At 46.4% G+C, this 71,862-nt stretch overlaps 1 protein-coding gene across 2 annotated transcripts; it reads left to right on the plus strand.

Moving 5' to 3' along the window:
• The first annotated feature begins 8,748 nt into the window (after positions 1–8,748).
• On the plus strand, positions 8,749–56,166 carry LOC141095773 (asparagine synthetase [glutamine-hydrolyzing]-like). Of its 2 annotated transcripts, none has more exons than XM_073582076.1 (13): positions 8,749–9,052; positions 10,670–10,766; positions 20,627–20,891; positions 23,580–23,817; positions 24,026–24,211; positions 24,647–24,748; positions 27,292–27,419; positions 34,097–34,223; positions 43,445–43,551; positions 44,731–44,831; positions 45,227–45,308; positions 45,395–45,550; positions 55,840–56,166. In XM_073582076.1, exons 3-13 carry the CDS (start codon positions 20,643–20,645, stop codon positions 56,041–56,043), a joined length of 1,680 nt encoding a protein of 559 aa, XP_073438177.1. In that variant the 5' UTR covers positions 8,749–9,052; positions 10,670–10,766; positions 20,627–20,642; the 3' UTR covers positions 56,044–56,166. The 2 variants fall into 2 exon arrangements, with proteins under 2 accessions (XP_073438177.1, XP_073438178.1); XM_073582077.1 differs by having other exon boundaries at positions 8,749–8,959.
• The last annotated feature ends 15,696 nt before the right edge of the window (positions 56,167–71,862 follow it).

Consider the following 71,862-nt stretch of genomic DNA (forward strand, 5'->3'; position numbering starts at 1 on the left):
CAGTAAGAATTCCCCAACGCCCCCGTTATACAGTAAGCACTCCCCAACGCCCCCGTTATACAGTAAGCACTCCCCAACGCCCCCGTTATACAGTAAGCATTCCCCAACGCCCCCGTTATACAGTAAGCATTCCCCAATGCCCCCGCTATACAGTAAGCACTCCCCAACGCCCCCGTTATACAGTAAGCATTCCCCAACGCCCCCGTTATACAGTAAGCATTCCCCAATGCCCCGCTATACAGTAAGCATTCCCCAATGCCCCGCTATACAGTAAGCATTCCCCAATGCCCCGCTATACAGTAAGCATTCCCAAACGCCCCCGTTATACAGTAAGCATTCCCAAACGCCCCCGTTATACAGTAAGCATTCCCCAATGCCCCCGCTATACAGTAAGCATTCCCCAACGCCCCCGTTATACAGTAAGCACTCCCCAATGCCTCCGCTATACAGTAAGCTTTCCCCAATTGCCCCCCGCTATACAGTAAGCACTCCCCAATGCCCCGTTATACAGTAAGCATTCCCAATGCCCCGTTATACAGTAAGCATTCCCCAACGCCCCCGTTATACAGCATTCCCCAATGCCCCCGTTATACAGTAAGCACTCCCCAATGCCCCCGTTATACAGTAAGCATTCCCCAATGCCCCCGCTATACAGTAAGCACTCCCCAACGCCCCGTTATACAGTAAGCATTCCCCAACGCCCCCGTTATACAGTAAGCATTCCCCAACGCCCCCGTTATACAGCATTCCCCAATGCCCCCGCTATACAGTAAGCACTCCCCAATGCCCCCGTTATACAGTAAGCATTCCCCAACGCCCCCGTTATACAGCATTCCCCAATGCCCCCGTTATACAGTAAGCATTCCCCAATGCCCCGTTATACAGTAAGCACTCCCCAATGCCCCCGTTATACAGTAAGCACTCCCCAATGCCCCCGTTATACAGTATTCCCCAATGCCCCCGTTATATAGAAAGAATTCCCAAATGCCCCCGTTATACAGTAAGCACTCCCCAATGCCCCCGTTATACAGTAAGCATTCCCAAATGCCCCCGTTATACAGTAACCATTCCCAAACGCCCCCGTTATACAGTAAGCACTCCCCAATGCCCCCGTTATATAGTAAGAATTCCCAAATGCCCCCGTTATACAGTAAGCATTCCCCAACGCCCCCGTTATACAGTAAGCATTCCCCAACGCCCCCGCTATACAGTAAGCATTCCCCAACGCCCCCGTTATACAGTAAGCACTCCCCAATGCCCCCGCTATACAGTAAGCATTCCCCAATTGCCCCCCGTTATACAGTAAGCATTCCCCAATGCCCCCGCTATACAGTAAGCATTCCCCAATGCCCCGTTATACAGTAAGCACTCCCCAACGCCCCCGTTATACAGTAAGCATTCCCCAACGCCCCCGTTATACAGTAAGCACTCCCCAATGCCCCCGTTATACAGTAAGCACTCCCCAACGCCCCCGTTATACAGTAAGCACTCCCCAACGCCCCCGTTATACAGTAAGCACTCCCCAACGCCCCCGTTATACAGTAAGCACTCCCCAACGCCCCCGTTATACAGTAAGCATTCCCCAACGCCCCCGTTATACAGTAAGCATTCCCCAATGCCCCCGTTATACAGTAAGCATTCCCAATGCCCCCGCTATACAGTAAGCACTCCCCAACGCCCCCGTTATACAGTAAGCACTCCCCAATGCCCCTGTTATACACTAAGCATTCCCTAACGCCCCCGTTATACAGCATTCCCCAATGCCCCCGCTATACAGTAAGCACTCCCCAATGCCCCCGCTATACAGTAAGCACTCCCCAACGCCCCTGTTATACAGTAAGCACTCCCAAATGCCCCGTTATACAGTAAGCATTCCACAACGCCCCCGTTATACAGCATTCCCCAACGCCCCCGTTATACAGTAAGCATTCCCCAACGGCCCCGTTATACAGTAAGCATTCCCCAATGCCCCCTCTATACAGTAAGCATTCCCCAATGCCCCCGTTATACAGTAAGCATTCCCCAATGCCCCCTCTATACAGTAAGCACTCCCCAACGCCCCTGTTATACAGTAAGCACTCCCCAATGCCCCTGTTATACAGTAAGCACTCCCCAATGCCCCTGTTATACAGTAAGCATTCCCCAACGCCCCCATTATACAGCATTCCCCAATGCCCCCGTTATACAGTAAGCACTCCCCAATGCCCCCGTTATACAGTAAGCATTCCCCAACGCCCCCGTTATACAGCATTCCCCAATGCCCCCGCTATACAGTAAGCACTCCCCAACGCCCCCGTTATACAGTAAGCACTCCCCAACGCCCCCGTTATACAGTAAGCATTCCCCAACGCCCCCGCTATACAGTAAGCACTCCCCAACACCCCTGTTATACAGTAAGCACTCCCCAATGCCCCTGTTATACAGTAAGCATTCCCCAATGCCCCCGTTATACAGTAAGCACTCCCCAATGCCCCCGCTATACAGTAAGCACTCCCCAATGCCCCCGTTATAAAGTAAGAATTCCCCAACGCCCCTGTTATACAGTAAGCATTCCCCAATGCCCCTGTTATACAGTAAGCATTCCCCAACACCCCCGTTATACAGTAAGCATTCCCCAATGCCCCCGCTATACAGTATGCACTCCCCAACGCCCCTGTTATACAGTAAGCACTCTCCAATGCCCCTGTTATACACTAAGCATTCCCCAACGCCCCCGTTATACAGTAAGCATTCCCCAACGCCCCCGTTATACAGTAAGCATTCCCCAACGCCCCCGTTATACAGTAAGCATTCCCCAATGCCCCCGTTATACAGCATTCCCCAATGCCCCCGTTATACAGCATTCCCCAATGCCCCCGCTATACAGTAAGCACTCCCCAATGCCCCCACTATACAGTAAGCACTCCCCAACGCCCCGTTATACAGTAAGCATTCCACAACGCCCCCGTTATACAGTAAGCACTCCCCAACGGCCCCGTTATACAGTAAGCATTCCCCAACGCCCCCGTTATACAGTAAGCATTCCACAACGCCCCTCTATACAGTAAGCATTCCCCAACGCCCCCGTTATACAGTAAGCACTCCCCAATGCCCCCGTTATACAGTAAGCATTCCCCAACGCCCCCGTTATACAGCATTCCCCAATGCCCCCGCTATACAGTAAGCACTCCCCAATGCCCCCGTTATACAGTAAGCATTCCCCAACGCCCCCGTTATACAGCATTCCCCAATGCCCCCGCTATACAGTAAGCATTCCCCAATGCCCCCGCTATACAGTAAGCATTCCACAACGCCCCTCTATACAGTAAGCATTCCCCAACGCCCCTGTTATACAGTAAGCATTCCCCAACGCCCCCGTTATACAGCATTCCCCAATGCCCCCGCTATACAGTAAGCACTCCCCAATGCCCCCGTTATACAGTAAGCATTCCCCAACGCCCCCGTTATACAGCATTCCCCAATGCCCCCGCTATACAGTAAGCATTCCCCAATGCCCCCGCTATACAGTAAGCACTCCCCAATGCCCCTGCTATACAGTAAGCATTCCCCAATGCCCCTGTTATACAGTAAGCACTCCCCAATGCCCCTGTTATACAGTAAGCACTCCCCAACGCCCCCGTTATACAGCATTCCCCAATGCCCCCGCTATACAGTAAGCACTCCCCAATGCCCCCGCTATACAGTAAGCACTCCCCAACGCCCCTGTTATACAGTAAGCACTCCCAAATGCCCCGTTATACAGTAAGCATTCCACAACGCCCCCGTTATACAGTAAGCACTCCCCAACGCCCCCGTTATACAGTAAGCACTCCCCAATGCCCCCGTTATACAGTAAGCATTCCCCAATGCCCCCGTTATACAGCATTCCCCAATGCCCCCGTTATACAGTAAGCACTCCCAAATGCCCCGTTATACAGTAAGCATTCCACAACGTCCCCGTTATACAGTAAGCACTCCCCAACGCCCCCGTTATACAGTAAGCACTCCCCAATGCCCCCGTTATACAGTAAGCACTCCCAAATGCCCCGTTATACAGTAAGCATTCCCCAACGCCCCCGTTATACAGTAAGCATTCCCCAACGCCCCCGTTATACAGTAAGCACTCCCCAATGCCCCCGTTATACAGTAAGCATTCCCCAATGCCCCCGTTATACAGCATTCCCCAATGCCCCCGCTATACAGTAAGCACTCCCCAATGCCCCCACTATACAGTAAGCACTCCCCAACGCCCCTGTTATACAGTAAGCACTCCCAAATGCCCCGTTATACAGTAAGCATTCCACAACGCCCCCGTTATACAGTAAGCACTCCCCAACGGCCCCGTTATACAGTAAGCATTCCCCAACGCCCCCGTTATACAGTAAGCATTCCACAACGCCCCTCTATACAGTAAGCATTCCCCAACGCCCCTGTTATACAGTAAGCACTCCCCAATGCCCCTGTTATACAGTAAGCATTCCCCAACGCCCCCGTTATACAGCATTCCCCAATGCCCCCGCTATACAGTAAGCACTCCCCAATGCCCCCGTTATACAGTAAGCATTCCCCAACGCCCCCGTTATACAGCATTCCCCAATGCCCCCGCTATACAGTAAGCATTCCCCAATGCCCCCGCTATACAGTAAGCACTCCCCAATGCCCCTGCTATACAGTAAGCATTCCCCAATGCCCCTGTTATACAGTAAGCACTCCCCAATGCCCCTGTTATACAGTAAGCACTCCCCAACGCCCCCGTTATACAGCATTCCCCAATGCCCCCGCTATACAGTAAGCACTCCCCAATGCCCCCGCTATACAGTAAGCACTCCCCAACGCCCCTGTTATACAGTAAGCACTCCCAAATGCCCCGTTATACAGTAAGCATTCCCCAACGGCCCCGTTATACAGTAAGCATTCCCCAACGCCCCCGTTATACAGTAAGCATTCCACAACGCCCCTCTATACAGTAAGCACTCCCCAACGCCCCTGTTATACAGTAAGCACTCCCCAATGCCCCTGTTATACAGTAAGCATTCCCCAACGCCCCCGTTATACAGCATTCCCCAATGCCCCCGCTATACAGTAAGCACTCCCCAATGCCCCCGTTATACAGTAAGCATTCCCCAACGCCCCCGTTATACAGCATTCCCCAATGCCCCCGCTATACATTAAGCATTCCCCAATGCCCCCGCTATACAGTAAGCACTCCCCAATGCCCCCGCTATACAGTAAGCATTCCCCAATGCCCCTGTTATACAGTAAGCACTCCCCAATGCCCCTGTTATACAGTAAGCACTCCCCAACGCCCCCGTTATACAGTAAACACTCCCCAATGCCCCTGTTATACAGCATTCCCCAATGCCCCCTCTATACAGTAAGCACTCCCCAATGCCCCTGTTATACAGTAAGCACTCCCCAACGCCCCCGTTATACAGTAAGCATTCCCCAACGCCCCCGTTATACAGTAAACACTCCCCAATGCCCCTGTTATACAGCATTCCCCAATGCCCCCTCTATACAGTAAGCATTCCCCAATGCCCCCGTTATACAGTAAGCACTCCCCAACGCCCCCGTTATACAGTAAACACTCCCCAATTCCCCTGTTATACAGCATTCCCCAATGCCCCCGTTATACAGTAAGCACTCCCCAATGCCCCCGTTATACAGTAAGCATTCCCCAATGCCCCCGTTATACAGTAAGCATTCCCCAATGCCCCCTTAGTAATAATGCCCGAGTGCCCCCTGTATTTAGTAATATTGTCCTGACTACCCTGTAAAAATAACGTCCCTTCCCTATATGTTCCCCATAATAATGGCCCCTGCAATGATGAATGCCAGCCGAGCCTCTTTACCACTAATGCCCCATGAGCCCCCCCAAAAGTGTAATAACGCCCCACCCCCATATATATATATATATATAATCACCCCGAGTCACAATAAAAAAAAATTCTAGACATGTTTGGTATCTATGTCCTTGTACTGACCTGGGGAATCATTTTGCCAGGTCAGTTTTACCATATAGTAAACAAAATACCCCCAAAAAATAATTGTGAAATTGAAGGGTTTTTTTTTGCAATTTTGATGCACTTTTTTTTCCCCCACTTTCCAGTGCATCATGTGATATAATGATTGGTATCATTCAAAAGCACAACTCGTCCCGCAAAAAGCAAGCCTTCATAAGGTTATGAGGACGGAAGAATAAAAAAAAAAGTTATGGCTCTGGGAAGAAAGGGAGGAAAAAAAACAAAAATGAAAAATTGGAAATTGGCCATTGTGGGAAGCAGTTAGGAATTTCTTGGTGACCCCTTGTGCTGCCATTGCCTGGACTCTTGTTTGGTCTCAGGATCACTCTGCTGGATCCGTGTTTCATCATCCGTAATAATTCGGAAATTAAAGCTTCCTGGATTTTCACTAATTAGGTCTAAATTCTCTCGGCGACATGTTTGTGCTCAGGTGTCAACATTCATATCACCCGCCGGGAACATCATCAAAACATCATGAATTCGTCTTCCAAAATCATGGCCTCCACTTACAGCACATTTCCTCTGAAGATGCATCGATAGGTCGCCCTGATCGGGGTCACCCCCAGGCGCAGGAAGGTGCACCCTCCCCATACACAGCGGTCATCTCCTCGTGGATTTCTGTAGGCCTCTTGTCTTACTTTGCAAAGAAGTTAATCATGGAACGAAGCTCCAGATCCCTCGGTTTCTTTTCACAGCCGCACTGTACTGCACTTGCCATCCTGTCACTTCCGGGGCTTTCATCAGACTGAACTTCTACTGTTTCTGCTGCGCTTCCTTCCAGTCGTGTCGGGGGCAGAGAACTTACTGACCGCTCTCGCACAGCCTGATATAACATGGTGCTTGCTGCTGCTGCAACCTCAGCTCTTATGACATCAGGCAGAATGTTTCTGGGCAGTTGGGTCCTCAGTGTCAGTCTGAAAAGGGGCTTAGAGAACAATGCAGAAAGAAATGACTGGACAGTATGGAAATCTTTCTGTTGATTTTCTTACACCTAGGCCTGCACTGATGACAAGTAGGCAGACTGCCCATCTAGAGGAAAGGTTTACTTATCACAGATTCTTTACTGTAAGAGCAGTGAGACTATAGATTATTTACTGTACGAGCAGTGAGACTATGGATTCTTTACTGTACAGGCAGTGAGACTATGGATTCTTTACTGTACGAGCAGTGAGACTATGGATTCTTACTGTAAGGGCAGTGAGACTATGGATTCTTTACTGTACAGGCAGTGAGACTATGGATTCTTTACTGTAAGAGCAGTGAGACTATAGATTATTTACTGTACGAGCAGTGAGACTATGGATTCTTTACTGTAAGAGCAGTGAGACTGGATTCTTTACTGTAAGAGCAGTGAGACTATAGATTATTTACTGTACGAGCAGTGAGACTATGGATTCTTTACTGTACAGGTAGTGAGACTATGGATTCTTTACTGTACGAGCAGTGAGACTATAGATTCTTTACTGTAAGAGCAGTGAGACTATGGATTCTTTACTGTATGAGCAGTGAGACTATGGATTCTTTACTGTACAGGCAGTGAGACTATGGATTCTTTACTGTACGAGCAGTGAGAATATGGATTCCTTACTGTAAGGGTAGTGAGACTGGATTCTTTACTGTACGAGCAGTGAGACTATGGATTCTCTACTGTACGAGCAGTGAGACTATGGATTCTCTACTGTACGAGCAGTGAGACTATGGATTCTCTACTGTAAGGGTAGTGAGACTATGGATTCTTTACTGTATGAGCAGTGAGACTATAGATTCTTTACTGTATAAGCAGTGAGACTATGGATTCTTTACTGTATGAGCAGTGACACTATGGATTCTTTACTGTAAAAGCAGTGAGACTATGGATTCTTTACTGTATGAGCAGTGAGACTATGGATTCTTTACTGTCCAAGCAGTGAGACTATGGATTCTTTACTGTCCAAGCAGTGAGACTATGGATTCTTTACTGTACGAGCAGTGAGACTATGGATTCTTTACTGTACGAGCAGTGAGACTATGGATTCTTTACTGTAAGGGTAGTGAGACTATGGATTATTTACTGTAAAAGCAGTGAGACTATAGATTCTTACTGTAAGAGCAGTGAGACTATGGATTCTTTACTGTACAGGCAGTGAGACTATGGATTCTTTACTGTACAGGCAGTGAGACTATGGATTCTTTACTGTACAGGCAGTGAGACTATGGATTCTTTACTGTACAGGCAGTGAGACTATGGATTCTTTACTGTAAGAGCAGTGAGACTATGGATTCTTTACTGTACGAGCAGTGAGACTATGGATTCTTTACTGTCCAAGCAGTGAGACTATGGATTCTTTACTGTACGAGCAGTGAGACTATGGATTCTTTACTGTACGAGCAGTGAGACTATGGATTCTTTACTGTAAGGGTAGTGAGACTATGAATTATTTACTGTAAAAGCAGTGAGACTATAGATTCTTACTGTAAGAGCAGTGAGACTATGGATTCTTTACTGTACAGGCAGTGAGACTATGGATTCTTTACTGTACAGGCAGTGAGACTATGGATTCTTTACTGTACAGGCAGTGAGACTATGGATTCTTTACTGTAAGAGCAGTGAGACTATGGATTCTTTAGTATGTGAACAACGAGACTATGCAAGCGCTCAGCTGTATTGATAGATTTACTACTAAAGTCCAGGTGGTGGCGCTAGACCTCCCCTGATAAGTTCAATATCACAGGCTAGTACGGGCACTGGATCCTGTGATGGGCCTGAAACGCGTGCGCGCGGCGACGAACAGCGATAAATCCGCGCCCTTGTATTTAGGACACTTTCTGCCGCTGGACTCCGTGTCAGTAAAGGGTTAACAGCAGACGTGAGGAAATAACTGCCGGAAGCGACACGAGGAGGAGGCGTCGGAGACCGCGAGTCCATCCAGCTGACGAAACACCCGACAGCGATGTCGTGAGGCCGGCGGCGGCCCCATGTAAGGACGGCGGCCATTGGACGGCGTCATATGAGGCTGCAGGGAGGAGCCATATTGTTCTGCCCGCCAGACCGCCATAGCTACTGTTACCATGTGAGGAAGCGCACTGCACCGTACTACGCCGACCGCCTCAGCAGCACCGTGCCGCACCTGACAGGCTTAGATACACCGCCTCAGCAGCACTGTACCACACCTGACAGGCTTAGATACACCGCCTCAGCAGCACTGTACCACACCTGACAGGCTTAGATACACCGCCTCAGCAGCACTGTACCACACCTGACAGGCTTAGATACACCGCCTCAGCAGCACCGTGGCACATCTGACAGGCTTAGATACACCGCCTCAGCAGCACCGTGCCACATCTGACAGGCTTAGATACACCGCCTCAGCAGCACCGTACCACACCTGACAGGCTTAGATACACCGCCTCAGCAGCACCGTGCCACACCTGACAGGCTTAGATACACCGCCTCAGCAGCACTGTACCACACCTGACAGGCTTAGATACACCGCCTCAGCAGCACCGTGCCACACCTGACAGGCTTAGATACACCGCCTCAGCAGCACAGTGCCACACCTGACAGGCTTAGATACACCGCCTCAGCAGCACCGTGCCACATCTGACAGGCTTAGATACACCACCTCAGCAGCACCGTACCACACCTGACAGGCTTAGATATACCGCCTCAGCAGCACCTTGCCACACCTGACAGGCTTAGATACACCGCCTCAGCAGCACCGTGCCACATCTGACAGGCTTAGATACACCGCCTCAGCAGCACCGTACCACACCTGACAGGCTCAGATACACCGCCTCAGCAGCACCTTGCCACACCTGACAGGCTTAGATACACCGCCTCAGCAGCACCGTACCACACCTGACAGGCTTAGATATACCGCCTCAGCAGCACCATGCCACACCTGACAGGCTTAGATACACCGCCTCAGCAGCACCGTGCCACATCTGACAGGCTTAGATACACCGCCTCAGCAGCACCGTACCACACCTGACAGGCTCAGATACACCGCCTCAGCAGCACCTTGCCACACCTGACAGGCTTAGATACACCGCCTCAGCAGCACCATGACTGTTCCACACCTGACAGGCTGAGATACACCGCCTCAGCAGCACCTTGCCACACCTGACAGGCTGAGATACACCGCCTCAGCAGCACTGTGCAGCACCTGACAGGCTTAGATACACCGCCTCAGCAGCACCATGACCGTTCCACACCTGACAGGCTTAGATACACCGCCTCAGCAGCACCTTGCCACACCTGACAGGCTTAGATACACTGCCTCAGCAGCACTGTGCCGCACCTGACAGGCTTAGATACACCGCCTCAGCAGCACCACGACCGTTCCACACCTGACAGGCTCAGATACACTGCCTCAGCAGCACTGTACCACACCTGACAGACTTAGATACACCGCCTCAGCAGCACCGTGCCACATCTGACAGGCTTAGATACACTGCCTCAGCAGCACTGTGCCGCACCTGACAGGCTTAGATACACCGGCTCAGCAGCACAGTATCACACACATGATGGGCTTAGATACACCAGCACAGTATCCCCCAGTTGCTCTTGGAATTTATATAGGGTGTGAGGCTGCACCAATGGGGCCGGGGACGCTGCCTCCGCCAATGAGAGCGCTCCGACCTGCAGGCATTGGCAGCCATGCTTACATTGTCATTTGCATTTCCAGCGTGAGCCGGTGTGGAGAACAGCGTGCAGCTGCCGGGGTCGCCCCTGATCTCCCAGAGCTACGAGTACAGCAATCCCACCGACTGTCCCTGGAGAAGGTAATGTTCATTATAAGCTTTATAATTGTCCACTGCGAGCAGCCGCCTGATCCCAGTGATCTTGGGACTAGAGGCGCCATATGTCACTGAATAGATAACACACATATAAGGCTCCTTCTACACTTTATTATCTGTATCACAGGATCCATATATGTATGTCTATGCTTGACGGGTTTATATTCACTTTTCCAACCACAGGGAGAGTTGTAGTCCTGCAGCTGTCAGTGGAATCTGCTGAGTGCGGCACCCAGAGAATTCCTGGGGCATCGTGGGATATAGCAGAGATAGCTGGGCTCTATACAGCTCCCTCCCTTGTCTGTCCCTAATCCCAGCTGTGACTTTGACAGGTGACGTAAGGCATACAGTGCCCAGAGAGTGCCATACTGCACCCATACACTGCATACAGTGCCCAGAGAGAGCCATATTGCACCCATATACTGCATACAGTGCCCAGAGAGAGCTATACTGCACCCATATACTGCATACAGTGCCCAGAGAGTGCCATACTGCACCCATATACTGCATACAGTGCCCAGAGAGAGCTATACTGCACCCATATACTGCATACAGTGCCCAGAGAGTGCCATACTGCACCCATATACTGCATACAGTGCCCAGAGAGAGCTATACTGCACCCATATACTGCATACAGTGCCCAGAGAGTACCATACTGCACCCATATACTGCATACAGTGCCCAGAGAATGCCATACTGCACCCATACACTGCATACAGTGCCCAGAGAGAGCTATACTGCACCCATATACTGCATACAGTGCCCAGAGAGTGCCATACTGCACCCATATACTGCATACAGTGCCCAGAGAGCTATACTGCACCCATATACTGCATACAGTGCCCAGAGAGTGCCATACTGCACCCATATACTGCATACAGTGCCCAGAGAGAGCTATACTGCACCCATATACTGCATACAGTGCCCAGAGAGAGCTATACTGCACCCATATACTGCATACAGTGCCCAGAGAGTGCCATACTGCACCCATATACTGCATACAGTGCCCACAGAATGCCATACTGTATACAGTACCCAGAGAATGCCATACTGCACCCATATACTGCATACAGTGCCCAGAGAGTGCCATACTGCACCCATATACTGCATACAGTGCCCAGAGAGTGCCATACTGCACCCATATACTGCATACAGTGCCCAGAGAGAGCTATACTGCACCCATATACTGCATACAGTGCCCAGAGAGTGCCATACTGCACCCATATACTGCATACAGTGCCCACAGAATGCCATACTGTATACAGTACCCAGAGAATGCCATACTGCACCCATATACTGCATACAGTGCCCAGAGAGTGCCATACTGCACCCATATACTGCATACAGTGCCCAGAGAGTGCCATACTGCACCCATATACTGCATACAGTGCCCAGAGAGTGCCATACTGCACCCATATACTGCATACAGTGCCCAGAGAGTGCCTTACTGCACCCATATACTGCATACAGTGCCCAGAGAGTGCCTCACTGCACCCATATACTGCATACAGTGCCCAGAGAGAGCCATACTGCACCCATATACTGCATACAGTGCCCAGAGAGTGCCTTACTGCACCCATATACTGCATACAGTGCCCAGAGAATGCCATACTGCACCCATATACTGCATACAGTGCCCAGAGAATGCCATACTGCACCCATATACTGCATACAGTGCCCAGAGAGTGTCATACTGCACCCATATACTGCATACAGTGCCCAGAGAGTGCCATACTGCACCCATATACTGCATACAATGCCCAGAGAGTGCCATACTGCACCCATATACTGCATACAATGCCCAGAGAGTGCCATACTGCACCCATATACTGCATACAGTGCCCAGAGAGTGCCTTACTGCACCCATATACTGCATACAGTGCCCAGAGAATGCCATACTGCATACAGTGCCCAGAGAATGCCATACTGCACCCATATACTGCATATAGTGCCCAGAGAATGCCATACTGCACCCATATACTGTATACAGTGCCCAGAGAGTGCCATACTGCACCCATATACTGCATACAGTGCCCAGAGAGTGCCATACTGCACCCATATACTGCATACAGTGCCCACAGAATGCCATACTGCACCCATATACTGCATACAGTGCCCACAGAATGCCATACTGTATACGGTACCCAGAGAATGCCATACTGCACCCATATACTGCATACAGTGCCCAGAGAGTGCCTTACTGCACCCATATACTGCATACAGTGCCCAGAGAGTGCCATACTGCACCCATATACTGCATACAGTGCCCAGAGAGTGCCTTACTGCACCCATATACTGCATACAGTGCTCAGAGAGTGCCATACTGCACCCATATACTGCATACAGTGCCCAGAGAGAGCCATACTGTACCCATATACTGCATACAGTGCCCAGAGAGTGCCTTACTGCACCCATATACTGCATACAGTGCCCAGAGAATGCCATACTGCACCCATATACTGCATACAGTGCCCAGAGAATGCCATACTGCACCCATATACTGCATACAGTACCCAGAGAGTGCCATACTGCACCCATATACTGCATACAGTGCCCAGAGAGTGCCATACTGCACCCATATACTGCATACAGTGCCCAGAGAGTGCCATACTGCACCCATATACTGCATACAGTGCCCAGAGAGTGCCATACTGCACCCATATACTGCATACAGTGCCCAGAGAGTGCCTTACTGCACCCATATACTGCATACAGTGCCCAGAGAATGTCATACTGCACCCATATACTGCATACAGTGCCCAGATAATGTCATACTGCACCCATATACTGCAAACAGTGCCCAGAGAATGCCATACTGCACCCATATACTGCATACAGTGCCCAGAGAGTGCCTTACTGCACCCATATACTGCATACAGTGCCCAGAGAGTGCCATACTGCACCCATATACTGCATACAGTGCCCAGAGAGTGCCTTACTGCACCCATATACTGCATACAGTGCCCAGAGAGTGCCATACTGCACCAATATACTGCATACAGTGCCCAGAGAGTGCCATACTGCACCAATATACTGCATACAGTGCCCAGAGACTGCCATACTGCACCCATATACTGCATACAGTACCCAGAGAGTGCCATACTGCACCCATATACTGCATACAGTGCCCAGAGAGTGCCATACTGCACCCATATACTGCATACAGTGCCCAGAGAGTGCCATACTGCACCCATATACTGCATACAGTGCCCAGAGAGTGCCATACTGCACCCATATACTGCATACAGTGCCCAGAGAGTGCCATACTGCACCCATATACTGCATACAGTGCCCAGAGAGTGCCATACTGCACCCATATACTGCATACAGTGCCCAGAGAGTGCCATACTGCACCCATATACTGCATACAGTGCCCAGAGAGTGCCTTACTGCACCCATATACTGCATACAGTGCCCAGAGAATGCCATACTGCATACAGTGCCCAGAGAATGCCATACTGCACCCATATACTGCATACAGTGCCCAGAGAATGCCATACTGCACCCATATACTGCATACAGTGCCCAGAGAGTGCCATACTGCACCCATATACTGCATACAGTGCCCAGAGAGTGCCATACTGCACCCATATACTGCATACAGTGCCCAGAGAGTGCCATACTGCACCCATATACTGCATACAGTGCCCAGAGAGTGCCATACTGCACCCATATACTGCATACAGTGCCCAGAGAGTGCCATACTGCACCCATATACTGCATACAGTGCCCAGAGAGTGCCATACTGCACCCATATACTGCATACAGTGCCCAGAGAGTGCCATACTGCACCCATATACTGCATACAGTGCCCAGAGAGTGCCATACTGCACCCATATACTGCATACAGTGCCCAGAGAGTGCCATACTGCACCCATATACTGCATACAGTGCCCAGAGAGTGCCTTACTGCACCCATATACTGCATACAGTGCCCATAGAGAGCCACACTGCACCCATATACTGCATACAGTGCCCAGAGAATGCCATACTGCACCCATATACTGCATACAGTGCCCAGAGAATGCTATACTGCACCCATATACTGCATACAGTGCCTAGAGAGTGCCATAATGCACCCATATACTGCATACAGTGCCCAGAGCGTGCCATACTGCACCCATATACTGCATACAGTGCCCAGAGAGTGCCTTACTGCACCCATATACTGCATACAGTGCCCAGAGAATGCCATACTGCACCCATATACTGCATACAGTGCCCAGAGAGTGCCTTACTGCACCCATATACTGCATACAGTGCCCAGAGAATGCCATACTGCATACAGTGCCCAGAGAATGCCATACTGCACCCATATACTGCATACAGTGCCCAGAGAATGCCATACTGCACCCATATACTGCATACAGTGCTCAGAGAATGCCATACTGCACCCATATACTGCATACAGTGCCCAGAGAGTGCCATACTGCACCCATATACTGCATACAGTGCCCAGAGAGTGCCATACTGCACCCATATACTGCATACAGTGCCCAGAGAGAGCTATACTGCACCCATATACTGCATACAGTGCCCAGAGAGTGCCATACTGCACCCATATACTGCATACAGTGCCCACAGAATGCCATACTGTATACAGTACCCAGAGAATGCCATACTGCACCCATATACTGCATACAGTGCCCAGAGAGTGCCATACTGCACCCATATACTGCATACAGTGCCCAGAGAGTGCCATACTGCACCCATATACTGCATACAGTGCCCAGAGAGTGCCATACTGCACCCATATACTGCATACAGTGCCCAGAGAGTGCCATACTGCACCCATATACTGCATACAGTGCCCAGAGAGTGCCTTACTGCACCCATATACTGCATACAGTGCCCAGAGAGTGCCATACTGCACCCATATACTGCATACAGTGCCCAGAGAATGCCATACTGCACCCATATACTGCATACAGTGCCCAGAGAGTGCCTTACTGCACCCATATACTGCATACAGTGCCCAGAGAATGCCATACTGCATACAGTGCCCAGAGAATGCCATACTGCACCCATATACTGCATACAGTGCCCAGAGAATGCCATACTGCACCCATATACTGCATACAGTGCTCAGAGAATGCCATACTGCACCCATATACTGCATACAGTGCCCAGAGAGTGCCATACTGCACCCATATACTGCATACAGTGCCCAGAAAGTGCCATACTGCACCCATATACTGCATACAGTGCCCAGAGAGTGCCTTACTGCACCCATATACTGCATACAGTGCCCATAGAGAGCCACACTGCACCCATATACTGCATACAGTGCCCAGAGAATGCCATACTGCACCCATATACTGCATACAGTGCCCAGAGAATGCTATACTGCACCCATATACTGCATACAGTGCCTAGAGAGTGCCATAATGCACCCATATACTGCATACAGTGCCCAGAGCGTGCCATACTGCACCCATATACTGCATACAGTGCCCAGAGTGCCATACTGCACCCATATACTGCATACAGTGCCCAGAGAGTGCCATACTGCACCCATATACTGCATACAGTGCCCAGAGAATGCCATACTGCACCCATATGCTGCATACAGTGCCCAGAGAGTGCCATACTGCACCCATATACTGCATACAGTGCCCAGAGAGTGCCATACTGCACCCATATACTGCATACAGTGCCCAGAGAGTGCCTTACTGCACCCATATACTGCATACAGTGCCCAGAGAGTGCCATACTGCACCCATATACTGCATACAGTGCCCATAGGATGCCATACTGCATACAGTGCCCAGAGAGAGCCATACATTGTCCAGCAACTACATCATGAATATGTAATAATATATTGTAACATAATCTATGCTTTGTACAGATAGTGTGATATTTGGCTCACATCCAGTCATACTGTGCCCACACACCCATGGCCCAGAGAATGCCATATTGAGCCATACTTCATAGCATAGTAGCAAGCACAGATGCTAAAGTAGATCTAAGTAAAGCTATTATAGTGCTATACACTGCCATACAGTACCAGGCATAGTACAATGCCCATATACAGAGCCTATATTTTCGTTCTACAGTGCCATATATAGTTATACTGTGTCGGTTTACTACCGTGCAATGCATTGCCCATATCGTACACAGGCCCATGTACATACAGAGCCCATATAGTGCAAATAGTGGTCTCCTCAGATGACGGAAATGGATGAGTAGCTGTGGGGTGAGTGATTTCCCCTCTTTGCTCTCCTCTCCAGCCTCATGCCATATCTTTACCTCTGACATAGATCTCTGTCCTCCGATCTAGGAAAGTTACCGGAGAACCTTTGATGCAATGTCCTGTCCGGAGCCCATCACAAAGCAAATATTTCAAAAGACTACACTACTGTTCAAAAACATGCAGCACAATGGTGCCATGCCTTACCCATCTACTGCACACACTGCACAGTTAGTGAGTGTCACGACACAGCTGTTGGGTGACTCGGGACCAGGGACTACTTCCCTGTCCCTAACACTAGGGGTGCACTAGCTCGCCCTACTCCCCACGATACCTCTGAAGGTGAAGATGCCGGGGCCTCCACCCTTGCCTTATCTTTTAAGTTAGCCTCTGTCTGTTCTCTTCCCCCACCGAGGAAAGAGGAGCGCCACTGTGCACCATAGTACACCAACCTGACAAACAAGGCAACACAAACAAGGGTTTAAGAGAAAACTCCAGGCATACAAAATATTCACTCACATATAACAGAGGAATGCATCAGTGTGTGGAGATAGGGGAATAAACAGAGGATAGGGAGTTACCACACGTACAAACCAAGCAACAGTCACTGATAACTCCTCCAACTCTCCTTCTTATATGAACTCCTCTCCCTTCGTTAGCCATGCAGCCAATGCTAGTTCTGATGAGGATTAGTATCAGAGCCCAGATTATAAAGGGGAAAGGAGAGGCTAACCGAGCTCAGCTGTGAGCACAGGGATTTCCAACATGGCTGATTAACACCTGCCAGAAGGAATAAACACATTCAAAATGAAGGAGACATGCTTCTTCTCAGCGCCAGAGAAGGAGCAATTAGACGCTGCAGTCTTCTGGCTCCACACTGTCCCGGTAACCCCGCGACAGTGAGTTAGTGCATAAAAATGTATTGGTGTCAATATTCTGTCCAGACATTGCTATATAACGCTCACATAAAGCCAAATATTATTCGCCTGCTGTCATGTTCTCCCCACGTAGATCCATACAGTACCCAGTAAGTGTCAGTATACACAGAGTGCCACATATAGATCCAACCTGAGCCAACAAAATGCCAAATAATCATACAGTGCCACATGGTGCACATGCTGTGGCGTGTAAAAGTTTGGGCACCCCTGGTCAAAATTACTGTTATTGTGAACAGTTAAGCAAGTTGAAGATGAAACTATCTCTAAAAGGCCTAAAGTTAAAAATACTTATTGTCACTTTTAAAATTTTAAAAATTACAAAAGGGAAAATGGGCCTATGCAAACATTTGGGCACTTATATGGTTAGTACCTAGTAATACCCCCTTTTGTAAACACTTTTTGTAGCCAGACAAGATTCTTCCAGTTCTTGTTTGAGGGATTTTCATCCATTCCTCCACTTCTGTGAGATTCCCGGGTCATCTTGCATTTTCTGCTATTTTGAGGTCTAGCCCAGGGGCATACATAGAAATCATGGGGTCCCATAGCAAAAGTCTGAATGGGCTCCCCCCCAAAAAAAAAATAATAAAAAAAAAAATCAACAGGTGCTCTTAACTCCAGGCATGCATGTTATAGGTCAAACATCCAGCCACAGCAGCACAGAGGATGTCAGAAGAGTCAGCCACAGCAGGATACAGGATGTCAGGAGACCTATCCACAGCAGCACAGAGGATGTCAGGAGATCTAGTTACAGCAGAACAAAAGATGTCAGGAGAGACAACCACAGCACCACAGAGGATGTCAGAAGAGCCAGCCACAGCAGCACAAAGGATGTCAGGAGAACTAGACACAGCAGCACAGAGGATGTCAGGAGAGCCAGCCACAGCAGCACAGATGACGTCAAGAGAAGCCCAGCCACAGAAGCACAGAGGATGTTTTGAGAACCTGCCACAGCAGAATGGAGGATGTCAGGAAAGCCAGCTACAAAGGCACATAGGATGTCAAGAGTGCCAGCCACAGCAGCATACAGGATATCAGGAGAGCTATCCTGCAATGCACGTGTGCTGCTCTCTGGCTGCCAGGAGGCGTGGTGTTCTTATGCAAATCCAGCCAGAGACTTCAGCCAACTGCTGATCAGGAAACAAGGAAAGGGGAGCTTCAAGGGGGTATACAGCGGCCGGCGCTTACATTTAATTAAAGGAGATAGTACTGTGTCCAAACCGCAGCGGCTGTCGCGGGCTCCCTCACCCATGAGGCCCCCTCACCTCTCCGGGTCCCATAGCAGCTGCGTGGTCTGCTACTATTGACGGTACGCCACTGGTCTAGCCTCAATGATGTTCAGATCAGGGGCCTGTGAGGGCCATTGTAAAACCTTCAGCTTGCGCCTTTTGAGGTCGTCTATTGTGAATTTTGATGTGTGTTTAGGATCATTATCAATTTGTAGAAGCCATCCGCTTCCCTTTTCCACTTCTGCATTTTTACAGATGGTGTTTTGTTTCCGTCAAGAATTTGTTGAATTTTAATTGAATCCATTCTTCTCTCTGCCCATGAAATGTTCCCCGTGCCATTGGCTGCAACACAACCGCAAAGCATGATTGATCCACCCCCATGCTTGATGGTTGGCGAGATGTTCTTTTCCTGAAATTCTGTACCCTTTTTTCTCCACATATACCATTGATCATTGTGACAAAAGAGTTCTATTTTAACCTCGTCAGTCCACAGGACTTGTTTCCAAAATTGATCAGGCTTGTTTAGATGTTCTTTTTCATACTTCTGATGCTGAATTTTATGGTAAGGACGCAGTAGAGGTTTTCTTCTGATGACTCCTCCATGACGGCCATATTTAAGGTGCCTCTGAACAGTAGAACAATGTACTTCAACTCCAGAGTCTGCTAAATCATTCTGAATGTCTTTTGTAGTCATGCAGGGGTTCTGATTTGCCTCTCTAGCAATCCTACAAGCCGCTCTCTCTGAAATGTTGCTTGGTCTTCCAGACCTTATCTTGACCTCCACTGCTCCTGGTAACTGACATTTCCTAATTACATTTTAAACAGAGGAAAGGGCAACTTGAAAACACTTTGCTAACTTCTTATAGCCTTCTCCTGCTTTTTGGGCCACCACCATTTTCATTTTCAGAGTGCTAGGTAGCTGCTTAGAGGATCCATGGCTGCTGTTATTTGGCACAAGGTTAGAGGAGGCTGGCTTTTATAAAGTTGGGAAATTTCAATCACCTGGCCTTTCCTAATGATGATAGTGAACAAGCCATAACCCTAACAGGCTAATTAAGGTCTGAAACCTTGGTCAAAGTTATCTGAGCACACATATCTCCAAGGGTGCCCAAACTTTTCAATTGACCCATTTTCCTTTTTGTATCTTTTGAAATGTAAAAAATATATATTTGCCTAAAATACCAAGAAAGTGTCATCTTTAAATTTAGGCCTTTTGGAGATCATTTCATCTTCAACTTCCTTAACTGTTCTCAATAACAGTAATTTTGATCAGGGGTGCCCAAACTTAGACATGCCACTGTATTAACAAATAAAGTCAAAACAAGCATCCAAAAGCCCATTCAAGATGTTGTCCCAAATCGGCCGATAACTTGCAGAGTTTGGACATTCCATTTAAGGGGTAGGTCATAAATATTATAGTCCAGGACAACCCTTTTAAGGTAGAGGTAAATCTATAAATTAATGGTCTGTGTGTTTCCCTTTGATCTGCAGATACTGAGCCTCCAGGATGTGTGGTATATGGGCACTGTTTGGCAGTGATGAATGCCTTTCGGTGCAGTGTCTCAGTGCCATGAAAATCGCACATCGAGGTCCTGATGCGTTTCGGTTCGAGAATGTGAACGGATTCACCAACTGCTGCTTTGGTTTCCACCGCCTGGCGATTGTGGACCAGTTATATGGCATGCAGCCTCTGCGGGTGAAGAAGTTCCCGTACCTATGGCTGTGTTACAATGGGGAGATTTACAATTACAAGCAGGTGAGAGCAAAGCTAAAGAGACAAACATCCGCTGCCCTGATGCTGCCGAACTGGGACGACTGCCACTCAGTAGTCTAAGGCATCGGAGACACATAGTGGTGGCATTCTAGTTGTCATCATTACTCTGACTGACTGCATATACATAGCACGAAAAGTTAGCGAACAGATGCAGTGTAAAGCATGGGGGAGAAACGGTGCAAAATCTGTCTAGCTATAGTCATGGCCGAAAGTGTTGGCAGCCTTGAAATTTTTCAAGAAAAAAGAAGTATTTCTTCCACAAAATTATTGCAGTTACACATGTTTTGTTGTACACATGTTTATTTCCTTTGTGTGTATTAGAACAACACATAAAAAACCCAGAGAAATAAAGGCAAATTGGACATAATTTCACACGAAACCACAAAATGGTCGGGTAAAATTGTTGGCACCCTCAACTTAATATTTGGTTGCACACCCTTTGGAATAAATAACTGCATTCAGTCGCTTCCTATAACCACTGTGAGGGGTAGACACACTTAGCTGCTTCTTCAGGAATACACAGGAACGCTTTGCTTTGGTAGTGAAACACCTGCTGGTTTACTATAGTCAGCATGCACCAAGACAGAGTTCAGGAAAACCAAAAGCAGAGTCTTCCTGGCTTAACAGAAAACAAATAAAGTACGACAGAGTCCTTTCTCTGCAGGTTTCAACTGCAGACGCCTGGAAATGTCCTCCGCTCCTCCTGGAGCCACGTGGGAGTGCTTCCTCTCCCAATTCACCACCCAGACTGTCTCTCAGGCCCATGTATTTAAGCAGGACCATGTGATGATCACATGATCATGACATCACCGCAGGTCTTGCTAGTACACATGCTAGTGTCGGCTCTGCAGGAGGGGATACGGTGAGCACCCTCACTTCCACTCTATGGGTGCTCACTTAAAACCAGCCCATGTTTAACTTTAAATTAACTCTCTCAGCACGTAGCGTGCTGGAGGCAAAAATATACTGTTTTTTTTTACATCACTGACCGCAGTATGCGCAGTGACACGTATCTACCCTCATACACTCCGCCTGTGACTCGGTCACATCACCAGCAAGCGTCTTACACCTCGCAAATGGAATTTTGGATTCTTTTGCAAACTGCTCCAGGTCGCTCATATTTGAAGGCACCTTCTCCCAACAACAATTTTAAGATCTCTCCACAGGTGATCAATGGGATTTATATACAGACTCATTGCTGGCCACTTCAGAACTCTCCAGCGCTTTCTTTCTTTTCATTTCTGGGGGCTTCTTGAAGTATGTTTGGGATCTTTGTCCTGCTTGAAGACCCTTGACCTAGAATGCAAACCCAGCTTTCTGATAATGAGCACTCCATTGCGACCCAAAATTTTTTGGTAATCTTCATATTTCGTGATACCATGCACACAGTCAAGGCACCCAGTGCCAGTGGCAACAGAGCAACCCCAAAACATCTCCGAACCTCCACCATATTTGACTGTAGGTACTGTGCTCTTTGTAGTACTCATTCCTTTTTGGTAAACAGTAGAATGATGTGCTTTACCTAAAAGCTCTATCTTGGTCCCATCTATCCACAAGACACTTTCCCAGAAGGATTTTGGATACTCATTTACATTTTGGAAAACTGCAGTCTAGCTTGTTTTATGTTTGTGTCGGCAGTGAGGTCCTCCTAGGTCTCCTGCCATAGCGTTTCATTTCATGGAAATGTCAACAGATAATTCACACTGACACTGATGCACCCTTAGCCTACAGGACAGCTTGAAATTATTTGAAACCTGATTGGGGCTGCTTATCCTCCATTCGCACTATCCTGCGTTGCAACTTTTCATCAATTTTTCTCTGCTGTCCACGTCCAGGGAGATTAGCTACAGTGCCAGGGGTTGTAAACTTCTTGATTATATTGCGTACTGTGGACAAAGGAACATCAAGATGCCTGGAGATGGACTTGTAACCATGAGATTGTTGATATTGCTCAACAATTTTGGTTCTCAAGTCCTCAGACAGTTCTTTTGTTCTTTCTGTTCTCTATGCTTAGTGTGGCACATACAGACACACAATGCAAATAATAAGTCAACTTCTCCACTTTCCATCTGGTTTCAGGTGTGACTCTCATATTGCCCACACCTGTTACTTGCCACAGATGAGTTTGAATGGGTGACAGGACAATTGTGTACAAGATAATTGTGTACGGACTATTGTGTACAGACAATTGTGTACAGGCCAATTGTGTACAATGACAATTGTGTACAAGGCAATTGTGTACAAGGCGATTGCCCTGTACACAATTGTCCTTGTACACAATTGGCCTTGGACACAATTGGCCTGTACACAATTTTCTGTACACAATTGTCCGTACACAATTATCTTGTACACAATTGTCATGGAACCGTTTGAATGAGCATCACATGCTTGAAACAAAGTTGTTTAACCACAATTTTGGAAAGGTGCCAACAACTTTGTCAGGACCATTTTTGAGGTTTTGTGTGAAATTATGCCTAATTTGCCTTTGTTTCTCATTTTTTTTGTGTTGTTCCAATACAGACAAAGGAAAGAAACGTGTATAACAAAACATGTGTAATTGCAATAATTTTATGGGAGAAATACTTAATTGTCTGAAACAATTTCAATGGTGCCAACACTTTTGGCCATGAATCTGTCTGTCTATCTAATCTAATGCTTGATTTTCCCCAGCTAGAGAAGCATCTGGGCTTCGAGTACCAGACGATGGTGGACGGTGAGGTGATTCTCCATCTCTACAGTAAATATGGCATTGAGCAGACGGCGGCACTGCTGGACGGTGTTTTCGCTTTCATCCTTTTGGACACCGCCAATAAGAAAGTCTTTATCGGAAGAGACTCTTATGGAGTCCGGCCGCTGTTTAAGCTGCTCACTGACGATGGCTTTTTGGCAGTTTGCTCAGAAGCTAAAGGTATTGTATGAGTGACCCATGAAGCTTAAAGGGATTGTCCACTTTTCCTGTTTAAATTTGAAAATGGTCAATTTCTCTGCAGCACTCTCGCAGGAGAAACGATTCATTACACTATACTACACTACATTATTATAGTATATTGGTTTTGCCTGGAGTGCTCCTTTAATGGACCCATAATTGTGTATAATTATCATATCGTTTTCTACAGGCCTTATTGACCTAAAACATTCAATGACCTCAAGTCCAAAGATTGATCCGTTCCCGCCCGGTCACTGTGAAGTTTTCGATCTCAAACTCAGCGGAAAAGTGGCGGCGGTGGAATTGATAAAGTTCCGCAATTTCAAGGATGAACCTCAGCACGCGGAGTACGACTCTCTAGGAAAACTGCAAGCAGGTACTGTGAGTGCAGGATCAGACTACACAGAGTTTGTTTGTAGTCTGTTACCATGGAGACACATAGTTGTGCAAAGGAGCTGTTTACATAGCAGTAAGAGTTTTTCCGATAAAAAAATTTGTAAAGTTTCTTCATTTGAGATGCAGAAGTGGTTGCAATACTTTACGTACCCTAAAAGTACTTATGTAATAAAAACATGGCTGCTTTTTTCCAGAAACAACGCCACTCCTAACCACAGGTTATACCTGGTGTTGCAGCTCTGCTTCATTGAAGTGAATGGGGCTCACCTGCACCTGTGGATGAATTCGACACTGTTTTTGGAAGAAAGTAGCCGTATTTTTCTACATTTGGACAACCCTTTTAAGGTTAATTTTGCGTAAAGACCCACCCCCTGAAAAATGATTTTGATTTAATTTTTTCCCCTTTTTCTCTCAGGCATGGATCGTGAAACGGTTAAAAGAAACATCTGCCTCCTGTTTGAGAACGCGGTCAGGAAGCGGTTAATGGCGCACAGGAGGATCGGCTGCCTGCTGTCAGGTATGGGGGTCTAGGGTAATATGTTTTCGGCCGCTCCCTTCTTCTGGTATGCGGTGAGGAGATCTCAGGTCCTCATACACATTTATCTCATGTAGTCAGCGGTTCTGGATCAGGCAGGATACCGTTCATTATATCATTATATGTCTCCTGATTCGAGACACATCATAGCGAGGAAAGGACGGGCTCAATTCTGTCCTAGGATAGTAATATAAACGGGTGTGAAATACTATATGCCCCCTTCTACAACTGAAGTTTATCTGAGCAATTTAAAGGAAATGCGTCATCAGAAAATGACTTAGTTTAATTTTTTTTATAATTTTGTTTATTAATTTTCCATATTTAAAGAAAAATAGAACATTTTCCAATAGGTCTTATACTACATACTTCCTGTACAGATGACTACAGATCAGCAGTCTCATAATCATCAGAGACAGGATTTAAATGGCTGATAACATCTTTATACAGTAGATAACACAGGATCCACCAGTCACAATAGGTGATGTCACAGCTCACTTCCTCCTGTACAATGACTGATAACACCTCTATATACAGTAGATAACACATGATCCACCAGTCACAATAGCTGATGTCACACCTCACTTACTCCTCCTGTACAATGACTGATAACACCTCTATATACAGTAGATAACACAGGATCCACCATTCACAAAAGGTTATATCACAGCTCACCTCCTCTCCCTCCTGTAAAATGACTTGATGCTGTGGACAGTAGCACCCAGTTCTGCGTTCAGTGTAAAGTATTAAGGAATGTAATTGTTGTCCTGCGATGTGTAACAATGTTCGGGGCAGTAGCCATGGGCGAGGGATTCGATTTCTGCACCCCGCACGGTACAGAAAAACAAGGTCCATTTCTAGTATGTATGTGTGATACTGTTGTTACCGTGGACACTTCCCAGCTCCTCTGGTCAGCTGCACTTGTCATGACCATAATTTCCCGCTACCCCATGAATGGGAAACCACAACAGTCCATAAAAACAAACTCATCTTTACTAGGAGTTGTAAAAACAGACAGCAAAAGCAGGAATTGTTGACATCGTTCCTTAGATGACAAAACAGTGACATGTCTCCAGTCCTCATCTTCAGTGACACAGTTGTTGAAATTTTGCAAAACAGAGTTAGGGCATTCTGATTTTCCTAACTAAAATGACACTTTAGCCAAGCCTTTCTGTGATCACTCTCTTCAGTCAACTTTTCAGGAACCAAGGAAATGAATTGCCCATGACTACCACTTTTATTGTCTGTGCCCCCAGCCTCGCTGACTCGTCTAATCTCGGACCTGCAGCTCTCAAGATTTGGTCGACACTTTTCCATTCCCAGTGGCCCTTAAGGACTTCAACAAAGTTGCTGACCATACTATCCCTTTCATAAATTGCCTGTCAAGAGTATTCTGCTGCCACAAATGGAGTTCTTAGTTGTTCCCTTTCCTTTTTTTATGCTCACCTTCCCCCACACTTTAATTATGGTCGTTCTTGACCATACAGGACCTAAAAGAACAGTTAGTGTACATGCCTAAAAATTCTAGAATATTCAGGACTGAAGTCTTGACCTCGACGTCTTCTCACTGGACACCCGACCCTTCTCGATTAAGGGTCCTGGAAAGATAGACAACACAGTCCACAGTCTTTGAGACTCACTAGAACTGGTCCTTCTTGGTAAAGACCCCAGAAGCATTAAAGTGTCCATGTCCATATTTAACAGAAGTCCATAGGCCATCACAGCAACAGCACTTCCTGTCCAAGGCCATAGTCCTCAAGCTTGGAATATCAGGTCGTCTGTCTCTCCTATCCCCAACAACAGTCCTTAAGACTTGGGCAAAGTCCCACACTTTCCTGTTTCCCAAGGCCTTTAGGGACTCCAACAAAGTTGCTCACCATATGTTCCCTTTCCCAACTTGCCTGCTAAAAGTATTCCGCTGCCACATATGAGATTCTTCTTAGATGTTCTCTTTCCTACTTTCACTGCTGTCTTCTCCACACGTACGTACACGCACACGCTGTTAAAGTTCGCCTGAACCAGAGTATGTCCTTCCTTCCTTGCCAAAACTAGATTCTCCACCGAACTTCCTATTCATGACACTAACCAAAGATTTCCTATCCTCCTCCCCAACATGGGCCAGCCCTACAGTTAACCCTATCTACCTTACGATTAACTGGAACTGCAGCCACAGAAGGATAACGTTTGAATATCTTACAGTAAAATACATGTGTAAATACATTTAAACCACAGGAATGTCAGAGGAGTGGAACGCCATATTCACCACCCTCACATATACACTGAGCAATTGAAAGATAAGAAGTTGATCTGAAGCTAAAATAAAAGTTTCATAAACTTTTTTCACTGTATATCAGTGACCGGACGAATATGTCAATCTAAGTCTGTAAAGGAGTGGCATACTTTTTGTAAGATCGTGACCTATGTCAGTGTCAGGGACTTGTAGTTGGAAATTGGGTCATTTTTGCTGCCATTAGGACAAAGTTGGCGCCACAGGTCAGTATGGTGCTGATCATTTATTTTATTCCCAGGTGGCCTGGACTCCAGTTTGGTTGCTGCCACTCTACTCAAACTGATGAGAGAAAGTAACTTGCCTTACCCGCTGCAGACATTTGCAATTGGAATGGATGATAGCCCTGATTTACTGGCTGCAAGAAAGGTAACACAACTGCACTACCAGGATATTATTACCATAAACAATACCGTCATTTGGTTCATAGGTAACAATGCAATTAATTTCCTAAATAATATTGCCATATGGTACACAGATAATACTGCAATTAATTTCCATAATTATACCTCCACATAGTGCACAAGTAAAACAGCAATTAATTTCCTAATCAATGACATTGCCATATGGTGCTCAAGTAATGCTGCAGTTAATTTCATAAATAATAATATTGCCATATAGTGCACAAGGCTGCTGTCACTAGTTCAGCATTTTCAATGGAATCTGCACCTGTTCGCATGTTGCAGATGAAAATGAAAGCATGGAGCGGCTATTAAATCTGCAGCACGCTCATTCTTGGACGGACTTTCGTTGTTGGTTTCACCCTGTACAATGCTCTGTATTGGAGTATGGTTAAATCCAGGACGAAATCTGCAAGTAACACGTGGATTCTACACGCAGATTCATTGTGGATTTGTAGCCAACTCTATATCAGCAATTTCCTGCATTGTGTGAACATGGCATTAATCTGAAATTATAGGCCCAAACAATACCAACCTTCATGACTGGGTGGGTTTATTTTGCTCCTGAGTGGCCCTAGGCAGATGCTTGGCTTGACGAACCCCTAAAACCTAACCCTGTTTGGGTCCCATTGACACATGTGGTCACTAGTCAGCTACAGTAATATACTTACCTGGAAAACATCGCTAAGAAAGGACTACACAGAAGGGCCTTCATTTACTTGGTACTATGTGGCAGCACAGTACCTGGCGCTGTGTGGGAACACAATGTGGCACTATGAGGGTATATTGAGGGGCACTGTGTGAGGGCACACTGGACACACTAGTTAGCACTATATCTTGACACATGGTTGTTTGCACTGTTCTTGGCTACTACTATGTTGGAGATAAAATGGTTGACATTTTAAGGTGAATCATTATACTAGCTGACATGCTGTAAGGACACACTGATAGTATTTTATAATATATTGTGTGCACTGTATGGGGGTACATTAGAGAACACTATATGGGGGTACATTAATGGACATTGTGTGTACATTGGTAGAAACTGTATGGGGCTACATTAATGGACACTATGTGTGTACATTAGAGGACACTATGTGGGAATATTAGTGGACACTATATGGGGGTACAATAGTGGAAACTGTATGGGGCTACATTAGTGGACAATATGGGTGTACATTAGTGGGCACTGTATGGGGGTGCACTAGTTGACATTGTATGGGTGTACATTAGCTGATACTGTATGGTGGTAAATTAGTGGACACTGTATGGGGGTACATTAGTGGACACTGTATGGGGTTCATTAGCGAACACTGGGGATACATTAGTGGATATGTTGTATGTTGGTACATTAGCAGATACTGTATGTTGGTACATGACTCAACAGTGTATGGGGGTACTTTAGCGGACACTGTATGGGGGTATGTCAAGGATACACAGCGGGGCGATCACACAGATCCCACCACTGCCATCAGTTGTCAAGGGAACGCAACTTCGCTGCCTCCAATCGTCAGGGCCATTATGCAGTTGACTGACGAGGGATGGGCGAGGTCATGGCTACTTCCACTACTAGGCCAGTTATTGGGGAACTCACAGGGAGTGTATGTTATATACAACTCCATTCTAACATATGGAATATCCTGTATATACCCCCGTATGGTCACTGCCAACTTAACAGTAACAAAAAGGAATGACTACTGCCACCACCAATCGTTTACACAGGCCAATGGGCTTCTGGGATGCGGTTTACAGAGCAAGAGAAACAGAGCTATTACATTTTATTTATATACAGTATTTAATCCAGAAAAATGGGCAGTGTTTATCAAAAATATACAAAGATGACACAAAATGGGAACAGAACAATATGATAAATGCAATCACATAAAATAAAAAGGAATTGCTAAAGAAAATTACTAAACCTGATGTTGCAGGAATGGCTCTTATCTTTATGGAGGGAAGTGCTCCAATTGGAAAAATGGACCAATCTCACATCGAACTATGTATTTCTGAATGAACAAAGACAGACACCCAAATTTTTATTTTTATTGACTCAAGGCTACATCCACATACCTCCCCTTGATGAGCTCACATGGGGCTGGATGTGATATTTGCTAGGTCCTTTAGAATTCAATGAGATCCCTAACTTAGAGGATATCTTTGTCTGTGGAGGTTCTAGTCAATAAATAATGTCATCATGTTTCTTATCACGATTTTATCTGTCTATAGAGATGAAACATGGCCTGGATAGCACCATCTATTGGACCGTTATTAAGTTAGAAAGTTTAGAATGGCCTTTTTATTGATCTTAGTGAATGGTTTATGTACATCCCTTCACTATGATGCCAAAGTTATATCTCCCCTAAATATGGAATCAATGCAAACCACAATATTCATCACTAACCACTAGTTCTAAAACGTCTGAGAAGATTCTTTGATCAGAGGAAGCCCTATCCCTGGGAAAGACTTTTACAGATCTCAGACTTGTTGTATTCTTCCCAACAAACCTTCCTGCTGTAGTTATCTTGTCACTGCAGGAGGCACTTACTTCAATGGAGATGGAAATGTCGGCTCTCTTTCTCTCTTTCTCTTACAGTACCTTGCGAAAGTATTCGGCCCCCTGGAACTTTTCAACCTTTTCCCATATATCATGCTTCAAACATAAAGATACCAAATGTAAATTTTTGGAGAAGAATCAACAACAAGTGGGACACAATTGTGAAGTTGAATGAAATGTATTGGTTATTTTAACTTTTTGTGGAAATTCAAAAACTGAAAAGTGGGGCGTGCAATATTATTCGGCCCCTTTAACTTAATACTTTGTTGCGCCACGTTTTGCTGCGATTACAGCTGAAAGTCGCTTGGGGTATGTCTCTATCAGTTTTGTACATCGAGAGACTGAAATTCTTGCCCATTCTTCCTTTGCAAACAGCTCGAGCTCAGTGAGGTTGGATGGAGATCGTTTGTGAACAGCAGTTTTCAGCTCTTTCCACAGATTCTCGATTGGATTCAGGTCTGGACTGTGACTTGGCCATTCTAACACCTGGATACGTTTATTTGTGAACCATTCCATTGTAGATTTTGCTTTATGTTTGGGATCATTGTCTTGTTGGGAGACAAATCTCTGTCCCAGTCTCAGGTCTTTTGCAGACTCCAACAGGTTTTCTTCAAGAATGGTCCTGTATTTGGCTCCATCCATCTTCCCATCAATTTTAACCATCTTCCCTGTCCCTGCTGAAGAAAAGCAGCCCCAAACCATGATGCTGCCACCACCATGTTTGACAGTGGGGATGGTGTGTTCAGGGCTGAGGGATGAGCTGTGTTGCCTTTACGCCAAACATATCGTTTGGCATTGTTGCCAAAAAGTTCAATTTTGGTTTCATCTGACCAGAGCACCTTCTTCCACATGTTTGGTGTGTCTCCCAGGTGGCTTGTTGCAAACTTTAAATTACACTTTTTGTGGATATCTTTGAGAAATGGCTCTCTTCTTGCCAATCTTCCATAAAGGCCAGATTTGTGCAGTGTATGACTGATTGTTGTCCTATGGACAGACTGTCCCACCTCAGCTGTAGATCTCTGCAGTTCATCCAGAGTGATCATGGGCCTCTTGGCTGCATCTCTGATCAGTCTTCTCCTTGTTTGAGATGAAAGTTTAGAGGGACGGCCGGGTCTTAGTAGATTTGCAGTGGTGTGATACTCCTTCCATTTCAATATGATCGCTTGCACAGTGCTCCTTGGGATGTTTAAAGTTTTGGAAATCATTTTGTATCCAAATCCAGCTTTAAACTTCTCCACAACAGTATCACGGAACTGCCTGTTGGGTTCCTTGGTCTTCACGATGTTCTCTGTGCTTCAAACAGAACCCTGAGACTATCACAGAGCAGGTGCATTTATACGGAGACCTGATTACACACAGGTGGATTATATTTATCTTCATTAGTCATTTAGAACAACATTGGATCATTCAGAGATCCACAATGAACTTCTGGAGTGAGTTTGCTGCACTGAAAGTAAAGGGGCCGAATAATATTGCACGCCCCACTTTTCAGTTTTTGAATTTCCACAAAAAATTAAAATAACCAATAAATTTCGTTCAACTTCACAATTGTGCCTTACTTGTTGTTGATTCGTCACCTTTATGTTTAAAGCATGATATGTGGGAAAAGGTTGAAAAGTTCCAGGGGGCCGAATACTTTCGCAAGGCACTGTACCTGGTTATAATTAGTTTTTTTTTTCAACACAGCTATAATTAATCCAAAATGTTTAATGTGGAGTTCTACTTCAACGGTTCTTTCTCTCTTCCCATATGTTCAATGTGAGGGGACATGTCCCCTCCCTGGTGAGGTCTGTATAGACTTAAATTATTCTGTACAACAGGGTACATTAGTGGACTTTGGAGCTTAGTGCTGACATAGGTGAAATTGTACCGATATTATGTTCAGTAGGTGCATGCAGAGACCCCGCACATGGAAGCAATGCCTTGTATTGATGGCATTAGCAAACCAAGCACCTAGTAAACATTTCTGTAAGTTACATACACAACAGATCTGTAACCGGGATCTGCCCCCCCCGTCACTCGCTGCTGTGCCCAAGGAGGTACAACTCCTGCACTGTGTGGAATTGTTGTCAGGGGGATACATGAACATTGTGTTCTGAAAAATAAGACACCTATGCAGATATAGAGAAGACATACAGTCCTACATCATCTACATATCTGGAGGGTCTCTAATTCAGAAAGTTAGGGTGCTGTCACTAGAAGGGTATTGTGGCTGGCATTGTATAAGATTTGGTACATGGCAGTGTATAGGGCCCCCATTGGTTTGTAGGTGACAGTGTATCATGCACACTGTGTGTGGTATATGGCAGTGTATAGTGCACACTGTGTCTGGTACATGGCAGTGTATAGTGCACACTGTGTGTGGTATATGGCAGTGTATAGGGCACACTGTGTCTGGTACTTGGCAGTGTATAGGGCACACTGTGTCTGGTACTTGGCAGTGTATAGGGCACACTGTGTCTGGTACTTGGCAGTGTATAGGGCACACTGTGTTTGATACTTGGCAGTGTATAGGGCACACTGTGTCTGGTACTTGGCAGTGTATAGGGGACACTGTGCCTGGTACATGGCAGTGTATAGTGCACACTGTGTCTGGTACATGGCAGTCTATAGGGCACACTGTGTCTGGTACATGGCAGTGTATAGGGAACACTGTGTCTGGTACATGGCAGTGTATAGGGCACACTGTGTTTGATACTTGGCAGTGTATAGGGCACACTGTGTCTGGTACTTGGCAGTGTATAGGGCACACTGTGCCTGGTACTTGGCAGTGTATAGGGCACACTGTGTCTGGTACATGGCAGTGTATAGGGCACACTGTGTCTGGTACATGGCAGTGTATAGGGCACACTGTGTCTGGTACTTGGCAGTGTATAGGGCACACTGTGTCTGGTACTTGGCAGTGTATAGGGCACACTGTGTCTGGTACTTGGCAGTGTATAGGGCACACTGTGCCTGGTACATGGCAGTGTATAGTGCACACTGTGTCTGGTACATGGCAGTGTATAGGGCACACTGTGTCTGGTACATGGCAGTGTATAGGGAACACTGTGTCTGGTACATGGCAGTGTATAGGGCACACTGTGTTTGATACTTGGCAGTGTATAGGGCACACTGTGTCTGGTACATGGCAGTGTATAGGGCACACTGTGCCTGGTACATGGCAGTGTATAGGGAACACTGTGTCTTGTACATGGCAGTGTATAGGGCACACTGTGTTTGATACTTGGCAGTGTATAGGGCACACTGTGTCTGGTACTTGGCAGTGTATAGGGCACACTGTGTCTGGTACTTGGCAGTGTATAGGGCACACTGTGTCTGGTACTTGGCAGTGTATAGGGCACACTGTGTCTGGTACTTGGCAGTGTATAGGGCACACTGTGCCTGGTACTTGGCAGTGTATAGGGCACACTGTGCCTGGTACTTGGCAGTGTATAGGGCACACTGTGCCTGGTACTTGGCAGTGTATAGGGCACACTGTGCCTGGTACATGGCAGTGTATAGGGCACACTGTGCCTGGTACATGGCAGTGTATAGGGCACACTGTGCCTGGTACATGGCAGTGTATAGGGCACACTGTGCCTGGTACATGGCAGTGTATAGGGCACACTGTGCCTGGTACATGGCAGTGTATAGGGCACACTGTGCCTGGTACATGGCAGTGTATAGGGCACACTGTGCCTGGTACATGGCAGTGTATAGGGCACACTGTGTCTGGTACTTGGCAGTGTATAGGGCACACTGTGACTGGTACTTGGCAGTGTATAGGGCACACTGTGACTGGTACTTGGCAGTGTATAGGGCACACTGTGACTGGTACTTGGCAGTGTATAGGGCACACTGTGTCTGGTACATGGCAGTGTATGGTGCACACTGTGTCTGGTACATGGCAGTGTATGGTGCACACTGTGTCTGGTACATGGCAGTGTATGGTGCACAATGTGTGTGGTATATGGCAGTGTATAGGTTGTTTGTGGTTGTAGGCGATGTTGGATTGGTGATTAGCTATGGTGATCGATGCAGATCTGTCAAATTCATATCTACTAGATATATGTCATACGATACTGATACCAGCTCTATCGTCCTCCCAGGTCGCCAATCATATTGGTAGTGAACATCATGAAATAATTTTTGGTGCTGAAGAGGGAATCCAGGCGGTGGATGAGGTCATCTTCACTCTGGAGACCTATGATATCACAACTGTGAGAGCGTCTGTAGGTAAGAAATAAGCTCCATTGCTTATGGCTGTAGCCACCACTAGAGGGAGCTCACAACATTACTGTATGCAGTTTTATCATTGAGTGCAATAGGAGCTCCCTCTAGTGGTGGCTGAAGGCAGCAGAGGTTGTATATCAACAAAACTATGTCCATATAAAGGGTTTTATTAAAATTTCCTAAAATTATCCGTAAAAGTGGTCCAGCGCTAAAACTTTGGTAAAGACAGATTTTTTTTTTCCTGCTATAAAAAAGTGCTTCCCTTTCATTTCCCATTAAAAATTGACCTCTTACCCTTAGGTTCATGCCTGTCATCTCCTTTCTTTGATCTATAAATATAAACTTTTTTTCTTCTATTGAGCAAAACCAAATTTAGTAAGCTTTCGCTACAAAACACCTTTTTTTTCGTATTTCAAGCTTAAAAATATAATTTTTCATTTTATTCTGTAATCCTGCAAGTGGTGAGTGTTAATATAGCATATCAAGGTGAAAAATATCTTTTATCTTTTCTTCAAATTTTTTTTCTTTGATATAAATAAAATAATTGAGATTTCTGGGGCCAATGTACAAAAAAAAATATAAATGAATAAAAAAAATAATAAAAGAAATACAAATATATAAAAATAACTAGAAAAAAACAAGTAAATAAAAATGGGTAAATAAATAAAAACAAATAAAAAATAAATATTTAAATAAAAAGTAATTAACTAAAATAAGTAATAATGTATATAAAAAATAAGAAAATAAATGATTTAATCCAAATGTTTGTGTCAGAGTTTTTTTTTTTTTTTAAAGTATAGGACATGAGGCATATCAAGGATACACAGCTAGGGGGGTCCAGCTGATCCCACCACTGTTACCACTTTGTCAAGACAACTCAACTTTTCTGCCTCCAATCATCAGGACAATTACACAATTGGCTGACGAGTGATGGACGCGACCGTGTCTGCTTTCACAAGTAGGCTGGTTATTGGGGAACTCACGGTGAGCGTATGGTATATACACCTCCAATTCCAATGCATGGAATATATGTGTTTACCCCCATACTTTCACTGCCAGCTCCACAATAACAAAAGAACTTCTACCTGCCACCACCAATCATTTATACAGGCCGATTTGGACACCCATTACAGGCAGCATATGGCTTCAGGGGTGCGGTTTACAGAGCGAGAGGAACGGCGCCATTACATTTATATATTTAATCCAGAAAGATAGGCAGTGTGTATAAAAATATATATATAAAGATGATACAGAATGGGAAAAAACAATATGGTATATACAATTATGTCAAAGATAACAGCCGGGGCAGTTATGCTGAACCCACCACGCCGTTATCTTTTTGTCACGAATAGCCTTCTACTGCCCCCTTTCGTCAGGACAGTTACTCAATTGTCCGATGATTAACGGAGGCTGTAGGCTGTTTCTACTACCAGGCCAATTATTGGGGAAAGCACAGTGAGCCTATTGTATATACACAACCGATTCCAACACATGGAATATGTATATACCTATGTACGGTCACTGCCAACTCCACAATAACCCAAGAATGATTATTAGCTGCCACCACCAATCGTTTGTACAAGCTGATTGGATGCATTGCATATGACTTTCAGAAGTGTGGTTTACAAAACAAAAGGAACTATTAAATTTTATATTTAATCCAAAAAGATGGGCAGTGTTTATAAAAAAAAAAAAAAAAATACAAAAGATTTTACAAAGGTGAGAAAACAATACAGCATATACAACTGCATAAAATAAAAAGGATTAACAAAAGAATCTTAAGTGCTGGTCACAGAGATGGCTCAAAGCTTAGCAAAGGAGAGCACTTCGGTTGGAAAACATCCGGTGAAACGTGGATCATACCTACACAGATATGTATCTCCCTGCGTTGAACACAGATCATGCTTTGCCTTGTCTTTTTATTAGGTACAAAGTTACACCCACACACGTCCCCTTGATGATTCATAATAGGGCTGGTCCTCCTGGGATGTGGCTTTAGTTTAAACAAATTAAGAGATTCCCAGTTTTCAGGATATCTGCACCCCTGGAGGTCACAGGCGGGAGATATTACCGTCATCTTTCCTATTACAATGTTATCTTTACATAGAGACCAAAGATGACAGGTGTAGCCTCGTCTATCAGTCTGTTATTCAATTGGAGGGATTCTGGTCATTGCCCAGCGATGTGAAACCATGCTTTGCATTTACCTCTTCATAACATTTCCGAAAATATGACTTTCCTATCTATTAGATCGACACAATTCATAAAAACCTCCCTTCTTAAATTTCTAATAAGCAGACAAAGGACCACAGATCTCTATATTTCTCTTAGTTCTTTTGTCGGTCATAAATCTGCATCTCCACATCCCAGGTGCAAGGCCTCGCGTGTTAGCCATTAGGAGTTTCCTTAATTACCTCATTCCAAAGGAGGGCATCAGCTGCACAGAGTGTCATGTGAAGACAGCTTGAAAATTGTAAGCTCTTTTCTCTATCGCTTCATTGGGGGACACAGGAACCATGGGGTGTATGCTGCTGCCACTAGGAGGCTGACACTATGGAGAAAAGAAGTTAGCTCCTCCTCCGCAGTGTACACCCCACTGACAGGAAGTAGGATGTTCAGTTTAGCTTAGTGTCAGTAGGAGGTGGACACAGGTCTTTCATTAGACCCATATCTACTTCAGTGTGCGTTGTTTCTTTTAAGGTTTTCCGGAGGGATACAGTGTGAATGGTCACTACTGTACTCCCACACAGAGACTATGAGTACGGCGTGTACTGCCACCCCGTATCCTCATATGTCTGGCGGCAGGACCCCATCCCCTAGCACAGAAGCGTGCTTAGGTGTTCCAGACCCGGTCCTGGCCCACCGTCTCCCACCTACTCGCCTACCAGAGCCTGTTAGTTGGTTGAGACGTGACGTCCGGCAACCATCAGGACGACTTCAATAAGAAGATAAGTAAAGAAGAGGAGACCCCTTGTCAGGTGTAGACGGTCACTGGTAATCTAGGCCCTGGCTTATATTGGGGCCTAGTCCTCCCTTTCCCCTGGCCGCTCTCCTGCCGCACTTGGGGGGGAGCTCACTTCCCGGCTGAGGCCGGCGGATCATTCACCCTCCTTCCGCCGGGCGCTGTGCGCTTCAGGCTTTCCTCAGTTAGTGCCTTCCCTCAGAATAGGCGACGGTGGGCAGCAGCCTACTCTCAGCGCGGTGCCCCTGCCCCACCGTTTTTCCCCCTCACCCGTCTATCTTACTGATAGGATCCGGATTATAGCTCCAGCGTTTTCTGGGCCTCCGCGCCGCCCCCGCTCCGTCGGCGGTTTCCAGGGACTGATCTAGGCCCCGGCTTCATTTGCGGCCTAGTCCTCGGTAGCTCCGCCCCCCGTCGTCTCTGTATTCGGGCGGGCTTTTTTCCTGCCCGTCCCCCCTCACTTCCAATCTCCGCACTCTCTACCCGGCCTCACATGCAGCGCAGAGATAGTAGCCATCACCGACATCTTCCTGCACCGAGAGCTGACGTTTAGCTCTGTCCCCTTGCGGGCTGTGCGCAGCGGTGTTTTTCACAGCACGCTCATTCTATTGCGGCGAGAAGTGTCTTCCTCGGACCTCGGCATCTCCCAGCGGTCACATTCTCCCAGCATGGGACCTGGTTAGTGCCTTCACCAGGCAGGACCAGCTCTTTCCTGCCTATCTCCGCTCAGCCTAATCAGGTACGATGCGGAGTATAAGCCCCTCAAAGTAAAACTAAGCAGCGCCACACTTTCCGCAGGTCCAGTGAAGGAGCTGAGAATCCATTTTTGCTATTGTGTCTCATGGATATGCGCTATAGTCATACCGTACAATCGATAGTGGTATAGGGACAGTCATTAGCGGAATACCACCCTGCAGCCGTACATTCCCTGATGTAATGGTTCTCTGGAGCCGTACAGTCACTAACGTAATGGGTTTTCTGGAGCCGTACGGTTTCTGAAGTAATGGTACTCTGAAGTCGTGCAGTCAGACGTTACAGTACTCTAGAGCCATACAGTCACTGACGTAATAGTACTCTAGAGGCGTGTAATTCACTGGCTTAATAATAATCTGCAGCGCAGTCTCTAGTGTATCAGTATGTCTAGTGTCATAGCACACAGAGCCATGTAAAGCCACGTTGCTGTCTTCTGTAATTAATTAATCCTAAATTTGCCACAAACTGAACAATATATTATGCTCCTCTTACAAACCACATGAAACACCAGATCCCAATGCTAATTAAAGCCGCATGGCGTTTGTCTGGTAGAAGGATCCACCCGCAATTGCAGCTTTGCCTTAATTTTCAGTAGAGCAAGACTCGACCATTGCACATAATGATGCTGGAGCCCTGGCATAGCAACTGCTTCCATATCTACTGCTCACAGGCACTCACCCTTCCTTTTTCTGCAGCCCCCTCCGGACACTGTCTTCACGCTGCCCTAAACAGAATAATGAGCTGCTTGTATCGCTTCACGTCTGCAGTGTTTTGGGCCGGACTTCCAGCTGGATAGAGGTCCGTAATATCTGGCATTTGTCGGCTGTGGCTCAGTGAATAAGGAAGCTGTCCACAACTCGCAGGTCCAGGGGTTTGAACCCTGGCGCACAACAGAGAGTGGAGTTTAGTCTTTCTGATCCCAGACCTACTGTTCTACCGTCAAGAGAATTGACTGGTCAGAATCTGCTTTAATACAGACTTCATGGTATGGCTTTCTACACGTGAAGCCGTTATTCTACCTAATGTCGTCAGGTATCCAGACCCAGACCGCAACACAGAAGCCGTCATTCTGCCTAAGGTCGTCAGGTATCCAGGCTTAGACCGCACCGCAACGCAGAAATGGCTGTCTCCTATACCCTTCTCCGGGTTTTCTCCACGCTGATTTGTTCACAGGATACTTAGAGCCGATGGCAACTGTGCTATATCCGCTATGCAGGCTTCAGACGCACCACCTACCAAGTACAGTGGTTGAAATGGCAGTATTACTGTGGAGACGTGTCGGGGGTTGACTGGTTCAATGGTACTGGTGTTCTGTACCGTATTCAGGTAAGTCAGACGCCCTCGTCTTCAGGTTCCTCGCGTCCTATTGTAGCAGTATTCTATCCCTTATCGAGCACTTGGATAGTCTTCTACCAGACAGGTTTAGTCAATACGCGCCATCTTTCCGGTAACTCAAACGTACCCGAAGTCCATCGACTACACCGGCCCGGCTCTACTGTCCCATTGTCAGATGAGTCAGGAGCGCCCTCTCTCACGTTTCTCAGGGTCCTTTGCAGTTTTTGCCTAGCTCCCATATAATCACCACTCGAGGTGAGGTGCCGGCATTTATTACCTCTGGCGGGCTGCAGCTGCGATTTCAAGCCTCTTTCATGTGAGTCTTTCAGCTGCATATTTCATAGTCAAGAACATCTGTGGTTTGTTAACAGTTAACCGTAAAAAGCTACCATGTCCAAACGGAGTGGATCTCTGTACCACAGAGCGTATCTCTGTACCACAGAGCGTATCTCAGTAGCAACATAACTGGATACTCCACCTTCAGGTAGGTCAGACACTCTCGTGTCAGGTACGGATGGTCGAGGTTTACTGTGCCATGATCTGGACCCTAAGTGTGAGTTGCTCCACAAGAGTTTTTGTCCCACCTTGTGATCAGTTTACAATACCGTCCGCAGGCTATCTTTACTGCCCGGTGTTTTACGACTATCATTAAGGTTTGGCTAATAGTAGCTTATAGGTTCTAGTATGTCCTAAGGGCCTTCGAGCTACTACAATACCTAAGCTCCTTATTTGTCGGAACTTACCTATTCTTTCTTACAGACACCGGATAAAGCCTCCAGCAGCTCACAGATGTGACTTCTGACTGTGACTGGGACAAATATCCCACCTCAGACAGGAGTGGGATCTCACTCTGCGCAAGTATCGACCAGGGTAGAAAGCTGCTCCAGTCTTGGATCTAAGGATGAGTCTGGTGATAATATGTTTATTTCAGCTAGAATTGTATTTTTTCACTGTGATCTTCGGGCGCGTGTTGTCTTAGACGTAGGCACACAGATCTACACACTGCAATCCCCTCCCTTCTCCAGAGGGTCCAGGATGGATTCGGCCGTTTGCATCGTCATAAGGATTGACCTTCCTTTCATCAGCCTAGTTGTCTTTCTGGGGTCTATTCTTTGCAGTTGACATACTCCATGTTTTGCCTTTGGACTTTCCTTGCTCTACTATTCGTTTTTATAAGTCCAGCTGGACTATTTTTTCCCATATTCACCATCATCCCTGTATGTTGGGTTTATCTTCCTCTTGATCTCAGTCTGAAAATTCATCCAGTAGTCTTTAGTCTACCTGCTTAATCGAGCAATCAGTTGTCTCTTTATAGCCAACCTATGCCTACATCGCAGCGATGAGATCCAGGTTATCCCCAGGTTCCATTCAGTATGATTTCAGTGTTTGGTTCTTTCGCAGGATCACAGGGCCTGCTCTCAGGTCTTGTTATATTCTCATGGAATGGACTTCAGCCGTTTCCAAACAAGCGGGTGCCTCTGTATATCTTTTTTCTCCTGAGCGCTTCACAAATTAGACTACTTCTGCGACTACGAACCCTCCGGTTCCAAGTTCTCCGCTACGGTCCTTCCTCGCCCAGACGTTCATCCCTCAGGGATACCAACGTCGAATTCACACAGTACTTAGCAGGGTCAACCTTCAAAGCACCCGCCGCCATAGCGTGTCCTGCCTTAGCCCCCACTCGTGTTGCAAAGTTCTATAGAAGCGTGACCTAGCTTGCACAGAGCATTCTTTCTGGAGACCGATCGGAAGATTTGACCGTCCTCACTGTCCAAAAATTTTTTTTCTTTCATGGAGACATAGTTTTTCGCCTAATCGTTCCCATCTAAGGGTCCATTTGGCTTTCTGTTTCACGAGTGAAATTATGCCCAAAGAGGTCCCTCACCAACTTTCCGTTCCTTCCGTGTGGCTCCAATAGGCCAAATTATTAAGGAGCTCATCGGAAGGACAAGCGCTCCCCTTCCTCAGGCTAAGCCTCGTCGTTCTTCAGTGCTTTTTCCTCAGCATGACGTTTGGGGATCTAGGATTGAGTCCATCCTTGTTTTTCAGGAAGAAAATTTCTTCGTTCAACATTTACCTTCTGTGAATCGCATGATTTTTTTTCTTGTTCAATGAAGCTCTTATCCAGGTCCTGATTTCTTCAGGGCTTTGGCGATGTCTGCTTTTGCAACGAACGGGTTCATTTTCCTTTTCAATTGGTATCTTTTTGCCTTTCAGACTCTCAACCACTCCTGGGGTCTTACAGAGTCTGTAGCAGCTGTGGTGCACTTCCTGTGGATCAAGGGTCCACTCTCCGTCATTCTGAATTCCCTTTCTTTCGTCTGCCTCGGACTCTTTCTTCGTGACGCCCTCTCATCAGGTTACTTGGCCACAGCAACGGTACTTCTCAAGCTCAGGCTTGAAGTGTAGAGGTCCTCTGGCCTTCAGGTTAGAGTTCTGTTTGCGGAAACTGGTCGGCATTAGTAGGGTTGCCGGCTCAGGAAGGACTGTGTTCTTTTGAGTACGATGCACTCTGCCCGGGCAGTGTGTGTCCTCTTGACGGTACTCTTTGTGCCTTCTTCTGGCACCTCTGCAGTGCGATGATATGTCCTCCACAGGTTTATAAGGTTTTCAAAGCCCATGCCTAGCTTCGGCAAGTGCCAATCGGGGTAAAAAAAGACCTCGCAGGTGACCTTGCATGTGACGAGGGTGACTTCCTCGTCCCGATTGGAGTTATTTGCTGTTCCCTCCCCTTGGGGACTGCTTTGGGACGTCCCATGGTTCCCGTGTCCCCCAATGAAGTGATAGAGAAAACAGGATTTTTAGTTGCTTACCGTAAAATCTGTTTCTCTGAGCCTTCATTGGGGGACACAGCACCCTCCCAAGTTGAACAGCTCTGTTTACTGTATAATATTGTTACAGTATGGATTTGTGTTTCTGTGGTTTTTATCTCGTTTACAGATTGCTTCTCCTACTGCTTTCTCACTAGCTGAACATCCTACTTCCTGTCGGTGGGTTGTACACTGCGGAGGAGGAGCTAACTTTTTTTCTGCATAGTGTCAGCCTCCTAGTGGCAGCAGCATACACCCCATGGTTCCTGTGTCCCCCAATGAAGGCTCAGAGAAACAGATTTTACGGTAAGCAACTAAAAATCCTGTTTTTCTCATCTCTGCAAGGATTTTAATTTTCTGTGTGACAAATTACATGAAATGAAAAGGAATAACGTAAAAGAAAACTACTAAACATGGTCATGGAAATGGTTCAGAGCTTAGCGAAGGGAAGCACTCCGATTAGGAAAATGGACCACTCACACAGCGAAGTATGTCTTCACAGAATGAACAATGTAACAAACCCAAATACTACTTTTTATCAGCTTTAAGTTACGCCCACACACCTCCCCTTGATGATCTCCTGTGGGGGCTGTTTTTGAGATGTGCTCTTCAGAATTTTGACATCCCCAACTTACAGGATATCTTCGCTGCTGTAGATCCCAGGCGGTAGATATCGTCATCATATTTCTTAACATGATTTTACCTTTACCTTAATGTTCAAACATGACCTGGATAGCCTCATCTATCAGACCGTTATTAAGTTGGAGAGGTTCTAATGAACTTATAGTGATAGTGACTGCACTTATAGTGACTGCGTTCTGTTCATCCCACTGTTACGATGCCAAAAATCTATGTCCCATAAATATCGGATAAATGCAAAACTCAATATTCATATCTTAACCACTAGCGCCGAACCATCTAGCTGCAGATTATTTCATGAGAAGAAGCCCCCTCGTTGGAACAAACGAGGCCTCTGCACTTCTCCACTTATGACTAAACAAATCTCAATCTGGCTGTCTATTTTCCTAGCAGATATCCTGTTTCATTCAACTGTCCACAGCTGGAGGTTTCTGCATCAAGTGAGATGACATGTCAGATCTTTTCCCTTGTTATAATTAGTTTTTGACCTTCCCTAGCTACAATTAATCTCAGGTGTTCATTGTGAGGGGCGGCGATATGTCCCCTTTCTGGAGATGTCTGTAGGGGTTTTAATTCTTCTGTATGACAAGTTGGGGTGTAACCAGAATAATGTCAGTCAGCGAGCTGCAGAGCTACAACTCTCGGTAAGCAACGATAGCTCGTTTGCACAAAAATATTATTGAGTATATAAAATATTAATGATATTTTTTATATCTGTTTTTCAGGAATGTATTTGATTTCAAAGTACATAAGAAAAAAGACGAACAGCGTGGTGATATTTTCCGGGGAAGGCTCCGACGAGCTCACCCAGGGCTACATCTACTTCCACAAGGTTAGTAATCCTCCTATTTTAGATGGGAACAACGAAAAAGACCAAAAAGATGTCCAATCAGTAAATTTATTTATTGATAATTATCATATAATAAAATATAAGTACATTAAAAGGGGGGAGAGGCCAATGCCATGGAATCGGCACTACCGGGGACAAAATCATTCAATAATTTGTCTGAATATATTAGCATAATTCAAGGGGTACAAAAATAAATAAAGTGACCGTGCTTAAACACTACATAAATATATAATCACATATGTAAAACGTATTATACTCAGACTAGACTCAATAAAGTGCGAGTGCAAAATATAGTGCAGCAATAACATATAAAGTGCAGTGCAATAGGAGAGCTACACAAGAGCTGTGCTCCAATGCTGTGAGTGTAAAAAAAATCTATACCAGAGGCAAAATACAAGTGTCAAAATAAACGCTAAGTGCTGTATCTCTTGTGCTGCTAAGGTCCCCGGGCACAGCTCTTGTGTAGCTCTCCTATTGCACTGCACTTTATATGTTATTGCTGCACTATATTTTGCATTTGCACTTTATTGAATCTAGTCTGAGTATAATATGTTTTACATATGTGATTATATATTTATGTAGTGTTTTAAGCACGGTCACTTTATTTATTTATTTTTGTACCCCTTGAATTAAGCTAATATATTCAGACAAATTATTGAATGATTTTGTCCCCGGTAGAGCCGATTCCCTCTTCCCCCCTTTTCATGTACTTATATTTTATTATATGATTATCAATAAATAAATTTACTGATTGGACATCTTTTCGGTCTTTTCCGTTGTTCTGATTTAATATCCGAATTGTTTTCTTATTTTCCATGTGTGCGAGTGTTTTTTAATTCAGTGATTTTAACATTGCACTTTTCCTTGAGCTATTTCTATTTTAGATGGGAATAATGTTATTACATCAAGAGAATTTTTTTTAAATTTTTCATCACAACAGTTTTGTTTTCCAAATTGCCTTAAGAGATAAGAGTTGAGCCCGCATGGAGTACATTGATTAGCTTTGTGCAGAGAATTGATGGCGGGCACATAGGGGAACGTCCTGGGGGTGTTGTTAGGTATCCAGCGCTATCCATGTCGAGACCCGCAGACACTTTACTTCATATCTCCAGGCTGCTGATGCGGTTGTGCTTTACATGGATTTTTTTTTTTTTTTTACAGGCCCCTTCTGAGGAAGAGGCGGCAGAAGACAGCGAGCGCTTACTACGAGAACTGTACTTGTTCGACGTGCTTCGCGCTGACAGGACGACCGCCGCACATGGGTGAGAATCACATTTTTGGAAGCAATTTTTTTTCTTTTACATGAAAGCGTGTATTTTGGGTCAAAAATTATTTTTGTAGTTGGGTTTCATTTAAACATTTTGTATTGTTTGATTTTTGGCTGCATAATGAGTTAACTGAAAATCCATCATTGAGCTTATTTTAATGGAAAGTTTTTAACTCTTATCTGTTTTTTTTTTTTTCTTTCAACTGATTGCTCTTGTGCTTTGCAAAGCGATTTGAAAATAGCTTCATCACCATTAAGGAAACTTCTGTGTATGCAGCACATTGGTATTATGCAGCACATTGGTATTATGCAGCACATTAATATTATGCAGCACATTACTATTATGCAGCACGTTTTGCATACACATTATTTGTAATTTTTTTGTGACAGCCTTGAACTTCGCGTGCCTTTCCTGGATCACCGCTTTACTTCATACTACCTCTCTCTGCCTCCCGAGCTGCGGGTACCTAAGGTGCGGTATTGTGCTTTATTCTGTATATTGTGCTTTCTACTCTCGGATAGTTACATATTCTGACTATAGTTTATTATTCTGCACAGAATGGTGTCGAAAAATACCTCCTGAGAGAAGCCTTCGAAAGCTCCGACCTCATCCCTAAAGACATTCTGTGGAGACCCAAGGAAGCGTTCAGTGATGGATTGAGCTCCACGAAGAAGTCCTGGTTTTCCATTTTGCAGGACCATATAGAACAGCAGGTACAGGGGTCTGAGATACCTTAGGAAGCTGAGGGGGGAACATGCATACATATGACTCTGCCGGACCTCCCCTAAGTATATGTAGGAAGGGGGAGGTCAAGACAGGCAGCAGAATTACTAGGAAGGGGGAGGCAAAGACAGGCAGCAGTGTTACTAGGAAGGAGGAGACCAAGACAGGCAGCAGTGTTACTAGGAAGGAGGATGGCAAGACAGGCAGCAGTGTTACTAGGAAGGGGGAGGCAAAGACAGGCAGCAGTGTTACTAGGAAGGAGGAGACCAAGACAGGCAGCAGTGTTACTAGGAAGGAGGATGGCAATACAGGCAGCAGTGTTACTAGGAAGGGGGAGGCCAAGACTGGCAGCAGTGTTACTAGGAAGGGGGAGGCCAAGACTGGCAGCAGTGTTACTAGGAAGGAGGATGGCAAGACAGGCAGCAGTGTTACTAGGAAGGGGGAGGCAAAGACAGGCAGCAGTGTTACTAGGAAGGAGGAGACCAAGACAGGCAGCAGTGTTACTAGGAAGGGGGAGGCCAAGACAGGCAGCAGTGTTACTAGGAAGGGGGAGGCCAAGACAGGCAGCAGTGTTACTAGGAAGGGGGAGGCCAAGACTGGCAGCAGTGTTACTATGAAGGGGGAGGCCAAGACTGGCAGCAGTTTTACTATGAAGGGGGAGGCCAAGACTGGCAGCAGTTTTACTAGGAAGGAGGATGGCAAGACTGGCAGCAGTTTTACTAGGAAGGAGGATGGCAAGACAGGCAGCAGTGTTACTAGGAAGGAGGAGGCCAAGACAGGCAGCAGTGTTACTAGGAAGGGGGATGCCAAAATAGTGCAAAGCTTGCTATAGCCTGACTACTATATGTAGCAAGGAAGCTGATTGCGAGGAACTGGATCAGGAAAGAACCACCTTCTGGGAGAGAGTTTGTGAAACAGGTGTCTTGTATCATCCGGCTGGAGGAAAGGATATATGCTAAAAGAGGCAATTCTAAAACCTATGAGAGGTTGTGGAATCCCTGGCTACCATACGGTACAGGTAACTGATGGGAATGTGCTATATTTTACAATGCTGGTGTTGTGGATAGACCATTAATACCCGGACGTAGGAACATTTCTGTTTTGTATGGTTTGATTGACAATATGGGTAAAAAGGATGACTAATGGTAAATTACGGTGTAAGAGAAATCTTATGGAGAAAAGAGTTATATAAGCTGTCTACATGGGGGGGGTGAGGGGGGAAACAGGGATGTTCAATTTGTAAATCTATTGTTTGTGGAAGATTTACTGTATATTCTGTACTTTGAATTCTGATTAATAAAAATCTATTTGATCAAAAAAAAAAAAAAAGGAAGGGGGATGCCAAGACAGGCAGCAGTGTTAGGGTGAGTGCAGTGCAGATTTTGTTGCGGATCCGCAGCGGATTTGCCTCTGCGGATCCAGTGCAGATCCGCAAGCAAGGTACAGAACAATGTTAACCAATGGCTTTTAAAAACCGCAGTACACATGCTGCGGTTTTAAATCCGCAGCATGTCAATTCTTTCTGCGGATTCCGCAGCAATTTGACAATTGTTACATTGTACAGGTGTCAAAACGCAGGGGCAAACCGCAGGTAAACCGCAGGTCATTTTACCTGCGGATTTACCTGGAAATCCGTGCGGAAAAATCCACAGCTGAATTCGCACTGTGTGCACTCAATCTTACTCGGAAGAGGGAGACCAAGACAGGCAGCAGTGTTAATAGGAAGGGGGGAGGCCAAGACAGGCAGCAGTGTTACTAGGACGGGGGAGGTCAAGACAGGCAGCAGTGTTACTAGAAAGGGGAGGCAAAGACAGGCAGCAGTGTTAATGCATCTGGGTTATACCTGCTGTTTCTTCAGTGCTGGCGGGTATGACAACTGACTCCAGCTGCATTGTCTGTTTGGAATCCGTGGTAGACTGAAATCCATCTTTCTCTATCGCTTCATTGGGGGACACAGGAACCATGGGGTGTATGCTGCTGCCACTAGGAGGCTGACACTATGCAAATAAGAAAGTTAGCTCCTCCTCCGCAGTATACACCCCACCGACTGGCGCTCAATTACTCAGTTTAGCTTAGTGTCAGTAGGAGGTGGACACGGGTCTTTCATTAGACCCTTATCTACCTCAATGTGCGTCGTTTCTTTACAGGTTCGGGAGGGATACAGAGTGAATAGTCACATCTGTACTCCCACAAAGAGACTAGGAGTACGGCTTGTACTGCCACACCGTATCCTCATATGTTTACCGGCCAGGAACACGCATGCGTGTTCACCTTCTGTCTCTCACCCACTCGCCTACCAGAGCCTGTCAGTGGATGGAGACACGGTCTGCAACTGGAAATGGGGTAAGTCAGGACTGCAGGAGGGTAAGTATCAGCAGGCTGAACCCCTCTCTCCGTCCCATGATAGTAATCCCCCTGGGCGGTGGGGAATGGGCAAGCTTCCTTAAGCGGCATTACCTGTATTTAGCGATCTCAACGCCAGCTGTTATGAATGGGTCACCGAGGAGGAAAACTAAACAAGCTAAGTCACAGAAAACCAGAGAGGTTGGCAACTATGCAGATTGCAGACCCCTGATCCTAACCACACAACTAGCAGCAGCCGTGGAGCGTTCCTACGATGAATCTAGACGCCTCGTCACAGCCGGAGGACTAAATAAGCCTAAAGCAAGAAAAGGGGAAAACTAACTGCCCCAGAGCAGACCCCAAAGGAATAGACAGCCCCCACACATGTATTGACGGTGAAACAAGATGAAAACACAAACACAGGCAGGAAAATAGGCTGAGCAAAAGATGGGGCGCAAACTAACTCGAAAGGACAGGAAAGGAAAGACATTGTCTGCAATCTGCCCAAAAAACCCTACAAAAATAATGTACAACACTTCTGATAACAAAATTAAAACTGAAGTCACTAGACTTCTCCCACTAGATCAGCACTCTGAAATATTCTGAGACAGAGCAAAAAAGAGGCCAATCTAATAAGGGACAAAAAGCCAATTGGCAAATATAGATAAATAAGAGTGGAAATTCAGCACAGCCCCAGCCGGGGCTGGCTGACCACACAAAAAACTGAATAGACCAACAAAATCAAGTGTGAACATTAGCAGAAACACTTAGCTTGAGATGACTGGAACAGAGCTGAAAACCAAGACCTGAAAAGCCAGAAGGAATCACCAGCACCAGAATAGGGCGTCTGCTGTCTTAAATCCAGTCTGAGATTCCAGAGATCCAATCGTTATCCTCATAATCAGGTGGCAGATCTCTACTAATGAAATCAACCTCGCTACCTCCTGTTACCACCAGAGGGAGCCCGGAAGGCGAACTCACAACTGGTAGACCAGAAAATGAGTTCACAACAGCCAGCGCCGCAAAACTGCGGTTCTCTTTAGACCTCCGTGCCGCCCCGCCCTCTCTGGCGGCCGCCGTTTCTAATCCAGGCCCCGGCTTCAGTTAGGGCCTAGTTCTGAGGCGAGGCCACGCCCCCATTTTCAGGCGGGCTTTGTCTTCTGAGGAGCAGTCCCGCCCGTCTAGTGCCGCCCACCGCTTCTCTGAGGGTTAGAGGCATCGCAGGGGCCCGCCCACTCCTCCCAGTATAGGAGGGAGTGGAGTTTTCTTATGCTCCTAACAGAGCGGTTAGCTCCGCCCCCCTCTCTGGTGAGCTGATTCCCGCCAACAGCATTCAGGAGCGCGTTTTTACCTCACAGTTTTTCTTCAGCCTGTGAGCTGCTCGTCTCCGCTTCAGCGTGCTGTGTGCACAGGTTCCGTGAGTAGCTGTGCGCTGCAGACTGATACCCTCCTCAGCTCTCCGTCCCCTAACCGTCTGGCACTGTTAGTCGGTTAGCTCATGTCTAATTCTAAACCAATTCGCTCTGCTTCTTCCTCTGTGGTAGTCAGTCATTTTGCATGTTCTTCTTGCAAACGCAAGTTTCCATCAGGTCAGTCCTCTCCCCTTTGTCAGGACTGCAGCAAGCCTACTGAACCCACCGCCCAGGAGCCCCCGGTTGTTCCGAGTGAGGTTGAGGCCCCTATCCCAGGGTGGGCTTCCTCTCTGTCTCAATCTGTGGCGGATCTCACCAACGTGTCCCAGACCTTGGTGTCCCTACTGGATAAGTTGCCCCTGCAGACTTCTGCAGGACCCAGCAGGTCACAGGATGCTCCGGTCGAGCCTGTTAATATTAGCCGCAAAAGAGCCAGACGGGAGCACCGGTCCGATTCCTCTTCCCGTTCCGCATCGCCCCATAGTCCGTCCAAACAGCCTCCCTTATCAAGATCTTCCTCCCCTGAGCCAGGCGAGACTTTCTCGGATGGTCCCTCCGAAGATGTTTTGGAGCTGGACTCGGACCAAATCGCTGATATGAGGGATATAGTTCAGAGCCTCATTGCAGCGATTAACCAGTCCTTCAATATCAAAGTTTCTCCTGCGGAACCCGCGGACCAGGAGGTTTCTTTCAGACGGTCGAAACCACCTTCCAAGGTCTTCGCTCATCATTCGGAGTTCCAGAAAATTCTTTCCAGAGAGAGAGAAAATCCGACCAGGCATTTTCAAAGAGGAAAACGCCTTGGGGTGTTATATCCTTTCTCGCCGGAACTCATTGCAGACTGGTCAGCTTCACCGACTGTGGACCCTCCGGTTTCAAGACTATCTAACAGCACGGTCCTTCCGATTTCTGGGGGAGCATCTCTAGCAGACACTAATGACAGAGTCATAGAATCTTTTGGTAAGTCAGCCTTCGAAGCGGCGTCTTCTGTTCTAAGCCCGGCCTTCGCTTCTACTTAGGCTTCTAAGGCCATAGCGAAATGGGCTAAGGACCTCCACCAAGGCATTTTGGCTTGAGACCAGCCAGAGCAGCTGGCGGATCTCGCCGACTAAATTTCGCATGCAGGCGAATATTTGGTCTCGGCCTCCCTGGATGCCGCATCCTGCGCAGCTCAGGCATCAAGCAACTTGGTGGCTATTAGGCGCACAGTTTGGCTTAAGGCTTGGCAAGGGGACTTATCGTCAAAAAAGTCCCTCATTAGTTTACCGTTTCAGGGATCGCGTCTTTTCGGCGGTAGGCTGGACCAGATCATTAATTATATCACTGGGGGCACAAGCTCCCTTCTTCCCCAGTCAAAATCTCGTCGTACTCCTCCGAAACGTCAGTTTCGACCCTTTCGGCCTTTTCGTCGCTTCACGACAGCAGATACGTCTTCCCACCAGCAGAGGCCTCAACCGCGCCAAGATAGGAAAAGAGTCTCCTTTAGGCCCACTTCTTCCTGGCGATCTCATTCTTCCCAGGGTAGATCTACCAGACCAAGACCTGGAAGATCTTTCTCCGCGTGACTGGAATCAGAACACCGGAGCATACTCCCAGGTGGGTGGACGTCTTCTTGCCTTCAGGGATGTATGGCTTGTCTCGGTGGAAGACGGTTAGGTCAGGGAAGTTAGGTCAGGGAAGTTGTATCTTCAGGATACAAAATAGAATTTGTTTCTCGTCCTCGGCATCGATTCTTCGAATCCCAACCCCCGAAAGACCCCGCCTTGGTTCTGGGTTTCTTTACAGCCATCGACTCTCTTCTCAAGTCAGGAGTGATTGTTCCAGTACCAGAAAAAGCGATTCACAGGTTTCTATTCGAACCTGTTTGTAGTGCCGAAAAAAGGAGGCACAGTTCGGCCCATTCTGGACTTAAAACTACTGAACAAAAGGGTCCGTCTGCGACATTTCAGGATGGAGTTCCTTCGTTCAGCAATCGCTTCCATGGAGGCACAAGAATTCCTGTGCTCCATAGACATTCAAGACGCCTATCTACATGTCCCAATCTTCCTGGGTCATCAAAAATTCCTGCGTTTCGCGATATATCAGGATCACTTTCAGTTTGTCGCCCTGCCGTTCGGGCTCGCCACCGCTCCCAGGGTTTTTACAAAAATCATGGCAGCGTTGATGGCCATTTTGAGTATCAGAGGTCTCGTGCTCTTCCCGTACCTCGATGACATCCTCATCAAAGCTCCATCCTTGCCCCAGGCTCTCGAAAGTCTGACCATTGTCTGCGACACTCTTGCTCGAGTCATGTGGATCATCAACACAAAAAAGTCCTGCCTAGTTCCAACACAATGCCTTGTGTTTCTAGGCATACTTTTCGACACTCGTCAGGCAAAGGTCTTCCTTCCCGACGTGCAAATCCCCTTTGAAAGACAGTTTATTTAGATGAATGTTAAAACAACACCTTCCCAGTGCAAAAAATCGGCCAATGCCAAAATATGAAACAACCCTAATCTAGAGTGCTGCACAGTCCTAAAATAAGGCCTCAACTGATACCTTCCTTGCCGTGGAGGTTGACACCCTAAAAGTACGATATTCCGGGTGTGGAAAACGAGGCCGCTGATTTTCTCAGCCGCAAGGGCCTCGCAGCAGGGGAATGGTCCCTGCATCAGGAAGTCTTCCAGCAGATTTGCCTTCGTTGGGGTACTCCGGACGTGGATCTGATGGCGTCCCGTCTGAACAAGAAAGTTCCACAGTTCGTATCCAGGGCCCGCGATCCCCTCGCGGTGGGCGCCGATGCTCTGACCATTCCTTGGTCACAGTTCGCGCTCCCCTATCTATTCCCTCCTGTTCCTCTTCTTCCCAAGCTGTTGAAGATCAAGGCAGAAGGGGTACCAGTCATCCTCATCGCGCCGGATTGGCCCAGAAGGTCTTGGTTCGCGGACATCGTCAACCTTCTCGCGGGCGCTCCTTGGACACTTCCAGACAGACCAGATCTGCTGTCTAGGTCCGATTTACCACCCCAATTCTCGGTCGCTCAATTTGACGGCGTGGCCATTGAGACCGCGGTACTGAAAAAGTCAGGGTTTTCAGATCGGGTAATTCACACAATGATCCGGGCTAGGAAGCCTTCGTCTTCCAAAATATACTATAGAAGTTTGAAGGCATATTTTCGTTGGTGTGAGTCCAATCGCGTTCCGCCAATGTCTTTCTCGCTCCCTTCTATTCTAGCATTCCTCCAGGTAGGCCTGGATGGGGGGTCTGGCCCTTAGTTCTCTAAAGGGGCAAGTTTCGGCGCTTTCAATTCTTTTCCAGAAGACTCTATCCTCTCGGCCGCAGGTATAAACCTTTTTACAAGGGGCGGCCCATGCAGTTCCTCCGTATCGGGCTCCAGTGGATCCCTGGGATCTCAATTTAGTCCTAGAGGCTCTGCAAGGTTCCCCTTTTGAGCCTCTCAAGGAGGTATCTCTTCTCTATTGGAAAGTGGCCTTTCTAGTGGCCATTACTTCCATCCGACGTGTCTCGGAGTTGGCAGCTCTTTCTTGTCAACCTCCTTTTTTAGTGATTCACCAAGATAAAGTTGTTCTACGGCCTCCGCCATCCTTTCTTCCCAAGGTGGTATCTGCTTTCCACTTGAATCAAGACATCGTTCTACCTTCTTTCTGCCCGGCTCCAGTTCATCCCCGGGAATGCTCCTTGAACAGACTGGACATGGTCAGGGCGACGAAGGTTTGTTTGGCTAGAACCAATGCGTTTCGGAAGACAGACTCTCTTTTCGTCATCCCAGATGGGGCTCAAAAAGGCCTGTCGGCCTCCAAGGCGACTATTGGGTGCTGGATCAGATCGGCTATCTTAGAGGCTTATCGGATAAAGAACAGAGTGCCCCCTTCTGGGATTAAGGCTTACTCCGCTCGGGCAGTGGGCGCATCCTGGGCGGTGCACCACAGGGCTTCTGCGATGCAGCTTTGTAAATCTGCAACCTGGTCCTCTGTTCACACCTTTGTAAAATTTTACAAGGTCCACACCTACGCTCCGGCGGATGCCAGCCTAGGAAGAAGGATCTTGCAGGTGGCGGTGGTGAGTCCGCTGACCTGATGGAAGTTTGTTTCCCACCCCAGGGACTGCTTTGGGACGTCCCATGGTTCCTGTGTCCCCCAATGAAGCGATAGAGAAAACAGGTTTTAGTTGATTACCGTAAAATCTGTTTCTCGGAGCCTTCATTGTGTGACACAGCATCCTCCCATGTTTTCAACATCTGTACTTTGTTCTATGTAATATAGTTCTAGTTGAATTGTTGGTTTACTTTATATTCTATTGCTTCTCCTACTGCTTTCTCACTAACTGAGTAATTGAGCGCCAGTCGGTGGGGTGTATACTGCGGAGGAGGAGCTAACTTTCTTATTTGCATAGTGTCAGCCTCCTAGTGGCAGCAGCATACACCCCATGGTTCCTGTGTCCCCCAATGAAGGCTCCGAGAAACAGATTTTACGGTAAGCAACTAAAAATCCTGTTATTGTCTCACAAGAAGCTTAGGCTGCTGCGCTCTCCTGCCATGTGAGTTTAATATTCATGGCCTACCCTTAATCTTTGCCATCAATATTCAATCAGAGGGGGTCTGACTCCTGTCACCTCTCAGATCAACAGTCTACTAATTGTGCACAAGTCATAGTAATGTACGAGTTCTTGAGTTTTTTTCCCCATTCATCCACCAGGGGGAGGTGTTGTACTGTTCTTTCACTAGTTTTGTTAGGTTTTCTTTTAGCAGTATAACCACTATTATTTGTGCATCATTTATACAGTGACTCAGAGGTGAATGTTCCTTATGACAAAAGTGCTTGAAATAATCTCTCTTAAACTCTTTAGTTACATGGATGTGCAATAAAAAATGATATTGTGTTTGCCAGAAAAATTGATTTAAAAGGCCTTGTGGTCGATTGGCTCACTTGGCTGCTTAGAGAGGTAGACACAGGAATATTTCGTGTTTGAATTTTTTACTGGTTTAATAAAAAAGGTACGTCATAACCAGTGCAAAGTACAGCAAAATAAACACAGCCTTTCTGTCCTAACGGGAATGCAAAGGATAACATAATGCACAGTCTATATTTCTGCTGAGATTTGCCCTCTCAGAAAACAAAAGTGTTCAGCTCTCTTTACTACAAACACAGCTCCGGAGCTCTCATCTACAGACACACCAAGCACTGAATGATTAAGAAGGCTGACTATTTACTTTCTAGACCCCTACCCTGGGATGGAGATATTCAGATGTTCACAAAAAAAACTCAGCCCTTAAGCCTGGTTCACATAGTGTTGACGGACTGCATTAACGCTACCCCCCATAATGCGATTGCGTTATGCGTTCCTGCTAGCGCTGATGAAGCATCTGCATCCGCCTGCGTCGTTTTGATGATGCGGCGAACAAAACAAATTGCAACACACGTGCGTTTGACGTGGGTTGCCGCATCGTCAAAATGACGCATGCGGACGCATCCGCATACATCTGCACAGCCTGCGTATCCTGTGTTAAAGATAAGTACACAGGCCACATGCAGACGTAGGCGCAGCAGTGGGCGGAGCTTCACGGAGGAAGTCCGCAGCTCTAACGAACGCAAATGTGAAGCCGACCTTAGTTACTTCTCTAGGAAGAGAGAATTTTAATAAGTGGTTGTGTTATAATAAAATACTACATGATTTCTGCAATATAAAGATACTATAATTCTGCTCATATATACACTCCAAGAATATAACTACTATAATACTGCCCCTATGTGCGAAAATATAACTACTATAATACTGCTCCTATGTACAAGAATATACACCGGATTTTTCGCTTTATAAGACGCTCCGGATTATAAGACGACCCCAAATTTTGAGGAGAAAAATAGGAAAAAACATTTTTTTAATAAAATGGTGGTACTTCTTATAATCCAGGCGTCTTATTGCTCACCGCTCTGTCCCCTGGTACTGTCGCCCACTCTGTCGCCCACTCTGTCCCCGGGGTGCTGTCGCCCACTCTGTCCCCGGGGTGCTGTCGCCCACTCTGTACCTGGTGATGCCGCCGCCGCGCTGGGTCCCTCGGGTGCTGCCGCCGCCGCGCTGGGTCCCTCGGGTGCTGCCGCCGCCACGCTGTGTCCCCCGGTGCCTGCCGCCGCCGGGCTCTATCCTGTGCTGCGTGGGAGGCTCTGCCGTTCCATCCATGCCTGTGCGGTGGCTTGGTTCCTGGAAAATGGTCGCCGCGCAAGCGCAGATGGAGATCTCGGCACTGAAATCTCGGGAGATGAGTCAGACGCCCCTTGTAGGATCGATTTACAGATCAAGCAGAGTCGAATTTGTTCTGCATTTCTTGCATTACAATAATAGTCTCATTCCTTTATAACACACTAAGCTCTGCTGTGTCCGCCTGGCGTGACCACAGCTCTGGTGGGCCGGGAGCCGAAGGTATTTTCTGGGTCATGCTGCGTCGTTCTTACTTTCGTGGGAGCTGATGGAACCTCGGCTCGATACATTATTGCAGGACTGAATGGCCATTGTTTCTTTATCTCCAGGTCGATGACACAATGCTGGAGAAATCTGCCGAAAAGTTTCCCTTTAATTCTCCCAAGACAAAGGAAGGTTACTTCTACCGTCAGATCTTTGAGAAGTATTACCCGGGGCGAGCTGACTGGCTGACTCACTACTGGATGCCTCGATGGATCCACGCCACCGACCCGTCTGCCCGGACACTCACACACTATAAATCTGATGCCTAAAGTTCATCCAACCTTGAGGAAGAAACACTTATTTCCCACTTTACATAAATTCTCTCTTTTTTTTTTTTTTTTTTGTAAGACGACAGTTTACAATAAAAACCAAGTGGAGAAGGATTACACGTACATGTTCCCGAGAATGACGGATAATTTTACTCTGACACTTCATCCTCCGGAGGACGTAATGCATTCACCTCCACCTCCTGATTGACAGGTCCAGTTATTAGAGGGAATTTTACAGGTTGTTGTCTGGGGGTCTCCACACTGTGAATCACACACAGACCTGTCAACTGGCTGGAGATGCGGAAATATTACTGCACATCATTTTATAAATGTAGCGCATACAGGTGGCCCCTATGGACCAGTAGATGGGGGGGAACTTTGCTAAGACATCCAGCTTACAAATAGATGGATAAGTCGAGAAGCCAAGCTCCTCTCTTCACAGTAACGGTGCAGCCTTACAAGGTTGGATGGGACAAGCAAGTGTGAGCCAAACCAATACATCTTATAAAGCCATAAAAAGAGAGAAGAGCCAGCACTGCCAGAGGTCAGAACGCATAACATGAGGTGCATATGCACATATCTTACTGCATTGAAAATGAGACATTTAGCAAAATATTGATCAATATATTGAGCCACCCCGCCACGCCAAGGCAATCTCATATGGGGGGTCCTTCTCTACATTTTTATTTATTCACTGTGCCATTGCGGCCTCCTAAATGTTTTAAAAGCAAGACCATATCAAATGCAATTCATACCTGAAGCATATCTGCATCAATCCCGTGCAGCCAGATGGAGCAGGTGCAGATGAAGGCCAACCAGGTCTGAACACAGACATCTCAGGTTTGACCTCCACACACTGCCTGATCAGCAAACACAGATGAAGGGCAATGCAGGCTCAGACATGGATGCAAAAATAAATAAAGCCTGGGGCAGGGCGGGGCTGCCGTGTGTGTGCACAGCAGCCTAGATCAATCACAATAAACACAGAAAAGATGGCGAACATGACCCAGCGTGCACGGCAACAGTGGTGGTCAGCCACAAAACCAATTTGCAATAAAAAGAGAGAAGAGCCAAGCTCCTCTCTTCACAGTAACAGTGCAGCCTTACAAGGTTGGATGGGACAAGCAAGTGTGAGCCAAACCAATACATCTTATAAAGCCAGTCTTCGAGGGCGCTATTGACCAGTGGAATGAGGAACCCTAGCCAGGTGGCCAATTTCCACATATTTGTAGCCAGGGCTTCATAATAATAATTTTATTTCTGTAGCACCAACATATTCCGCAGCACTTTACATTTTAGAGGGGATTTATACACACAAAGTCATTCAGAATAACACATAACGGAACAGATAACAAAAGAAGTGAGGGTCCTGTTTCTCGCAAACTTATAATCTATGAGGAAATAGGGGACACACGAAAGGTGGATGGTAATAAGTTCTTGCATTGTAGGGTCCAGCCATCAATGTAAAAGATTATTCACATAATGCTGTATGAATCGATCGCCAGGCACTATGTGTACAAGTACAGACACAGAGAAGGAGTGCATGGAGGGTGTTAGAACAGATACTACCAGGGTCATAATTTTGAAGAAAATTTTGAGTGGGCCAAAGGGGGGATAGTTAGGTAAGTGAGGTGGGGGGATAGGCCAGTCTAAAGAAATGTGTTTTTAGGCTACTCTTAAAATTGTGCATATTGGGAATGAATCAAATTGTCCTTGGTAGTGCATTCCAAAGAATTAGAGACGGGAGTGGGAGGTTTAGATTATTGAGGATGTTAATCTTAGGTCATTAGCAGTACAGAGGGTATGGGTAGGGAGGTAGACTGAGATGAGTGAGGAAATGTAGCAGAGAGCACTTTGTGGGTGAGAGTGATGAGCTTATATTGAAGTCTGTATCGAATGGGCAACCAGTGCAACGACTGGCACAGGGTGGAGGCATCAGTGTAGTGGTTGGAAAGGAATATGATCCTGACTGCTGCATTCAGGAAGGATTGGAGAGGGGAGAGTTTAGCAAGAAGGAGGCTGATTAGTAGAGAGCAATAGTCCAGACAAGAATGAATAAGAGCAACAGTAAGATTTTTTTCTTGAGTCTAAGGTAAGAAAAAGTTGATTTCTAGAGAGGTTTTTGTGGTGTAAGTGAAATGAGCAAGCGAGTGATCGGATGTGGAGAGAGAAGCAAAGATGTGAGTCAAGTAAAACCGCAAAACAGCGGACATGCTGCAGGGGGGTAGAACCACACACAAATTGCAATATTGGGTTTGGGAAGGTTAGTGCAGGGAGGAATAACGAGGAGTTCAGTGTTTGACAGATTCAGTTTCAGATGGAGGACATGATGTTAGAGACGGCGGGAAGATAATCACTGGTAGTATTGCAGGGGAGATGTGAGGAGGCAATGTGTATAATTGTGTGTCATCAGCATAGAGATGGTACTGGAAACCGAATCTACCAATTGTTTTTCCAACAGAACAAAAGGAGGGGGCCTAGGTGTCATGGGTTTACTGTGACAAAGAGGAGCCAGAAGACCGCAGCATCTGATTGCTCCTACTCCAGCGCTGAAAAGAAAAACTTCACCTTTTTAAACTGTACATGTTGGTAGCTCTGGGAGATAGGGCTCTCAGCTGAACATGGTTAGCCACTCCTTTCCTCTATATAATCTGGGTCCTGACTGAGACTCATTGTAAGAGCTAGCTTATACTACATGGCTGGGAAGATAGTAGTTAGTGGTTATAAGAGTAGGCATTTGGTGGACTTATCTGTGACTGTTGCTTGGTTTAGTGAGTGAGATAATTCCCTTCACCTACTTTTTACTCCCACCCTCCACTCCCGGTGTATTCCTCTGTTATATGTGAGTGAATATTTGTATACCTGTTATTTTCCATTGCCCCTGTTTGTTTTACCTTGTTCGTCAAGTTGGTGTACTACAGTGCACAAGTACCTCCCCTCTTTCTTGGGAGGAGGAAAGAGGGTACATACAGAGGGCAGATTCAGGAGATAAGGCAAGGTATGTGGCCCTGGCATCTTCACCTTCAGAAGTAACCCAGGGAACAGGGTGAGCTAGGGCGTTGGGGACAGGGAAGGAGCCACAGGTCATTGGTCCGACAACTGAGTCATGACACTAGGATTGATCCTTGAGAGACCTAACAGGAGAAGAGAGGAAAGGAAGAGGAGCTGGCAAAAGATACAATGACCGAGCAGTCAGAAAGATAGGAGAATCAGGAGAGAGCGGAATATTAGAGACCAATAGAATGGAGCATAGTGAAGAGGAACTGGTGGTCCACAGTGTTGAATGCTGCAGAGAGATCCATGGGAATCAGCAGGGAGTGGGCAATTAGATTTGAAATTTAGCTGTTAGTAGATCATTAGATCTAGGGAAGACAATGCATGATATTGGAGGATTGGGAGAAAATTTTGTTGCATATGGACAATTTTTTCTTTTAAATAATTGGCCAGGTTATCTACACTGAGATCTGTGGTCGGGGCTTGCACTCTTGGATTGAGGAGAAAATGAAAAGTGTCAAAGAGTCGTTTGGGATTGTTGGATAGTGAGGTTCTTAGGGTGTTAAAGTAGGTTTGTTTGGAAAAGTGAAGGGCAGAATTGTAGGTTTTAAGCATAGACTTCTAGTTGAACTCTTTGGCCACGTTAGGTTTTCTCCACAGACGTCCAGCGCACCTGGAGCACCGCTGTAGTCAACGTGTTTGCAGCGTGTACCATGGTTGCTGCCGTCTATGCCATGGTGTTCTATGTGTAGGAGGTGCAGCTTCATAAGAGCACTTTACCAATGTTTCATTACAATGTTTCAGTGCACAGTCAGGACAGGAGATTGGGGTAAATGAAGACTAAATTTTTCCTAAGTTTCTACGTATTATATACTACACCACACGGGACACCTCATCTATATACTACACCACACGGGACACCTCCTCTATATACTACACACGGGACACCTCCTCTATATACTACACCACACGAGACACATCCTCTATATACTACACCACACGGGACACATCCTCTATATACTACACCACACGGGACACATCCTCTATATACTACACCACACGGGACACATCCTCTATATACTACACCACACGGGACACATCCTCTATATACTACACCACACGGGACACGTCCTCTATATACTACACCACACGGGACACGTCCTCTATATACTACACCACACGGGACACATCCTCTATATACTACACCACACGGGACACATCCTCTATATACTACACCACACGGGACACATCCTCTGTATACTACACCACACGGGACACATCCTCTATATACTACACCACACGGGACACATCCTCTATATACTACACCACACGGGACACATCCTCTATATACTACACCACACGGGACACATCCTCTATATACTACACCACACGGGACACATCCTCTATATACTACACCACAGGGACACATCCTCTATATACTACACCACACGGGACACACGCTCTATATACTACACCACACGGGACACCTCTATATACTACACCACACGGGACACACCCTCTATATACTACACCACACGGGGCACATCCTCTATATTCTACACCACACGGGACACACCCTCTATATACTACACCACAGGGACACATCCTCTATATACTACAGCACACGGGACACCTCCTCTATATTCTACACCACACGGGACACCTCTATATACTACACCACACGGGACACACCCTCTATATACTACACCACACGGGACACACCCTCTATATACTACACCACAGGGACACATCCTCTATATACTACAGCACACGGGACACCTCCTCTATATTCTACACCACATGGGACACATCCTCTATATACTACACCACAGGGGATATACTGCGTTATCGGGCTGGTGAACTTAGAAGTTTATCATTTATTTTAATTGTGTTGACAAGTGCCAGATGTACTACAGTACATGTGCCAGACATGATGAGAACAGACATGCTGATGACGAGCCCAGTGTAGTAACAGAGGAGTTACAATCTCGGTTAACACAAGGTGGAAAAATGGATGTTATTACATCTTTTTTTTTAAGCAAAGTAGACTGTGATTTACGGCTTTAGACAAGTGTAACTTAGAAGTTTTATGGCTTAGCTTGCATGCAGAATTCCAATGGATGACAACCGAAGAAGTCATGCAGATCCACCCACTATCACCAGATGTCAAGGATAACAGCCGGGGGAAGGGGAGGTTCCGCAGATTTCACTGCTGTCACCAGTTTGTCAGGGGAACGCAAATCCGTTGCCTCAAATGGTCAGAACAATTATACAATTGAATGACGAGAGATGGTTGAGGCTGCGGCTGCTTCCACTACTAGGCCAGTTATTGGAGAACTAACACTGAGCGGATGGTATATACACCTCCGATTCCAATGCATGGAATATATCTATCCTGGTACGGTCACTGCCAGCTTCACAATAACACAGAAAAGGAACCACTGCTAGATGCCACCACAGATCATTTGACTTCAGGGGTGCGGTTCACAGAGCAAGAGGAACAGCGCTATTACATTTATATATTTAATCTGGAAAGGTAGATAGTGTTGTAGATATGCAAGGATGATACAAAATGGGAACAAAACAATATGGTATATACAACTACATAAAATAAGTAGCAATAACAAAAGAAAATCACTAAACCTGGTCATGGAAATGGCTTAGACTCAGCTTAGGGGAGGGAAGCACTCTGTGTAATTGGATTACCCTTACAGCTAACTATGACTTCCAGAATGAACAATTAACCAAACCCAAATACTGCTTTTTATTAGCTCAATGCTACATACCTTCCCTTGATGAACTCATGTTGGGGTTGATTTTGAGATGTGCTAGTTCTTTCAGAATTTTCTGAGATTCCCCCACTGGAGGTCTCAGGTGGTAGATGATATCGTCATGTTTCTTATTGTGATGTTATTTGGCTATAAGGATGAAACATGTACTCGATAGCACCATCCATCAGCCTGTTATTAAGTAGATGGGGTTAGAATGGCCTTATGGTGATGTGAGTGAATGTGTGCTGTTCTTCCCTTCACAAAAATGGCAAAAATATATCTCCCATAAATATTGGATTGATGCAAACCCAATATTCATCACTGGCACTGGTTGAGCAACCAGAAATCCTTTCATCAAAGGAAACTTATGCCTCTGTGCAAATGAATCCCCATTTTGGTATCTGGTTCTAAGAGCAGATCTTACTGTTTTAATTACGTGGTCAAATCTCATCTGTGGGGCATTCTTCCCAGCAAATCTCCCTGCTGTAATTACCTGGTCACTGCAGGGGGGCACTACTTCAATGGGAACGGAGGTGCTAACTCTCTTTCCCTGTTTCACTGTTAAAATTAGTTTTTCTCACTCCCATATGTTCAATGTAAGGGTGATAGGTCCCCTTCTCTGGAAATGTCTGTATGGATTTTAATTTTTCTCCATGACACATAATGTGAAATGGAAAATCTAATGGTAAATTCGAAGCTGCTGTCCTTTAATAGAGAAAAAGAGAAATTAAAAAATATTTTACAGGTTGTTGAGATATTTCATAAGTTTGTGTCAGAGAAATCCAAACATGACTGTGTAGAGATAGTGATACTAGTGATTTTGATTGTAGTTTTATTGATTTTGTCTGTAATGAAGGAGTTCAACAAAGTAAAGCTGACCTTGTGTCTGATGACATAGGAAGTGACATAGGAGGAAATATGGAAGGAAATATAAGAAGTTGCTTGGGAAAAACTGATGGTGGAAGGCCACTAAAAATAGAAGAAAAGTTAAAACCCACAGAGGCCCAGCTCCCAATTAAAGTAAAAAAAAAATTAAAATTATGCAAAATCCTACCAAAATGCATGTTCTATGATACCGAGATAGACCTTTTTGGTAACGTACATCATTCCATTGTTTACCGAAAATGGACTGAGACCTACAATGAAAAAAAGACAGTACCTACAGTCAAATATGGTGGAAGTTCAAAGAAGTTTTGGGGTTGTTTTGCTGCTTCTTGCACTGTGTGCCTTGACTGTGTGCAAGGCACTAGGAAATCTGAAGTTTGACAAAGGATTTTGGGTCGCAATGTAGTGCCCAGTGTCAGAAAGCTGGGTTTGCTTCCTAGATCATGGATCTTCCAGCAGGACAATGACCCCCAAACATGCTTCAAGAAGCATCCATAAATGGCTGGAAACAAAGCGCTGGAGAGTTCTGAAGTGGCGAGCAATGAGTCTGGATCTAAATGCCATTGAACCGCTGTGGAGAGGTTTTAAAATTGCTGCTGGGAGAAAGCGCCTTCAAATATGAAAGACCTGGAGCAGTTTGCAAAAGAAGAATGGTCCATAATTCCAGTTGAGAGGTATAAGAAGCTTGTTGATGGTTATAGAAAGAGACTGATTGCAGTTATTTATTCCAAAAGGTGTGCAACCAAATATTAAGTTGAGTTTCAACAATTTTGTGCTGCCCATTTTGGGGGTTTTGTGTGAAATTATGTCCAATTTGCCTTTTTTCCCTGTTTTTTTGTGTTGGTCCAATACACACAAAGAAAATAAACGTGTACAACTAAACGTGTAACTGCAATATTTTTTGAGAGAAATACTTCATATTCAGGAATAATGTAAAGGGTGTCAATTTTTTTTGGCCATGACTATATATATGTATTCATACCTTCTTATGTGGAATATATGGTTTGAAAATAAATCTGTGACTATCTGAGAATGAATGTGGGACAGACAAGCGTATGAGTGTACACACTTCTCAGCACTTCACGTGGGGTGCGCCTGAAATGATTAATTTACCTCCTCTAAATCACTATAAGGCCGGGGTCACACTAACTGACGCAAAATACGGTCAGTATTTTACATGCGTAATACGGATGAATGACCCCTAAACAGTGCTCCGTATGTCATCCGTAAGCAAGGTGTGGTCGCGTATTTTGCGCATGTCAGCATCCGTATGGCGAGATTTTCTCGCAGGCTTGCAAAATGGACATATAATGGAGCCCTATGACAGGGTTTATAACAGAAACCAAAGAATAGATATAGACACATAGAATGCATATATATATATATATATATATTCTGTGTGTATCTCTATTCTTTTGTTTCTTTATTAAACCTGTCAGTGTGAGTTTACTGTATAGCGCACTGAATTGCCGGCTTTGCTAAAAGACACCTGGTGCGTATTTCTCGCAAGTCACGTGTGGTCCGTGTGTAATGCGTATTTTTTGCGCACCCATAGACTTGCATTGGCGTATTACGGCCGTAGTACGCTGACAATCGCAGCATGCTGTGATTGGCACGGACCATAGAATACGGATGAGAAATATACGGCTGGTGCGAGGGACCCCATAGGGAATCATTGGTCCGTGTCTAATGCGTGCTTTTAGCGCCTCTCACTCGGCCGTATTCCTCACCAGTGTGACCCCGGCCTAGCACTCAACATCTGTTACAGGCTATAATGCGAGCAAAAATCACACCCAGACACAGTCCTCACACCCCAACTACACAAGACGCTGCCGCCACTCATTAAATACACGGGGTGATGAGTCCCCGAAATATGCTGTCTGGCAATCAAAAAAGGTCACATACTTTCTGAAAGGCTATGTATTCTTTACAGCATACAAGCATCAAACTTATTAAAGACTAGCTGAAGAGCCCGGCGCTGCCCGGGCATAGTAACTAACTACGGTTATAACAAATTATAATGATTATATCTATATATATAAAGCTGAGTGTATAGCCCCGCCCACTCCACATAGCCACATTCACTATAATATCCCACATCATCCCGTCAGCCAGAGCCACCGGACTACTACCCCTAATATCCCACATCATCCCATCAGCCAGAGCCACCGGACTACTACCCCTAATATCCCACATCATCCCGTCAGCCAGAGCCACCGGACTACCCCTAATATCTCACATCGTCCCATCAGCCAGAGCCACCGGACTACTACCCCTAATATCCCACATCATCCCGTCAGCCAGAGCCACCGGACTACTACCCCTAATATCTCACATCATCCCGTCAGCCAGAGCCACCGGACTACTACCCCTAATATCCCACATCATCCCGTCAGCCAGAGCCACCGGACTACTACCCCTAATATCCCACATCATCCCATCAGCCAGAGCCACCGGACTACTACCCCTAATATCCCACATCATCCCGTCAGCCAGAGCCACCGGACTACTACCCCTAATATCCCACATCATCCCATCAGCCAGAGCCACCGGACTACTACCCCTAATATCCCACATCATCCCGTCAGCCAGAGTCACCGGACTACTACCCCTAATATCCCACATCATCCCATCAGCCAGAACCACTGGACTACTGCCCCTAATATCCCACATCATCCCATCAGCCAGAGCCACCGGACTACTACACCTAATATCCCACATCATCCCATCAGCCAGAACCACCGGACTACTACCCCTAATATCCCACATCATCCCATCAGCCAGAACCACCGGACTACTACCCCTAATATCCCACATCATCCCGTCAGCAAGAGCCACCGGACTACTACCCCTAATATCCCACATTGTCCCGTCAGCAAAAGGCACTGGACTATTACACCTAATATCCCACATCATCTCATCAGCCAGAGCCACCGGACTACTACCCCTAATATCCCACATCATCCCGTCAGCCAGAGCCACCGGACTACTACCCCTAATATTCCGCATCATCCCATCAGCCAGAACCACCGGACTACTACCCCTAATATCCCACATCATCCCGTCAGCCAGAGCCACCGGACTACTACCCCTAATATCTCACATCATCCCGTCAGCCAGAGCCACCGGACTACTACCCCTAATATCCCACATCATCCCGTCAGCCAGAGCCACCGGACTACTACCCCTAATATCCCACATCATCCCATCAGCCAGAGCCACCGGACTACTACCCCTAATATCCCACATCATCCCGTCAGCCAGAGCCACCGGACTACTACCCCTAATATCCCACATCATCCCATCAGCCAGAACCACTGGACTACTGCCCCTAATATCCCACATCATCCCATCAGCCAGAGCCACCGGACTACTACACCTAATATCCCACATCATCCCATCAGCCAGAACCACCGGACTACTACCCCTAATATCCCACATCATCCCATCAGCCAGAACCACCGGACTACTACCCCTAATATCCCACATCATCCCGTCAGCAAGAGCCACCGGACTACTACCCCTAATATCCCACATTGTCCCGTCAGCAAAAGGCACTGGACTATTACACCTAATATCCCACATCATCTCATCAGCCAGAGCCACCGGACTACTACCCCTAATATCCCACATCATCCCGTCAGCCAGAGCCACCGGACTACTACCCCTAATATTCCGCATCATCCCATCAGCCAGAACCACCGGACTACTACCCCTAATATCCCACATCATCCCATCAGCCAGAACCACCGGACTACTACCCCTAATATCCCACATCATCCCGTCAGCCAGAGCCACCGGACTACTACCCCTAATATCCCACATCATCCCGTCAGAGCCACCGGACTACTACCCCTAATATCCCACATCATCCCGTCAGCCAGAGCCACCGGACTACTACCCCTAATATCCCACATCATCCCGTCAGAGCCACCGGACTACTACCCCTAATATTCCGCATCATCCCGTCAGCCAGAGCCACCGGACTACTACCCCTAATATCCCGCATCATCCCATCAGCCAGAACCACCGGACTACTACCCCTAATATTCCGCATCATCCCATCAGCCAGAACCACCGGACTACTACCCCTAATATCCCACATTGTCCCGTCAGCAAGAGCCACCGGACTACTACACCTAATATCCCACATCGTCCCATCAGCCAGAGCCACCGGACTACTACCCCTAATATCCCACATCATCCCATCAGCCAGAACCACCGGACTACTACCACTAATATTCTACATCATCCCATCAGCCAGAGCCACCGGACTACTACCCCTAATATCCCACATCATCCCATCAGCCAGAGCCACCGGACTACTACCACTAATATTCTACATCATCCCATCAGTCAGAGCCACTGGACTACTCCCCCTAATATCCCACATCATCCCATCAGTCAGAGCCACCAGACTACTACCCATAATATCCCACTTCATCTCGTTAGCCTGGGGTCAGAACCAGAGCGCTGAGTGGAACGGTCCTAACTTCCGTACTGGGGATCCCTTTATGAGAGGCCTGGGTCAGAACCAGAGCGCTGAGTGAATTTGCCCTGACTTCCATACCAATGATCCCTTTAATAGAAGCCTGGGGTGAGAATCAGAGCGCTGAGGGATTTACCCTAACTTGTAACTTCCATACCGGAGATCCCTTTAAGAGAGGCCTGAGGTCAGTACCAAAGTCCAGAGTGGATTTGCCCTCACTTCCATACCGGGGATCCCTTTAAGAGTGGCCTGGGGTCAGAACCAGAGCACTGAGTGGAATTGCCCTAACTTCCATACCAATGATCCCTTTAAGAGAGCCTGGGAACAGAACCAGAGCGCTGAGTGGATTTGCCCTAACTTCCATACCGGGGACCCCTTTAAGAGAGGCCTGGGGTCAGAACCAAAGCACTGGATGGATTTGCCCTGACTTCCATACCAATGATCCCTTTAATAGAAGCCTGGGATGAGAATCAGAGCGCTGAGGGATTTACCCTAACTTCCATACCAGAGATCCCTTTAAGAGAGGCCTGGGGTCAGTACTAAAGCGCAGAGTGGATTTGCCCTCACTTCCATACCAGGAATCACTTTAAGAGGGGCCTGGGGTCAGAACCAGAGCACTTAGTGGAATTGCCCTAACTTCCATACCAATGATCCCTTTAAGAAAGCCTGGGGTCAGAATCAGAGCGCTGAGGGATTTGCCCTAACTTCCATACAGGAGATCCCTTTAAGAGGGGCCTGGGGTCAGAACCAGAGCGCTGAGTGGATTTGCCCTGACTTGCATACCAATGATCCCTTTAATAGAATCCTGGGGTCAGAATCAGAGCGCTGAGGGATTTGCCCTAACTTCCATACGGGAGATCCCTTTAAGAGAGGCCTGGGGTCAGTACTAAAGCGCAGAGTGGATTTTCCCTCACTTCTGTACTGAGGATCCCTTTAAGAGGGGACTTGGGTTAGAACCAGAGCGCTGAGTGGAACGGTCCTAACTTCCGTACTGGGGATCCCTTTAAGAGAGCCCTGGCATCAGAACCAGAGCGCTGAGTGAATTTGCCCTGACTTCCATACCAATGATCCCTTTAATAGAAGCCTGGGGTAAGAATCGGAGCGCTGAGGGATTTACCCTAACTTCCATACCGGAGATCCCTTTAAGAGAGGCCTGAGGTCAGTACCAAAGCATAGAGTGGATTTGCCCTCACTTCTGTACCAGGGATCCCTTTAAGAGGGGCCTGGGATCACAACCAGAGTGCTTAGTGGAATTGCCCTAACTTCCATACCAATGATGCCTTTAAGAGACCGTGGGTTCAGAACCACAGAGCTGAGTGGAACGGTCCTAACTTCCATACCAATGATCCCTTTAATAGAAGCATGGGGTCAGAATCAGAGCGCTGAGGGATTTGCCCTAATTTCCATACCAGATATCCCTTTAAGAGGGAAGATGTGCCTATGGGATGGAGGATGTGTGATGGGGATATGGGCAGGGAGGGGGTGATTCATTTCTGTCATGTGCTCTCTGCTCCTTTCTAGGGGGCAGACAATGGCTGGGAGCTTATGTTCCCAGGGATGCTAGCTTTCTCCCACCCGGTCAGTGTCTGCTGAGGTGTTGTCGAGTGGGAAAACTGTTGCTCGTAGCAACCAATCACCGCTCAGCTTCTTTTAAACAGCTCTGGTGAAATGAAAGATGCTTAGTGATTGGTTGCAAGGAAAACTGTTGCTCATAGCAACCAATCACAGCTCGGCTTCTTTTAAACAGCTCTGATGAAATGAAAGACGCTTTGTGATTGGTTGGTGATACACACATATACACATACATTCAGTTTTATATATATATATATATAGATAGATAGATAGATACAGTGCTTACAATAAAAAATTAAAAAAAGTAAAAATAAAAAACACAAATATGCAAAACAGTTATAAAATAAAAATTAATATGCAGAAATAACAGAAATATCTAAATGTTCCGGTCTACAGTTTTCTTCTGTTTCTTTGAGGGAAGGAGAAATGGATCACAATTAGCAGGTGCTATTCTCCACACGTGAACAACTTTCCTATTGTGTCACCCATCTTTTATATGCATGGTCCTGGGTTCATATCCAGGACAGCCTGAATTGGACTATTTAAAATTTGCTGTTTGTGACTGAACAGTGGGCTAATATAGGGGCCTAGACCTTCCATTTAAAAAATCCTGTGTCTCTGGGGTCCTCCATACAATGCATAGGAAACATTCATCTTGGTTATAATCACCATCTGCCCACACTTTATAGCTTGGCTCACTAGAACGAGGTGTCGCGATTGACACCTCTCTATTCTTCCAGGAATCGTTCTGGGTTCCTGCGATACTGGTAAGTCCAGTTTTTCTGCTATATATTCCCCTACCAGCATATTTTTCCATCGCAAGCAGCTGCTATGAGAGAATGTAATGTAAAACAGTATTTGTGGTATGTATTGTGTGACTGAAGTGACAGGCTACATGAATAACGGCATGCTAGAATAAAAAACTGATTTTGTGTGAAATAAGTTTAATTATGAGAATATTAAGGTAAATAATGAAATAGCTACACAACATATATTGCTATAGCTTCCCTTGAGAAAGACGAGATAATATCCTTGCAAAACATGCTTTGGGGATGGGGATCTACTCACCCGATTTGAGTCGTCCTCTATTACTAGGTAAGATGTTGTGATCACCACTGGTGGCACTTTTTTACACATCATTGAAATGTTGCAGATTTGCATATACGTAGTTATATAGTGATATTCCCCTGGTCACGATACATCACACTCCCCTGGCTATTGGCTTACTCCCTTCATTGTAGTAGAAAACTATAAGTGGGGGTTGACTCTGGAGTACCAATTTTGTCTGTAAATCTTGTTTATATTTTTATAACTTTTTTGCTACGTTGTTTTACAATAAAAATGAGCTTTTAACTATTATACTCTGTTTTTTCTCCTGATTTCACAGTAACATTGATGTCTTCAGGAGGATCACCGCAGTTGGTCCATCTCTTTACATGTCCTCACCATAAAATTCAGCATCAGAAGTATGCAAAAGAACATCTAAACAAGCCTGGTGCATTTTGGAAACAAGTCCTGTGGACCCATGAGGTTAAAGTAGAAGTCTTTGGCCACAATGATCAAAGGTATGTGTGGAGAAAAAAGGGCACATAATTTTCAGGAAAAGAACATCTCGCCAACCATTCGTTTCCCACTCCCACACTACCTCCTCATCCCGCCCACTCTCTGTTGGAGTCCCCCAAGGCTCTGTCCTGGGACCCCTACTTTTTTCCATCTATACTCTTGGCCTATGACAACTCATAAAGTCCCATGGTTTCCAGTACCACCTGTATGCAGACGACACTCAGATCTACCTCTCTGGCCCAGATGTCACCTCTCTGCTGTCCAGAATTCCTGGAGTGTCTATCAGCCATATCCTCCTTTTTCACCCTTGCTTCCTAAAACTCAACATAGACAAAAATGAACTCATTATCTTTCCTCCATCTCACGTATCTTCCCTACCCCATCTACCTATTATGGTAAACGGCATCACGCTCTCTCCCGCACCTGAAATCCGCTGTCTCGGAGTAACTCTCGACTCTGCCCTGTCCTTCAAACCACAAGTCCAATCTCTTGCCACCTCCTGTCACCTCCAACTCAAAAATATTTCCAGAATCCGTCCCTTCCTCAGTACTCAATTGACTAAAACTCATGTACATGCCCTCATCATCTCTTGTGTCGCCCCCAGGAGTATGGTCGCCACAGTGGCATTGCCTTCCTCCTAGGGAGTGTGATGTCACGCTTGGAAGCAATAGGGGATCTCTCTAGCAGTTAATCACAACACACAACACAGTTTCCATTCCAGGTCAGCAGAGGGAGCTCTGAACCAAAACTGGGGGAGGAGCTACTCTCTGGGGGCCAGGAGGGAAAATTGAAGGAGTTCGTGTGAGGAGGGCAACGTGTGTGGACGTGGAGGAGAAGAGCTGGGAGATTGAGCAGAGAGTTCAGGCTCATTCCCAGCTATAGCGCATGATCTGGAGCCCGGTCTCCAAGGCTGTACGGACACTGATGGTCCTGCAACAGAAACCGGAGGAATAGGAAGCTGTAAATGCTCTATTCCCACATAAGACTCGGAGGCACAACAGCGACGTGTGAGCCAGAAGAGGAAGGCTACAGCTGTCTGCCATACGAGGGAATTCTAAAGAGAGTAAGCAAGTGGAACTTCTGTGTAACACAGTAATGCAACTATCTAGAAATAAGCGCTAGGAAGGAGACTATACAGCCCATCTGCACAGAGAGATACCTAAGTTGCTTCCAGGCTAGCCAGCTCCTGTGCCATCTGTAATCTGGACCCTGGACTGCATTTGCCAAGCAAAGTAAAGGTAAAGAAACTGCACCCTGTTGTGTCCTTGCCTTCTTCCTGCAACCCCGTCAGCACTGCTTCATCCCTGTGCCAGACACTGCACCCTCTTGCTCAACACCTATCCTCGCTGCCCTGGGATTACAGCTCTACCTGTGGGGAGCTAATACACCTTGATACCTTACACCATCTGTCCCAGAGGATCTGCCGGCAGCGTCGGCTTAACCCCCTATTTGCCGAGCACCACAGGTGGCGTCACGAATCATTCACTCATAAACTTTATTCCATCACTTAACTCCTTTTACATGGGCGCCCAGGGCCACGGACCA

The sequence above is a fragment of the Dendrobates tinctorius genome, unplaced genomic scaffold (genome assembly GCF_039654945.1).
Source record: "Dendrobates tinctorius isolate UK_male_01 unplaced genomic scaffold, ASM3965494v1 ptg000070l, whole genome shotgun sequence".
NCBI lineage: Eukaryota > Metazoa > Chordata > Amphibia > Anura > Dendrobatidae > Dendrobates > Dendrobates tinctorius.

Bases quoted from the DNA above. Each gene is read 5' to 3' on its own strand.
- LOC141095773 (XM_073582076.1), top strand. From the start codon at position 20,643: ATGTGTGGTATATGGGCACTGTTTGGCAGTGATGAATGCCTTTCGGTG. The intron at 23,818-24,025 runs GTATTGTATGAG...CGTTTTCTACAG, and splicing joins AGTTTGCTCAGAAGCTAAAG to GCCTTATTGACCTAAAACAT. The intron at 27,420-34,096 runs GTAACACAACTG...TCGTCCTCCCAG, and splicing joins ATTTACTGGCTGCAAGAAAG to GTCGCCAATCATATTGGTAG.